We start from the raw sequence: 56,343 nt of genomic DNA on the forward strand, positions 1-56,343 counted from the left end.
ATAAGTCTGCTCGAAGTCTTCTTTCTCTGGAAGATGGCTGACTCAAGGTCTGAGTAAGATCATGGCTGATGCAGAATTAGTGGAGCAACTAGCGAGCCAGTTCCTCTGTTTTATGTCCAGGAATGGTGGTTGCGTTCTGTCAGTCTGTGGTTCAATATGTTCTATGTGGCACATGTCTGTTGAAGCAGACATCTTGAAAAACGTCATATTTGTCTGCACCTATTTGTACGTAAACTTGGTAATGGGGAACGTTTGGTTTGTCTATAGGGGAAAACGTTACCATGAAACGGTCCTCGTGAACAACCTCATGCCTAGGAAATGTCATTTGTGAATTTGCCGTTAGACAGATTGTCACGTGTCCTCCCACTCAATTGAGCAAAGTTTGAAGCCTGCCTCCAGTCTAAGATAAGATAAATGCCCTTATCAAAGAGATCATATTTCAAAATTAAGCAGAAATTGACTTGGATCCCACAGGGCATTGCTGCTGATAGGATTTTTGTCAGTGGGGCGTGAAACACTCTGTGGGATCCATCCACTCTATGGAGTTGGTGCAGATATTCTCTTAGCTATGGATAAGAGATCAGGATGAGGCTGTAAGCACTTGTAGTCCCTCCTGCTTTCCCTTTTCAGAGTCGAGAGCAAGCGTGGTGTCGTGGTTAAGAGCAGGTGGATTCTAATCTGGAGAACCGGGTTTGATTCCCCACTCCTCCACCTGAGTAGCGGAGGCTTTTCTAGTGAATCCAGAGGCATAGCAAGGGAAAATGGCGCCCAGGGCAACACCTGCTCCGGGTGCCCTCTGCCCCCCCCCCCCCCGGACCCCATTTACTTTAGCTGCCTGGCCTCACGGCTGGCACGTCCCAGCCCCGCATCGTGCGCTCTTGGCAGGTGAAGGTCCATGGGTGGCACTGTGGCGGAAATGGAGCCCCCTTCCACCCCAGCACAAGCAGCGGAGGTGACCCCCGTCAAAAAAGAGCGTGCATGCGGAGCGGCTCTCCTCGGGACAGCCACAGGTGCAGCACAACTGGTGGTGGGGAGCCTCACTGGGCCCTGCAGGCGGCAGTGGGATGGCCTGCAGGCCCGGGTAAGGCGTGGCAGGAGGCAGTGCTGTGGCAGCTGCTGCGACCGGGGGCAGCAGCGGCTAGCTGCTGCTACTGCGGTGGCCCTAGTGCTCCTGCTGCCACGCTAAAGGCCCCCACTGCTGCCACACATGGCTTAGAGAGGGCAGCTACCGCCTTCTGCGGGAGGCTCATGGCCAAGCGGAGTTACCACCAGGCTGGCGACGGGGCGGCAACAGCGGGTGGCAGGCCGAGGGGGCCCCATTCAAGCTCCACTTTTGAGTGAATCAGATGTGTTTCTGCACTCTTGCAGTCCTGCTCGGTGACCTTGGACTAGTTACAGTTCTCCCTGAACTCTCTTAGCCCCACCTACCTCTCAAGGTGTCTGTTGTGGGGAGAGGAAGAGAAAAGAGCTTGCAAGCCACCTTGAGTCTCCTTTCAGGAGAGAAAAGTGGGCTGTAAATCCAAACTCTTCTTCTTCTTTAATCCTTCAGTAATGTTATGTCTGTGTTAGCAGTTCTCCTGTTTCAAAATAGTGAGAATCCACAAGCTATCCTCAAATCCCGGTTTAAAAGCTCTTTCTGACTCTAGGAGAGAAGGGATGGGTTGTATAGATGCTTAGGTGTGACTCCTGATTTTCATCCCAGGTTGAAAGATTGGCAGCAGTCCATGTGTACTTGGCCACGATGCCCTTTTCATATAAAGTCTCCTACGTGCCGACAGTCACAAGGTACCCTTTCTGACTGTCAGCAAAACTCCTGAATTTCTTAATGGAGCAGTAATAGGATTCAGTTAATAAGCGAGCCATTTGCATAGTCCCAGAAGCCATTTGCATAATCTCAGACGCCATTTGCATAATCTCAGAGATGTCTCAGAAGCTTTCTTGTTTTTGTTTTGAATGATGTGAAGTCCTCCTACTATACTCCTACAAAGACATTTATGAGGGCCCGAGTTATGACGGAAGTAGGCGAGTCGAGCATTTTTTTCTTCTGTGCAGAATACTGGGCTGTCTCTTTGGCAGCTGCTAAGAGAACATTAAAAAATATCTCTTCATGTGGGCTTCCTCCTGGTGACTGAATGCGGAGAATAAAAGAGTAACAATGAAATCAGTTATTAAAAACTATTAAAAATCCGTTTTAAATGACACCGTTTAGCCCACACCCAGCAATAACCAAACAGCAAATTACAAACAGTATATGGAATTTATTGTCGAATGTTGCTAGAACAAGGAAACCACACAGCACCCAAGTATATGGAATTCACAGCTGGAAAAACTTCATTACCTATGAAGGCTTTCTGTGACCAGGCAGTGAGGGCACCATCGCAGAAAATGCTCCGTATAGTTCAGGGGTCGGCAACCTTTACCACCCAAAGAGCCATTTGGACCTGTTTTCCACAGCTCTGAAGGTCTACCGAGCCAAAGAGGCGGCTCTGCATGGTTCGGGCCCTCCACTCACCTTTCCTTCCAGCACTGCTCAGGAAGGCTGGAGGGACATGCCACACTACCCTCCGACCTCCAGGCCATGTGGAGCCGCAGTATAAGGCTGAAAGAGCCGCATGCAGCTCTGGAGCCGCAGGTTGCAGACCCCTGGTATAGTTATTCAAGTGATAGCCACAAACTTTGGAGCAGTCTGTGTGGATGGAATGCGCGGAGGGAAAGCTTTTTGGTGGGGTGTTGTGTTCGTGAATGAGAGGATGTTTCTAAATGTTGTGTTTCTACTGCAGACTGTCACAAATAAGGATTCAAACCAGGAGGTGGAGATTGCTCGGTGTCAAAAAGGACAGTATTTTGGAGAGCTTGCGCTTGTTACCAACAAACCGAGAGCCGCCTCTGCATACGCTGTTGGGGAGGTCAAATGTTTAGGTAAGGACTCCCTCTCTCTTTCGATATATTCAGACGTCATCCTCCTTAGACAATAGTAGCTTAGGGGAGGCAGCCGCAAGAGTTAGGGGGCAGGCACTCAAGGCATTCAATCATTGATACAGAATACTTGCACGGGACATCAGCCTGACTTTTCCCCATAACATAGGGGTCTTCAAACTATGGCCCTCCAGATGTTCATAGACTACAATTCCCATGAGCCCTACCACTTGGCCATGCTGGCAGGGGTTGATGGGAATTGTAGTCCATGAACATCTGGAGGGCCATAGTTTGAAGGCCCCTGCCATAACATGTCTTCACTGTCCCGAATAAACTAACAAAGTTGTTGAAACTTTTAACCTAAGTAGAATGCCTCCAAACAGAGCTTACCTTCCGACGAACCTGTTTCTGCTATGGAATCCCTGCACATTAAATGGAATTCTTGAACATATTGTTGGGTACATTTTTGGTTCGTGTGGGCGGCATGGCAGGCATGTTGAGTTGGTCGTCTAGCTGAAGGGAGCAAAACTAACGAGTTAACAAAAATCTAAAATACTAATACAAGCATTAAAAGTGTGTTACCATAATGTCAACATTATTAAATAGATGTTATGTTTGTGTTTCTGTACAGTTATGGATATACAAGCATTCGAGAGGTTACTTGGGCCCTGTATGGACATTATGAAGAGGAATATAACACATTACGAGGAGCAGCTGGTGGCACTGTTTGGTTCTAACTTGGACCTGACCGATCCAGGCAATTAGGCACAGAATTTCCTTAGTGCCTTCTCAGTTCAAGACACAGAGGAGCCTCCTGTTAGCAACACCACACAAATGAAAAAAAATGGACACTACGGGACAGTGGCTGTTGGTGTCTTCTTGGGCATTTTTTAAAAAGAAACCTACGTAGATCTCAGCACAGCTAGATTGGTCAAGGCTCTCTCCAGACCTCTGCTTTGCTGCTGAAATTTCCTTATTAGACCTAGCTTACTGCTGAGTTTCTTAATCCTCCATTCACTTTGCTTGGTTCAGAATGGCATGTCTCTCCAACAATTTAAGTGCCTGATACAAAGATGTGGAGCCCTTTCTGTTATTCTTGCTTTAGAAAAAAAAAACGAGAAAAAAAACACATGACAAAAACGTTTGCGAGTGATTGGGGGGCGGGGGGGGGGGGGTAGGAGGTCGCTCTTCCTTGCCTCAGGGACAGCCACCTCCTTACAGTATCTTATTTTCAGTGCTCTCTTTTCCCTCATAATACCACAAATGTCATTTAGTGGTGATGCCCTTGAATTTGAAACTCTCCATGAGGATGAAAATGGGCCAGAACTAAGGGGTCTTCTAGGTCTGAGCTGTTGTGCCACCTGCAGGATATGGCAAGTACCTCAGCTCCTAGGGTTTAAGAACGCGAGGGCCACCTAGTCGATAAGAAGCAATGAAACAAAATACTAAATCGTATCTGTTAACAGCCAGCAGTTTTTTTTTTAAAACATATGTATTTTTAAGGCTTTGTGGAACTTTAGCTGTAGTCTGAAGGATCCAGCGGCCACAAGAATGTTGCATCTGTGTTGTCCCCCCTAAGCTTTGTCTGTTTCTGAAACTGAATTGATTTTGTGATTCTCATGAAAAACAGCAGCACCATGACCCAAATTTCTGTTCGTGGAGATTCTTTGTACTCCTGGATTTCACATGCCACTGCCCTGGGCAGAATCAATTTTAATGCTGTTTTTTAAAATAGGAGTTTGATTTTTGAGGGGGTGGGGGTTAATTTAAACAATATTTCATAGTAAGGGGAGCTCCCTTCAGCAGCAATGTTTTACAGTATTCTTCAGTGTGATTAGATATACATTTTCCAATTGCCAAATCTATTTACTAAATCTTTTGAGAATTATCAACATTTTACTTCAGAAGTGGATGATTTTTTTTAAAAAAAAAAAATCTTAAAATGAAAAAAATTGCATTTACTCTTTGAGCCATTGATATGTGGTTGGAAGATTATTTGAGTTAAGATTCAGCTAATGACATTTCTCTTCAAGAAAGCCCAAACCAGCTAAATAGCAACATTTTTAAACGTAGGCATCTGTTTCTGTGCCAAGGCTTTCCAAAAGTAACATCTTGATTCAGTTTTATCTGAGTATTAAGAACTGGACCTTAAAATGGGTCTCTGAAGCGTTTAAAAGCAACTATTTTAAGATATCGAACCAGTAAACAGTAATGTCAATAGATCTTTTCATTATCTGTTTTTCGTAGCAAGTTATAAATATTTCAGAGATAGAATTATAATAATTGTGGGTTTCTGATTGATAGAATAAACCAACAGTTACTAATCATGGCTCTGAAATAATCCCACTGTCTGGAATTCATCTTTCCTGTCAGTGCCACAGATAACCTGTGAGTTCTGTCCTAGCCAGCATTGATTTTCTAAGCTACTATGATTTTTGTTCCTATACTGGTAACTTATGATATAATTTTAATGTTATGTTAAATCAGGGAATGATACTATACTAGTTTGAAGATAAAAGGCCTTTTTTTTGTATCCAATACCTTTGGGAAAGATACTGAATCCTTGGTGACCGTCTCATGTTTGTTTTTTCTAATGCCTCTGTTTACTAGAGATGTGCTTGCTTGCCGACTCAAAAGCCAGAAGCAAATACACTTCTTTCGTCCTAATATTTTTGCACCAAAGATATTGTTTTTAATTGTAGGGTCCTTTCTTTGCGTATTATTTCTTCTAGGTTTTGAATTTAGTGAAAAAGGGTCAGGAACATTGTGAAGCAGATATTGGGGCGTCCAAGCCAATCCTGAGTATTAATTAAAACTTTTTGCAATTTTTCAACTGAGTCAAACTCATGCCCTTGACAGAGAGCTTTTGAGCCATTGTAGGGTCTCTCTTCTCATTAAGGCATCCCACTGGCCTGGAGGCTTTTTGGGTGCTAGCTCAACACCACTTGGCTTTTGTAGTGCATAGGCTACACATTTGCGTCTTTTGCACCTGGTCGAAGTCCAAGGACGCGGGCCGTGGTTCTCTCTGATGGAACTGCAGAAGAGAAACAAAAGCCTGATAGAGCGAGGGGCCGATGTGGAAGAAGCTATGCACAGGAGTGAAAAACCAGAGTGAAGCTTAAATTGGGCTGTGATGGTTGTTCCTAATCCATACATTTCCTGGGGGTGGGAGAAATAACATCAAGACTACAGGTAGCACTGAGTTGCACAACCCTAAATTGGGCTCGTTATTCCTATCTGTGTACAATCTTTTTTAGCTACACACATGCAGGTTACGTTGCATAAATCCCCTTCTCAGGAGCACAATGAGAGAATTCCACATGAAGAATCAATAAGAGTGAGACCCTCCTACCCTTCTGGGGAGGGGGGGTGTCTTTCAGATTCAAACGCCAGTTCAGTTTGTGGGTGTGCAGATTGCCCCGGTGCTGAGAAGAGGGTGGCATCATGTTTTTACAAATGAGCTGTTTGGGATTGATCTGAATGGCAACAATTTGGGGTTTGTAAGTGATCTATCCTGCAATATTTTTTTGCTTCAAGTGCATTCTCCCAGCTTGTGTCTGGCAGTGTTGCTAGGAGTTATCTTCCTCCATCTTTGGATCACTGCTTCTCTTTGATCACATTAACCTTTTTTTTTTGACTTTAGTGCTTGATCTTTCTCACACACCTTGTGTTTTCTGTTTATATTCTGCATTCGAAAGGAGGAGGGGTGGAGAAGAAGTCGGCCAATGCATTGCGCAAGACCACTGGTGATGTCTAGCTTTAATAAGAGAACTCAGCAGCAAAGTGGCTAACAAGAGCGGTGTCCTCTGAGAGTCTGTTTCTTTAAAAAAAAACTTTTTGCTAGTCATTTTTGAAGTCACCGGGAGAAGATCAGTGTTCTGACATTACGATATTTCTAGTCATGTCACAGCAGAAGTTTTTGCAATGTATTAAAACGAAGGTCCTTGTCTTTAAAAACCATCAGCAAGAGAGTGCAGATCGGCGCAACGAAAAAGGCAACCCCTTTGTTATTTTTTTTCCTCTTCAGATGCTCTGGGCATGTCTTTGTAAACCAGTCTTGCCAAAAATACACCTTTTCTCTGGTATTTCCCCCCCACTCCAGTCATCATCTGCTATTTGACTATTACTGGTGTTTTCTGTCTCTCTAGTTTCTCCAGCTGCATTTTATTGGGGGGGGGGGGGCTTTTGTTTGGTTTCTCCATGGCCAACACTGTCCCACATCTCCTAGGGCAGTGATGGTGAACCTTTGGCATTCCAGATGTTATGGACTACAGTTCCCATCAGCACCTGCCAGCCTGGGTGGCAGGGGCTGATGGGAATTGTAGTCCATAACATCTGGAGTGCCAAAGGTTCGCCACCACGGTCCTAGGAGCATGGCGCACATATTTGCTGCGCCTCCCTACACACTGCCAATGCTTTCCTCCAGCCTCAAAAAAGTCGTTTTGGTTGTGCAAAAAAATGCTACCTCAAGGCTCCGAGTGCTTTAAATGTGTCTTGCCTGTGAGAGTTTTCCACACATTTCTTCTGATAAAACCGGTCTGTTGCATTGAATGTTTGGAATGTCCTTTTTTAAATCTATTGCTGGGTGTGTGTGTTGTTTTTAAGTCATCTTTACAATTGGTATTTGATTTCTTAAAACTGTGTGAAGGTCAGTTCTTGCACTAATAGAGTGTTGCACAAGACGAGGAGTGAACATCTACCATATAAAGATACCAATCTCATTCTGATCTGGGCTTTGAGATCATTTCCCACTAATAAAAGCTGACCTGCCTTGTCCAGCCGTCCTAATTACACTTTTGTGTATATGTTTCGGTGTGCTTTCTTGTGCCTTACTTGCTTGCTTCAGCAAGTGTAACCCTTTTTCATTGCTTAGAAACGGAAAAGGAGATTTGGTTTGTGTAACAGTGAAGAACAGGAAGGCAGTGAAATTGTTCTCCATGCGGATTCTTACTTTGTCCGATTCCAGTTGAAGGCACAAAATGACTATTTTTTGGCCCTGTCTTTCTGAACTGCCACGACTCTAAATTAACAGTGTCACCTATACGCACGCTTAAAAAACATTATGGACCATAACATGAAGGTCGAAGACAATGCCCCTGCGGAATATGCCTCACCTCTCAATTCCCAGATTCCATTCAAGTCTGCAAACCTTTTTGTTACAGAGAGATTCAGTGAGCAGGTTTTTGTTCTGAATGCTGGAGAAGAAATGAAGTCGAGCAGCTGCAAGGGGACAGAGCTCCATCAGCTCCCCCTCCTCTGATCAAATCCATTTTCATCAGCTGTGTCCTGTCACCTTATTTGCTTGGATTTTTTGTTCCCTTCTTTTTGGCTGTTCTTTCAAAGTGAACGCAGAGGTACCAAAAACAGAAGTCAGTTTTATTATTACGGCCATTAGGCCAGTGATGGTGAACCTATGGCACGGGTGCCAGAGGTGGCACTCAGAGCCCTCTCTGTGGGCACACACAGAGTCGCGCGCCCCCCCCCCCCCATCTAGGCTGGCCTAGGCCGCTGGGCTCGATTATTAGCATTAAACCTAAGACCTAGTTTTGGGGAAGCAGTGTAGGTAACCCTGTTAAAACCCCACTGATTTTTATGCAAAGAACTAAATCCTTTACCTGGGAGTAAAGCGAGACTTTACCTGGGAGTAAGCTCGGTTGCTGGCAATGGGGCTTGCTTCTGAGTAAACCCTCCTAGGGTCATGATTCACCCATTGGAAGAGTTGCACGGTTGCTTCAAAGCAAAGCCACCAACTCCCACCAAGCTTACTCCCGAGTAATGCACGCCTCGGAGCCAGCCATTTTTTCTAAACTAAAACCTCAGTATTCGGGTTAAATTGCCGTGTTGGCACTTTGCGATAAATAAGTGGGTTTTGGGATGCAATTTGGGCACTCGGTCTCAAAAAGGTTCGCCATCACTGCATTAGGCCATACAAAACTGAAGTGAGATTTCCGAAGCTGCGCCTGGGGTGTGTGTGTCCCTCTGCTGCTTGCAGTGGGGAATTCCCCTTATGCATAAGAGACCTTGATATCTAGATGGAATCGTTTTTGTTAAAAAGAGATGGTGCCCTTCTTTCTTTGCAGTGGGAAATTTATTTCAAGAGCGTCTGAGCTGGTGGGGGGTGGAGGGGAGGAGCAAAATGAATGTCCTTTTTCATTTAGCTTGGTCTCTGGTTTTAATCCTTAGTTTTATTTATTTATTTGAATTTGTATACCGCCCTCCCCCCTGAGGGCTCAGGGCGGTGTCCAGCCGTCAAATACAGACATTTAAAATCCATTAAAAGCAATCAACCCCACTAGAAATAAGGAACCATAAAACATCATTTACATAATTTCAGACGGCATTAAAAAAATTCTTGCTTCACCTTGCCTGTATAAAGGAAGGCATACGTTTGAGCATGTGCAGAATGCCCTTTTTCACCAATGAATAAACACAGTCAAGCTGTGGTGGTGGTGGAGGAGGCACAGTGCTTGAGTAGGTCTAAACCCGTGGTGGCGAACCTTTGGCACTCCAGATGTTATGGACTACAATTCCCATCAGCCCCTGCCAGCATGGACAACTGGCTATAACCTGCATCACTTTTCATTACAGAGAAAAGCCTGATTTGTGCCAAAGGTCATCAGTTCTCTGAACGGTGAGACTGCAAACTCTCTGCATACGTGCAGAGAATGTTTCACAACGCAATAGCCACACATGTCGCTCTATTGAGGTTTAGTGTATGATTTCTAGGTTGGAGGGAGTGATTTGCAGGCTGGTGTAACTTTTAGTAATGAAGGTACTGATTAATTGCTATCTACCCCACCCACTGCCAGCTTTCCAAATAGTTTTGAATGCTACCCTACTGTTTTATCCCCTGCAATATCTTGCAAAAACAATGCAGGTTCAACAAAGGACTCCATAAGCAAATCACCTTTTGACTGGATAGCCGTTGGTGGCTCCTTCTAGGAATGAGAAGTTGTGATAACTCCTTTTCATGTGATAACTTGCCTTTCATGAAAGGCAAGAGGCTTAGCAGTAAAAGCCTGACTATCTTTTACATTCAGCATGTAGTTAATGGTTTTTTAAGTTAGCCTGGTAAATAGACAGCTTCTTCAAAAACACATCATTGTGACGCAGGTTGCAGAAGAGTTGGTTTTTATTAGTTGGACTCAGGAGTGGCTCACCATTGCCTCCTCTTCAACTTCTCACAACAGCCACTCTGTGAGGTAGGTAGGCTGAGAGAATTCAGAGAGAACCCATCAGGCTTCATGGGGAAGAACGGAAAAACAAACCCCCAGATCAGAGTTTGAGATGATTTGCTCATTATTGAAAACTGGAGGCAATTGAGAAAGTCCAGGGCCCAATAAAGATTTCACTGTATATCCTTCAAGAAGCATTCCTTGAAAGATAGAATATAATTTAGACCAGTGCTTCCCAATCTTTTCGACATCGCAGTACCCTTGGCCACTCTTCATATCTCAGGGTACCCTTGTGGTTCGTTTGATTTTTTGGGGCATTTTTTAGGGTTTTTCCATTTTTGTAGGTGGGGGGGAGTGGCAAGCAGGGGGAGGGGAGGGAAAGCAGCATCGACAGCTGCGTTGTTTGTTTGCCTAAATTTGGCATGGATTGGGGGGATTTAAAGGGAGAGCTCCCTTTAAATCTATCCCCCCCCCCATCCACGCCGAATTTAGGCAAATAAAACAATGTTGTTTTTCAATGTTTAAAGGGAGTCCATGAGGCTTCCAACCTCCCCCCTTCAAAATCCATTTGATTCCGGTGTGGGGGGGGGGGAGGCGGTAACATTGTCATAGTACCCCTGGGATGTGCTCATGGCACCCCAAGGGTACCACGGAAACCTAGTTGGGAATCACTTATTTAGACACTTGATTCCCACAGCACGTGTAACTTAGCTATTTCCCAATTTAGTAATTAAGGCACTGATTTATTATTCCCCTCAGCTACCCCACCCCCACTTTTCCCAACCCAGTGCTGAATCCTACCTTTGCTGTCTTCTTCTGTGCAATATCTGTCAACATGTCACCTGGACAGCAACATAATTTTTGCTGCTAAGTTTTTAGAGATCTGAGAGAGTGACCAGGAGGGCGACCAGCGAGTTGAACCCCTTCCTGCTATAGACAGAGGCTGTCAAAAGAAGGTTTTCCTAAAGACAAGCTGTTCTGCAGTTAACGGCCCTCTAAAATGTTTATGTATCAAGCTATAGCAGAGAAGAACAACCAGAAAACCAGATTTCCTGACCATGTGATAATACTAGTTCTTTAGAGATAAGAGAAAACGTTTAGTATCTTGTAAGCACCAGGGGTCGTCCACTGGGGAACCAAAAAATGACTATTTACTACATTAGCATGGTAGAAATCGCACCTCTACGTGGTTAAGAACATAAGAACAAGCCTGCTGGATCAGACCAGAGTCCATCTAGTCCAGCTCTCTGCTACTCGCAGTGGCCCACCAGGTGCCTTTGGGAGCTCACATGCAGGATGTGAAAGCAATGGCCTTCTGCGGCTGTTGCTCCCGAGCACCTGGTCTGCTAAGGCATTTGCAATCTCAGATCAAAGAGGATCAAGATTGGTAGCCATAGATCGACTTCTCCTCCATAAATCTGTCCAAGCCCCCTTTAAAGCTATCCAGGTTAGTGGCCATCACCACCTCCTGTGGCAGCATATTCCAAACACCAATCACACGTTGCGTGAAGAAGTGTTTCCTTTTATTAGTCCTAATTCTTCCCCCCAGCATTCTCAGTGCATGCCCCCTGGTTCTAGTATTGTGAGAAAGAGAGAAAAATGTCTCTCTGTCAACATTTTCTACCCCATGCATAATTTTGTAGACTTCAATCATATCCCCCCTCAGCCGTCTCCTCTCCAAACTAAAGAGTCCCAAACGCTGCAGCCTCTCCTCATAAGGAAGGTGCTCCAGTCCCTCAATCATCCTTGTTGCCCTTCTCTGCACTAAGGTTTGCCTAGTTAAGTGAAAGTGTGGCATACGTTACTCCAGGGGAAACTTGGAATCCTGGCAGGAGATTTGGGTTGCAGGCCAGGAGAATCACATGGGTCAAAAGGGTCAGATAGCCAGCCTCCGTGCAAACCTGTACCAGACACAAGCTTTGGAGCTTATTGTGGCTATCCTATTTTGTTTTCTGCACAGAAAATAAAATTACTTGGTTGTCCACCGGTTTGTGTGATTATTGGACTTCACACTGGGCGAACAGACCCTAGGCCTGTAGAGCCAACAGATCCTCTAAATATCTAGGTTGATTTCATTTCATTTTAGTGTATGCTTCTCACTCACAATAACTGCAGCACCTAGTGTTTGCATCCAGTCTGGTAAAGAACTATGGAAGCTTTCTGAGTTTACCTTTCCTTTACATTCTCCATGACTCAGTTTTAAAAGAAGCTTTTGCTTCTTTTACAGCTTGGGCATTCCCACATGGATCTTTGGTAATGGGAGGTGTGTGCTAATTTCTCCTTTCCCCCTAGAACCAAAAGTAATGTTTTTTTCTTATGTTTATGATGATAGTTGCACCACATTAGAATCATGGGAAAGAAAATGAAGGAATGCCTTTGCAACCAAGGAGGGAAGCAATAATTAAACTTGTGTGCTGTGTGGTTTCCGGGCTGTATGGCCGTGTTCTAGCAGCATTCTCTCCTGACGTTTCGCCTGCATCTGTGGCTGGCATCTTCAGAGGATCCTCTGAAGATGCCAGCCACAGATGCAGGTGAAACGTCAGGAGAGAATGCTGCTAGAACACGGCCATACAGCCCGGAAACCACACAGCACACAAGTGATTCCGGCCGTGAAAGCCTTCGACAATACAATAATTAAACTCTTCCTCTGGTTGAGTGTGGGTTGTACATCCAATCAAGCCTGACCTCTTCCTAGAACAGGGGTAGGGAACCTGCGGCTCTCCAGATGTTCAGGAACTACAATTCCCATCAGCCTCTGTCAGCATGGCCAATTGGCCATGCTGGTAGGGGCTGATGGGAATTGTAGTTCCTGAACATCTGGAGAGCCGCAGGTTCCCTACCCCTGTCCTAGAAGCTAAAATGACCAAATTGTCCATATTGTGAGAAGACAAGAGTCACTGGAAAAGACAATAATGCTAGGAAAAGTTGAAGGCAGCAGGGAAAGAGGAAGTTCCAACATGAGATGGATTGACTCTATAAAGGAAGCCAAGTTTGCAAGACTTGATGGGATGTTTTAGAGGTCTTTAATGAATAGGATCACATGGGATTGGCAGCCCCTTCCCCTTGGCCATCAGCTGGGTATGGCGTGTGTGGATTTGCCACCTCTAGGTTGGGAAATACCTGGAAATTTTGGGAGTGGGGCCTGAGGAGGCTGTGGTTTGGGGAGAGGAGAGACGTCAAGGGGGCATAATGCCATAGAGTCCATAAAGTAGCCATTTTCTCCAGATGAATGTATCTCTGTTGCCCGAAGATCAGTTGTAACAGGCAGGGAAATCTCTAGCTACCACCTGCAGGCTGGCAACCCTAGCATCAAATAGCATAAGTGTGGTTTGGTTTGAGAAAATGGTGGGGAGCGGATAAGAGGTTAAAAGCCCCCCCCCCCATTCTAATGCCCTGATTCAATGAAAACCAGTGTGATGCAATCAGAGTGTTGTACTAGAATATGGAGAATGGGGATCAAACCTTTGGTATGTCCTGAATCCCTGAACCCGTCGTCTCTCAGTTTAGCTTGTTACATAGGGTTATGGATCTGGGGGGAGAAATGGGTGAGGGACACACACACACACACACACACACACATTGCCTGAAGGCCCCTTTAGGTGGCAGGGTGGCCGATCCTGGGTTGGAAAATTCCTGGAGGATAGGGGGCGGGGCCTGTAGAGGGTGGAGTTTGGGGAGAAGAGGGAGCTCAGCCATACAGTCCACCCCCCCAAAGATGTCATGTTCTCCAGAACTGATCTCTCTACCCTGGAGATAATTTGCAGTTCCCAGAAGTCCACTGGAGGCTGGGAAACTCAGTTGGTAGGGCAAGATGGAAAAATTGAATAAGCTTGGCTATTAATAACTTATCCAACCCATAGAAATTCCATTCTCTGATGTCTCATGGTCCTGTCCAGTATGGTGCACAATTTGGGCTGAATTTTCAGGGTTTCTCTTGAGCGACCTAGAGTGTGAAGCGCTTCCTTTTAGAAGGAGTTTATGATTTGGGTTTAAAACCTGAAACAATGTGCAAAGGTAATTAAGATCTTTTGTCAGAAGAGCCCAGTGTCATGAAGAATATTTGTATCTTTTTTTCTTGTTATGCATAATTCTCCTATTTTGACTCGTGCTAATTATTTTGGTTTTTGTTACTCAAAGGGAAGTACATATAGCCATGCAGGCCCTGCTTCTTGACACCTGAAAATCTTGTCTACCTATCCAGGTGGGTTTCTGTGTAGTTCACTCCAGCGTGGAGTAATGGCTAAGAGCAGCAGACTCTAATCTGGAAAACTGGGTTTGAGATTTCTCCCTCCTCCACATGAGCAGTGGACTTTTATCTGGTGAACATGATTTGTTTCACTGCTCCTCCATATGAACCTTGTGACTTCGGACTAGTCACAGTTGTCTCTGAACTCATTCAGCTCCACCTACCTCACATGGTGTCTGTTGTAGGGAGGGCAAGGGAAGAGGTTTGTAAGCTGCTTTGGTACTGGTTCTGGTGGGTTTTCCGGGCTGTGTGGCTGTGGTCCAGGCCATGGCCACACAGCCCGGAAAACCCACCAGAACCAGTTGAATCTGACCGTGAAAGCCTTTGACAATACTTTGGGACTCCTTATGGTTGAGAAAAGTGGGAATAAATCAAAACTTTCTTCTAGGGAGCAGCAGTGGCATAGTGGCTAAGAGCAGGAGCACTCTGATCTGGCGGAACCGGGTTTGATTCCCAGCTCTGCCACTTGAGTTGTGGAGGCTTACCTGGGGAATTCAGATTAGCCTGTGTACTCCCACACACGCCAGCTGAGTGACCTTGGGCTAGTCACAGTTCTTCTGAGCTCTCTCAGCCCCACCCACCTGACAGGGTGTTTGTTGTGAGGGGGGGAGGGCAAGGAGATTGTAAGCCCCTTTGAGTCTCCTACAGGAGAGAAAGGGGAGATTTAAATCCAAACTCCTCCTCCTCCTCCTCCTCCTCCTCCATATGCTATCATTTATCATCTGATGTGCTTCACCCTCGCCATGGCTGTTTTGCCAACTTATTTATTGGCATAGGAACTATGTCATAGAATTTATTGGATCATAACATGCTACTTGAGAAATGATGTTTTCTGCTGATAGCTGCCCACTTGAGTTTCTTTAGGGAAAGGTCCAAATGGAATCAAGGGTGTAATGCATGTTTCCCATGGGGAGCATTCTTCATGTATTAATGAGGGTTTACCATAATTTCTGAGGCTCAAACTGGCCCACCCACCGGCATATTAGCCCCTCCATCTGGACAAGTGTCTTGGGGAAGGCAAATCCACTGCGCTGCTCCCACTGGCGGATTTGGGCCCCCTTTTGGATGGGACCGTTAAGGGCTTATACAAACCAAGGTCTGAGTCTGGTAGCTTTGTCTCCTCCAAACTACATGAGCTCTGCAGCCTTCTGCTGCTTTGAGTCTCCACCCGTTTCTGGGTCAACCCATTCTGAGCATGGGGGTTACATGTGCGGAAGGGGCCTTGGAAAGAAAATGAAGGAATACCTTTGCAACTAAGAAGGGAAGCAATAATTAAAGTCTCCCTAGAGGAGAGTAGGTTCTAGACGAAATAAAGCCTGAATTCTCCCTAGAAGCTAAAATGGCTAAACAGATTATGATGGGTAGTTGTGTTAGTCTGTAGCAGTAAAATAGAGCAGAAGTCCAGTAGCACCTTAAAAACTAACAAAATTTCTGGCAGGGTATGGGCTTTTGTGAGCCACAGCTTGGTCCATCTGAGGAAAGCATTCTGAGGAAAGCATCTCCTGCAAATGACAAACAGCCACCATACTCCGAGAATTCTCCATGGACACTCCTGCTTTGTGGAATGACCTCCTGATGAGACCAGAAATGGTTCAAGTATGGATGAGGATTAGAATGACAACAAAAGGGCAAACATTCAGTAAAACTTCGCATCAGGAAAGCACATCTACTCTGTTCTCTAACCTTTCTTCTACGATATATACTCCACTTGCTTTGCTACCATCAGATCCTCTGAAGATGCCAGCCACAGATGCAGGCGAAACTGTCAGGAGAAAATTAGAACACGGCCATGCAGCCCAGAAACCACACAACACCCCAGTGATTCTGGCTGTGAAAGCCTTTGACAATACATTCAGTACAAATATTTTTGTTGGATCATTTTACGTTCTTTTGTTCAAAGTTCTCTAATTCTCTAATTCCGTCTGAGGAAAGCATTCTGAAGGTGGCATCCTGCAAATAACTAACACACCACCATACCCCCCAAAATTCTCCATGGACACTCCTGCTTTGTGGAATGACCTCCTGATAAGACCAGAAATGGTTCAAGTGTGGATGAGGATTAGAATGACAACAAAAGGGGAAACATTCAGTAAAACTTCGCATCAGGAAAGCACACCTGCTCTGTTCTCTCACCTTTCTTCTACGATATATACTCCACTTGCTTTGCTACCATCAGACCCTCTGAAGATGCCAGCCACAGATGCAGGCGAAACTGTCAGGAGAAAATTAGAACACGGCCATACAGCCCGGGAACCACACAGCACCCCAGTGATTCTGGCTGTGAAAGCCTTTGACAATACATTCAGTAAAAAATATTTTTATTGGATCATTTTCCTTTTCTTTAAGAGTTAATATTCTTTAATGCAGTCTTTAAAAATTAAAGACGTGCCATCCATGTTTGACTGTCATATGTGAGTGAATGAAATAGCTGTATTGAATAATCCTTCACACTTATAAAAGCTTCCCAGGCTACACTACTTGTTTTTTGGAACAGTGCCAGTATTTAGCATGTCATCATTTGCTTTCAAGTGCTTACCTACCCCCCCCCCCCTTTACATCTTACTTGCATCCATGTTTCTCCCCACAAAGATATATACTTGCTGGACAGGAGAATGCGGGCTGTATCTTATATGCTGCCTATCTAGAAATAGAAGCACTGGGACGTTTCACAGTCAGCTGGCAGGAGTGTAGCTACATAAAATGGTGCCCGGAGCAAGAACTAAAATTGCACTCTCAAACAGCAGACACCCATTAGATAACTGTATCAAAGCAATGCCCCTGTTACCTGAAATACCTACACACCCACGCACACTCACGCACACGTCTCCATTCATATGCAGAATAGGCATAAAATAAAGATATCTCTACAGTAGCCATCTCAACTCCAAGAAATCTTTTCAGCTATTGATCATCTCCCCATCATAATTCTTAACCCCTGCTTCCCCCCCCCCCGCCCCCAGCAGTCACTGCAGTGTTATCTGGATTCTACCACCACCCCTAAATATATAATGCGTGTCATTTTCATTCCAGTGTGCTTAGGCCTCTCCTCCATAACAGAAGGGGGGCAATTGGAGGACAAAGGGACAGATGAAAAGAGACAAAGAAGGAGCCTTGGTTGGGATGGGTGGAATGGAAAAGATGTGGCCAAGGGGGTGGTCAGGGAAGGAGAATGCAGGGAGACAATGCTTATTTTTTGCAATGTTATAGGTCTACATTATGAATTTTTCTTTGCTATTATTCCATCTTATCTTTGCTTCCTCCAAAGAATCTAGGCAACTGCAGTTTGGCTGTGAACCTTCTAAGGGTCCCTGAAACACCTCACACAGCTACGGTTCCTGGAGAAGTACAGGAAACTCTGTTGGCCATGGTGTTATTCTCTGTGACTACCTTAGCAACTCAGGTTTATGTGCCAAATGAACAGTGTGGGCTTCCCCCCAAGATGTGTTGGTAGATTTATTTCCCACTAGCAGGGTACCCCTGCTTCGCTACGCATACTTCATCACAGGGTCTCTATGAATTTCGGGGTGACATTCATTTTGGGGTGACATTGCAGCCTGTTTGTGAACTTTGGGGTGACATGCAGCATATTTCCTCACAGCCTGTCTGTGGACTGATGGATTTGTTTTCACATATTTTGCAGCAGCTTCCTATAGTTGTCTTTTTCTAATGCAATGTGTTATTGCTCTCTTTCACCTGGTGGGCTCCAAAAGACATCATTTGGAAGCAGCCGTTGTATTTCCGGGATGCAGAAAGGAAGTGTTCTGCCATTGGATGCTGATGAGTGAGAAGGCTGTGAAGAGGTTCAGGGTAGGGTTGAAGGGAAGAGAGCTGGACTGTACCGCCACTGCAGCACATTCCTGGGGACTCATCCCGCCACTTCAGATCACAACACCAAGCACAGGGTGATCGGAGGCCGAGAGCAATAAATTTGTCTCCACAGTCATCAACCTGATGTCCATATGCAAAACCCGACAAATGTTTAGTAGTTCAAGGTGATAGTGTGGTTTGTAATCTATTTTAATAGTATTTGGCTGTAGTGGTGGTGTTAACGTGAGGGTGGGTGAAGGAGTACTTTTTCACAGCCTGTCTGTGAACTTTGGGGTGACATGCAGCATATTTCCTCACAGCCTGTATGTGGACTGAGGGGTTGGTTTGCGCATATGTTGCAGCAGCTTCCTGTAGTTGTCTTTTTCTAATGCAGCATGTAAAGTGCTTTCTGCGCTTAATTCCTCTTCTCCCTGTAGCGGTTTCAGCAGAAGGGATAGGTTCGCATGCATTATGGAGGGCGGTGTTAGAGTGCAGTTGGCGCACCATGGTGAAGGACATGAAGCTGGTGGTGTTTAAATGTCACCCTTAGAATGTTCATGCAGCATGTCTGTGGACTAAGGGATTGGTTTGCCATTAGAATGTTTGCGCAGATGGCCAGAGATGAGCAGTGAAAACAGTAAATAGGTAATAAATCAAGTGGAAGTGAATATTTTGGGAAATCCTTTCTTAGTGAGCACCTGGAGTACGTAGGGAACAGGTGTGCCAAATTTCATGTGTGTGGCGTCAGTGGTTTTTGAGTTCTGTTGATGAGTCAGTGAGTGGAATTTCACGTTTATATGTATAGATACTACTACCAAACCACCCTTAACCAAAGAACTACCTTTCTCCTTTTTGCATACAGCGTACCTGGCATTGTATAAATCCCAAATCAGGAGCTGGCTAGAGGAGGTGTTAGACGGGGGCTTGAGGAAGGGAAGGGGAGGCAGCTGTATTTTAATGCTTGCTCATACTAATAGGGCTGAGTATGTCCATCCCCTCCCCCGTGTTTCCCACTTTCTAGTTTTGAATTGACTGCCTTATTCTCTCCTGTTGTGGCTGATCCTCTGATCCAGAGTGGGGAATGAAGAGTAACTAGAGCAGTGGAAAGAAACTTTCAAAAAGAAGTGCAAGTTTCTCCCCCTCTTTTTTAGATTGGCTGCCCTCTTTCCCCTTACTTGTGCTTTTCTTATTCACAGCTGTGAAGGGAAGAGAAACTAGAAGGGTGGAAGGAACTTTCTTTTAAAAAATGTGGGCTTCTCTCCCCACCTTCTTTTAAAGTAATGTGTTGTGTGCGTTTTCTTCCATAACATTCCAAGGGACTAAAAACTACTCATGACCCAAAAGTTTGTTTGAATTCTCTCTCTTTTCACTTTATAAAAAAGGTATTCAGAATAACCATTCTCCTCATGGGAGGAATAAACAAGACCGTGACTCACCTGGAGAGGAAAGTGCCAACAAAAAGGGGAAAGCTTGCCCAAAGGAAGTTGTCAAGTGGAGATCAGCTGCTGGAAGTTTCTGGAACAAATGAGGATTGGGGTGGCAATACAATCACACACAAGTGACCATACAGCCCCTGCTCTTTTGATCTGAGGGAAAAAGGATCATGGGGGAAAGAAGAATCCTGAGGAAGGCAGCCCCCCCCCCCCAACTGTGCAGTCCTACTCACTCGCTAGGACAGATTATTAATGGTCAGGACACCAGGACAGACCCTGCAGATTTGGACTGTCCAGGCCAAAGTTGTATGGTAAGCTTACTTCAAACATGATGAAAGGAAAACAATTACTGCCAGGAAATGTCAGAGGCTCATTCCGCACATGCAGAATAATGCACTTTCCAACTGCTTTCAGTGCTCTTTGAAGCTGTGCGGAATAGCAAAATCCACTTACAAACAGTTGTGAAAGTGGTTTGAAAATGCATTATTTTGCATGTGCGGAAGGGGCCAGAGACAGTGTAAGCGAGGTGCTGAGACATCACAAAAGATAAATCCAAACTTTCAAGACCCAGATTCCTTGATGCTTCCTTTGGGATCCTGTATTGTAGGTATTTACTGGAAAGCCATTTAGCAAGTATCACAATGCTTGGATTCACATTGATTAATAACTACTGTGAACCAGGGGCCCATGGAGACATGTAGGGTCATATGTCCCCAGGCGGAGACCGTCTAGTCACATGGGGGGTGTGTGGAGAATTGCCCTCCCACACCCTTCCTCCATGCACACTGTCTGGAGCTGGGCCCAGCGCTCGGGCCTGATGCCTGAGCCCTGGCCACAGACGGTGCTACCAGCAGCCAGCACAACGGGGCCGGAAAAGGAGCCGGGGGAGGAGAGAGACCTGGCCACAGAGGCAACTGACCCCCCAGGGGAGCAAAAGGGGCTTGGCAAGGCCTAGAGCCAGGCTGGCCGGCTCGGCTGAAATAGGAGCTGCGCGGCAAGCCGGCAGCAGCCCAGCAGGTGTGGCACAGCCCGGGCTCGGCCAAAGGAAGCGGGGCCAGCTGCAAGTTGGGATAAGCTGGGCCAAGGGGGAGCCAGGCTGATTGGGCTGGAGGTTGGCCAGCCCTGGGGGGAGGAGATAAGAGGGCAGAAATGCCAGTGACAGGGTGGAAAGTTGGAGCGTGGAGAGAAGAGGAGAGAGAGCTAGAGGAGATGGAGAAGGGGTGTCTGGAGAAGGCAGGAGACGGAGGAGGAGAGAGGGAGAGAGGAAAGCACAAGAGGGAAGATGGATGAGAGAGCTTTGTGGTGAGGGGAGGCAGCTGCCCAGGGGGTGGCCAGAAAACTCATGGGGGGGGGGGGGGGGACAAAAACAGTTCTTGCCCTGGGCTCCATTTGACAAAGAGTTGGATTTATATTCCCCTTTCTCTCCTTTAGGAGACTCAAAGGGGCTTACAAACTTCTTAACCTTCTCCCCTCACAACAAACACCCTGGGGGTAGGTGGGGCTGAGAGAGCTCCGAGAAGCTGTGACTAGCCCAAGGTCACCCAGCTGGCGCGTGTTGGAGTGTACAGGCTAATCTGAATTCCCCAGATAAGCCTCCACAGCTCAGGCGGCAGAGCAGGGAATCAAACCCGGTTCCTCCAGATTAGCGTACACTACGCCACTGCTGCTGTGATTTGCTGTCAGTACACCACTTCTGTGAACTCCCCCTGCCAGCACCTCTGCGGGGTAGACCACCTTGGCCTCATAGAAGGTTGGTCATCCTTTTGGAACAAACAGGACACGACTCTGGCTTCAGTTCATAAGCATAAGGGTGTTTGTTGTGAGGGGGGAAGGGCAAGGAGATTGTAAGCCCCTTTGAGTCTCCTGCAGGAGAGAAAGGGGGGAATATAAATCCAAACTCCTCTTCTTCTTCTTCTTCTTGCATCAGGTTGTTAACAGCACTCCTACAAGCTTGAACCCCTGTACTTCACCAACCCATTCTGTCTTGCCCTGCCAACCTTTTATCCCCCTCAGCAGGTTCCCTTCCTACTGGGAGCTCCGTGCTTCAGCCTCCTAGTAGCCGTCTGACAGCTGTCTGTCTTGTCCTGCTGGCCAGAAATTGTTTCTTCCACCTTCCTGGCCCTCCTCCTTGATTGTAGGCCGGCTGGGCTGTGCTGGCCCCGCCTCACTTTCTAAGGCTGCTGAGGACTGCTGATTGCCGCTTGGCTGTGGTTGTGCTGCCTCCACCCTGTTCCCTAAAACTGCTGAGACTTGCTCATCTTGCTGCTCAGGCTCTCCTGCCATTTCTCTGGTGTTTGTTCTTGCTGCTCCTGGAGATCCCTTGTCCAGGGGTGGGGCTGTCAGTTGTGGGGTTTTCCAGGTTCCCTGGGTGGCATTTATGAGAAAGAGGGGGGGAAGAACAGGCTCCTGGATGCTGGAAGGCAGCTCTGTCCCTAAACAAATGTTTTCCAGCAATGAGCTCTATAGACTCTGTTCTTCAGGGCACCTCTGACAGCAAGCATTGGATGAAGGTATTTCTGAGGATGCTTCAGAAATTGGATGGATCCTTTGTTCAGAAAGAAAATGTTTTCCCGGAGTTCTTTAAAAGTTTTTTTAAAATATGCATATTTTTGCCTTTCTACCCCCCCCCCCCCAAAGGACTCCATGGTAGTCCTCAGGAGTTAGGGATGCCAGCCTCCTGGTGCAGTGGTGGGATCCAAAAATTTTAGTAACAGGTTCCCATGGTGGTGGGATTCAAACTGTGGCGTAGCGCCAATGGGGCTGGATGGGACACGACGGGGGCGTGGCCGGGCATTCCGGGGGCGGGGCATTCCGGGGGCGGGCATTCCGGGGGCAAGGACGCAGCGGCTGCACCGGTCCTTGGACGGGAAATGAATGCACGCAGGCGCAGGCTGCCACGCATGCCGGTGCACCTCCTGCTAGACTGCTTCAAGTTCTGCGCGTTACTGCTGAGAGGAGGGGGCGTAACTAAGGCAAAAATCACATGGCAAAATCACCAATTAGTAACCCCCTCTCGGCACACACAAATAACTAGTAACCTACTCTCGGGAACCTGTGAGAACCTGCTGGATCCCACCTCTGTCCTGGTGTGACTTGGGGATACCCTGGAATTACAGCTCGTCTCCAGACTTCAGACATTAGTTCCCTTGCAGAAAATGGGTGCTTTGGAGGATGGACTCGTATGACATTTTACCCCACCGGGGTCTCTGTTTTCCCCAGACTTTATCCCCAAATCGCCAGGAGTTCCCCCAACCTGGATCTGGCAACCCTACCTCCAATCCCCCACTGATTACCAGGGTGAACCTAGCAACCATACCATGAGTTGTTCCTCTTATCATCCTTGAGGAATAGTTTTACAGGCTTCTGCAAGATAGGCATGACTCTCCTTAACAATGCCTTCCCAATGAAATATGGCTGGATATGTATCTGCAGTTAGACACACCCAAAAGAGAAACAAAGACTACCAACAAGCAGAAGCCATGGCCTCTCACCACTGGGTCACAGGTCTTTCTATGTTAGGGAATTGATGCTGCTGCCTCAGTTGGCAAAAAAGCTTCAGGTGTAGGAGGTAGAATGGTCATAACACCTCCACAGAACTGAAGGACTTTAAAACGGCTCCTCCATCCAGCATCAAGATGCAGATCTCAAGAACTACATCAGCACTAGAAAGAGAGATGGACACCACTCCGGAACAGGCTGACTCAGGTAATCCTCAATCTATGTCTGCAATACAGGAATGGGAAAAGGGCAATTAGAAAGAACTTCAATCTAGAGGCTGTGTATCCACTTAGTTTATATCCCTTACCTTTCTACATTCTGACTAGCTCATCTTGACATGTACGAGGAAGGCAATGAATACGTGGCACTGAATGGGCAATTAAGGAAATTCTAAAGTGCATTGTTTAAAGATGGTAACTAACCAGACTAATTGGTAACATTATAAACTTAACGAGTATTAAAACAAAGATTGATGTCTTTTGTCTGTTGACTTATCAACTTTGTCAGATGCCTCTAGGTTCTGATATTTAAGGGAAAATGAGAAAAAGTTCTTTCTCTCCCCTTACCCATGTCATGTATAATTTTATATGAACTCTCATCATCCCTACCTTAATTTATCTTTTCCTCTAAATTGAGAATCTCCAAATTCTTTATTGTTTTGTGTTTTTTACTATGCTGATAAAACAAAATTTAAAATATAACGGTAAACTAATAGCAAGTAACATTTAAGATACCATATACCAAACATTGGGGGAAGTCCAGTCCCGGGGGAATTACATTATTTTTCAAGTAATATGAAACAGTCATTTTTGCAGCAGAAAGTAAATTTGCTTTCATCTCCAGATCCACACACTTCACCAGTTCTGAAGGAATTCCAATAGTTGCTGAGATTCTCAATATACCAGAAGCTAACATTTTAGAATTTTGTAAATTTACTACATTAAGAATAAGAAATCAGCATGTGACCCGCCATGTTGCCAACAAGACATTTGATATTGGCTTCAAGCTAAGCACATGAAATATCTCTATAATTGAGCAAGTCAAGCTGGAAGAGTGAGAAAGCACTACCAGTGAATTCCCGAAGAGGTGTGGGAAGATTTCCAATGGCTGGACCAACTTACACATGCTGGGCTGCTCAAACAGCCATTGGCTGGCAGTCTTCCCTCCAGTGAGAAGCTGAGGGCCTTGGGAAACAATGTGTGTTTCCCAAGGCAGGGAATGATGTGGGTCTGAGCATGCTCAATCCCACATGCAATGCAGCATGGCTGTTCCACCTTTCTTCTCAAGGCCTGTGGGCCTTGGGCAGCAAGGTGGGTGGGGGGAAAGACAGTGTGACACTACATGCCTTTTTACTGAATAAAGTACGTAATTGAACTCAACTCTTCTTGCAGATTTTGGCAATATATAGTTTTTCCAATTTTGAAATTTTAGATGACGTGTCTTCGAAGCTTCACAGACTTGACATGAGAATCCATTCTGATTGGAATGCTAGGGGGAAGAATTAGGACTAATAAAAGGAAACACTTCTTCACACAACGTGTGATTGGTGTTTGGAATATGTTGCCACAGGAGGTGGTGATGGCCACTAACCTGGATAGCTTTAAAAGGGGCTTGGACAGATTTATGGAGGAGAAGTCGATTTATGGCTACCAATCTTGATCCTCTTTGATCTGAGATTGCAAATGCCTTAACAGACCAGGTGATCGGGAGCAACAGCCGCAGAAGGCCATTGCTTTCACATCCTGCATGTGAGCTCCCAAAGGCACCTGGTGGGCCACTGCGAGTAGCAGAGAGCTGGACTAGATGGACTCTGGTCTGATCCAGCTGGCTTTTTCTTATGTTCTTATGTTATGATTCTCATACTGTGTCTGCGACGCTTCGAAGGCATGTCATCTAAAATTTAATAAAAAGAGGAAAGTGTATATTTCTGAAATTGGCAGGAAGAGTGGAGTTCAATGATGTACTTTATTCAGTAAAAAGGCAAAACATTCAAATTGCCCAAGGTGGGTGGGGGGAAAGGCAGCATGACCCTGCATGCCTTTTTACTGAATAAAGTACATCATAGAACTCGGCTGTTCTTGCCAATTTCGGCAATATATAGTTTCCCCCCTTTCAAAATTTTAGATGACTTGTCTTCAACACTTCACATACTCAACATGAGGAATCTCATAGAGTCCATGAAGCTTTGAAAACAAGTCAGCTACATTTTTTAAAAAGGGGAAACTGTATATTGCTGAAATCAGCAAGAAAATGAACTTTATCCAGTAAAAAAAGACAGGAAGTTCAAATTGTCCCTGGACCAGAACAAGGCAAATTACTTCTCCATTCTGAAAATCTTCGCAAAAAACATTGTATATCAAGAAATCTTACAATGTTCACTATTGATTTAAACAGATCCTGCCTCGCTGCTGCACCTGCCACCAACAGCTGTCTGCAACCCTTTGTATTGTTTAGCACAACAAACTTTACTGCTAGTCTTAAAATAAGTTTCCACATTTTTTGAGATCCATTTCTTGGAGACGTCTGTCCAAATGAAATTTTCACGTTGTTATGGGAAATTTCAACATGTCAGTCTCACTTGTTTTTCCTCCAAGAAGTTATCAACCCATCTGCTCAACTCATCATTAAAATTTGCCTTGTAGAATCTCTATTGCAAATCTATTGAAGCATGACTACAAACTGAACTGGATTTCATAACACACCACAAGTTCATATTAACAATATTACATGTCAAATGCAGAACTACAGGGACGAATACAAACCACATGGATGAAGTTTCTCAGTAACTGTATCAAGTGGAAATATAATTCCATTCACAATACTTTCTTCCACTTCTCCCCTCCCCATATTAACATCTCTTCTTCATTAAGAACAGATCAGAGTTTAATGTAGTCCAGCATCTTGTTTCACACAATAGTCAACCAATTGCCCCAGAAGGCCAAAGTATAGGCCATAGAGCCCAAGAGTGCCCTCGTGCTGCCTCCTGGCATTGGTATTCAGAGGTTTGCTGTCTGTGAATGTGGAGGTCCCCTTTAGTTGTTCCCTTTAGTTGCCATCAATGGACCTCTCCTTCATGAATCTGTCTAGTTGTTCTTTCAGTCCATCCGTGCTCACAGCTATCACGATATCCACTAGCAGTGTATTCCACACTTTGGGCGATTCTGCACACGAGTAAAATAGGTTCGACCCAGTTCCCTGAGAAGGGTACTAACCTAGGTTGAAGCCATTGTTGTTCCCCACTGCAACCAGCTTGATCCCAGCTCGGAGGGCGGAATCATCCTGTGCCTCTTCGCCGCTCCGTTCCGATTGGCTACTGTTCTACGGCCATGTTCCATCTATCCCCACACACGTTATAAAAAAACTGCCACAGAAATGGAGGGACGAAGGTGGCGTTTTTTGATTGGCCAGCTGTACGAATGCCTGAAACACTCAGCTGTGATTGGCTGAATGGGGGACTCCTGGCACCAGAGATTCTGCACTTTACTGGAATCGAGCTGAGTTCGAGCGTGGTTCCCTGAAAAAGTAGTAGTTCCCAACTGGAGTCGGAAATTTGACTGTTACACGGGGCGAAGCTGGTACAAAACCACATCGATCCCAGTGGGTGTGCGGAGCACTTAGGTCGAATGCAGCTCGAACTTAGGTTGATAACGCAAGTGCGGAATCGACCTTTAATTACTTAAGCATTTCCTTTTGTCTGCCCTGAATCTACTGCCCATTAACTTCTTTGAATGCCTCCATGTTCAAGTATTATGGGAGAGAGAAGAAACTCTATTCACTTCTTCTATCCCACCTCTAATTTTATAAACTACTATCATGCCCCACCCCTCTAAAGAGCCTTTGTATAGAACAGAGCTGTATTATTTTAAAAGAGCTGTACACGAAGAGGGTCCTGAGCATAGTATGGATTTATATATACATCCAACTGGAATGCTTTTCTAATTCATGGATCATTCTGTATTTTGTTAAAGTCCTCCTTAGTTTGAAACCAGGGCATATATTTCAGATAATGACTTAGTTCTCCTATCAATCTTTCTTGAATGAAAAGAGGAACATGTTTGCAACATCTCTTATCTTTTCAAGTCTATTTGATCGTCCACCATAGGCGTAGCTGCCACTGGTCATCTGGGGACAAATGACCTGAGTGTCCCTGTGGGAGTCGCGTGGGAGGCCCCCTGGAAAAATCGCCCCCACACTTCCAGGAAGGAGGAGGGGTGTGGTTGGGCCTTGGTCTGCCCGGGTGGCGTGCGCTCGGTGTGCCGAGGCCCAGCCACACCCCTCCTCATTCCCAGAAGTGGCTGGGCATCACCCCCCTGCAGCACCCCCCAGGTCCCCCCCAGTTACCTGAGTTCAGCCAGCTGCTTTTTGCAGCCTTCCCAGTTGTTCCCTTTAGTTGCCATCAATGGACCTCTGAAAGAACAACTAGACAGGAGAGGTCCATTGATGGCAACTAAAGGGAACAACACTTACCAGGAGACCTTGTGAGCAAGTTGGCCTCCCCGAGCACCATCCCCCCCCCAAGTCACTGTCTTCCACCAGATTTAGCTAGTGATAAAAACAATTCACAATTCATGTATAGGCTTCCATGTACAGTCAAATTTGTTCTATCCCTAATTTTCTGATATTTAGTTGGATAAGTTTATAGAATACTGTCCACTTATAATTTCTGGCCCTCTCTGCAGAGCATACCTTGCCTTTCTTGGTGATCTCCCAGTCAAGGACCCACTATGTCTAACCTTACTTAGCTTTCAAGTGTTGACAAGATCAAGATAGTCTAGGCTACTTAGCAGCTTCTAAAAGGAAACAAACCTCCAGGACCCTGGACCTTGATGCACCAGAGAAAGCACAAAACATATCAAATCATATCAATGACGTTGCTATACAGAAAAGAGAAGAAAATGTTCAGATTGAGTAGCATTAAACCAAATGGTGAAAACAGTCTACTTCTCACAGCTCGCCCCCTCAAAGATTGGTCTAGCAGGGGTGGGCAACTATGGCCCTCCAGATGTTCGTGGATTACAATTCCCATCGGCTCCTGCCAGAATAGCCAATTGGCCATGCTGGCAGGGGCTGATGGGAATTGTAGTCCACGAACATCTGGAGGGCCATAGTTGCCCACCCCTGGTTCTGGTGGAAGAGAGCATTGTAATTTATGAACCCCCATGGTATTAAATGTCACCCCACTTTCTTTTTATCCTGATGCGTGACTTATTTTTCTTCTCTTCCCACTGTTTTCCAAAACTTCTTACGCTATGTTGTGCAGGCAGCGAGGGCAATACATCACCAGCAACCATGGCGCTCACTGCAATCAAGATACTCTACATAGTTCTTGGTTTCATTTTGACTGGCTTAAGAACTGTTCTTGTCCTAATGTACTACTTGTGGCTTTTACTGTCGTTCAAGGTCTGGACATGGTGAGTCTATATTCCCTTGGAGAGCCCTTAATTAAAAAAAAAACAGTAACTGATGCCAAATGTTGAATCCCACAGAAATCCATCCAAGAGAGATAAGTACTAGCAAGTCTGTCCCCCATAGATAACTGGGTGAGAGACCACACTGGAATTCCACTTAAATGGCTGTGACCTCATTATAGGAAATGTTACAAATGTAATAAAAACATAAATAAAAAGGTTTGCTAAGTAGTAGTATCGCTGTGGTAAAAGAACAAATTGCCCCCTGTAAGACATCTTGGTCTGAGGTGCTGTTTTGAAGAATCAATAATGTTGATAATAGTGAAATTGATAACAGTGAAATAGTTGAATAGAGAGATGTAATGGGATTTTGTCAGGATGGGCATCTGCCATAGCCCAAGGGGAGACATCTGGAACAGTTCTGTTGGGGATTGGGCTTTGCATACCTACATACACATGTTAATGGTCCTTTGTTTCTGTAACCTCTTTCTATGCGCTTCAACATGTTGCTAACTAGGCTGACCCTGCCTGGCTCTGCAGGTGGCCGAGGGACTAGCAGAGGCCGTGGGGCCAACCTGGCAGGAGACTATCACTTGACCTTGGGATGCTTTTCTGGAAAACAAAGTCTTTCATACCTCATTTTCTCACTTTTTCTGGGAAGATGGGAATGGGGAGTCGGAGAGAGATGAAGGGAAATAAATATGACTGTAAAGGCCAGGGTCACCAGAACTGGCTTTCTAAAGTCTGAGTCTACGATGCCAACTCCATAAAGACTACTGATGCTGTATCTAGAGTCCGCTGATTGATTGTTGGTCCAAGACCTGACAGATTTACACAAAACAGGATTTGTTTTTAAAACAAGAAACCAGTGGGGCTATGAAATCCTTCAAAAATTCGGTTTATCAAATCGAATTAATAATAATAATAATAATAATAATAATAATAATAATAATAATAATAATAATAATAATAATAATAATAATAATAATAATAATAATAATAATAATAATAATAATAATAATAATACGTCAGGGTTGCTATGCCCTGCCATGGTAGAATGACTGACAGTTGTCTAAGCTGCTCAATTTTCTCACCCAAACATTTCAGGAGCCTTGACACTCTCAGGGCCAAATTAGCAGCTTCTTTTTTAGAAACTTATAGCTTCTTCAGTTGTTAGAGCAGAAACACAGACACTGCAAAAACATTTCTATATATGTCAACACTAATATAGGGTTTATTTTTTTATTTGTTTACATAAAATAATTCCCAGGGAATAGTCACATCCTCTTGGAGGTCATTGATGCAAGCATGGACACTTCTTACACAACAGCAATGCAATACCTACTGAGTCCATGAAACTACAACAGTAGTGTTGGGCTGCTTAGCATACAGGCAGGGATCTGTTTCTCTTCTCTGGAAGCTTGCCTGAAGTAACATGTCATTCATTTTTGTGTTCCATGCTCTGGCAGCTTGTTCTAAACCATACATTGATTTTTGCAGTTTGCAAAAAAAGTCCTCTTTAGCTTTCTCCAAGAAGCCTGGAGGTTGTTGCATGTAGATGTCCTCTTCCAGTTCACCATGCAGGAATGCTGTCTTCACATCCAGATGTTAAACATGCATTCTCTTGCTTGCAGCAACACTTAATAGAGTTCTCATTGTGGTATGTTTGACGACAGGAACAAATGTTTCATCATAGTCTTCTCCATACTTTTGCGAGTATCCTTTTGCTATTAGTCTTGCTTTGTAGCGCTGAATCTCACCATCAGCATCATGTTTGAGTTTGAAGACCCACTTACATCCTATGGCTTTTCTTCCTTGGGGTAGTTTAGTAAGAGTCCAGGTTGTATTCTTCTGTAGAGCATTGACTTCTTCAGTTGTAGCTTGCTTCCACTTCTGGCCCTCTTGTGGTGGTTGGTGGGATATTTCTTTCCATGATGAAGGTCCTGATTGTTCCGCTATTCTTGCAAGTAGGACTATCTCGGGGCTGGAATACCTCTGGTTGTGCATGTTGATTGTCTCAACTCACTCATGGTTTCTTTCTCTGTGTCAGGCACATCTGGTGTAGCACTGGAAGTCTCTGAGTCACGCAGGTCTTCATCTGAATCTGCTCTCTCTTCCTCCTTGACATCTTTGGTGAGAGGGTATGTGAGCCAGTCATCAGGGTGCTCAGTCGGGTTGCTCGCTTCAACATAGGCCTCCTCTGAAGACCTAACTCTCTCATTTTCTGCTGACAGTTATCTTGTAGGTGTCAGGATCTAAAATTCTGTAACCTTTGACTTTAAGTGAGTAGCCCACAACAATCACCTTTGTGGCTCTCACTGGTAGCTTGTTTCTTTTCTCCTTTGGAATATATGCATAGGCATGGCATCCGAAGACACGGAGATGTGTCATGGATGGCTTGTGGTCTTGCCAGAGTTAATATGGTGTTGTGTCAGAAGCTGTAGTGTGCATCCTATTATGTATGTATGTTGCTGTCATGATAAATTCCCCTGAGAATTTCTGTGGAAGGTGTGCATCAGGAAGCATCTTACCATGTCCAGAAGTGTCCTATTCAATCTCTCTGAGAATCCATTTTGAGCCAGGCTGTAGGGCACTGTGGTTTGATACATGATTCCTTGTTGTCTCAGTAACACCCATGATGTATTCACCACTGTTATCGCTGTGCAAGGTCTGAGGTTTTCACTGAAACTTGTTGCTCATGATGGCTATGTAGTCTTTCAGCTTCTCTAGCATCTCAGATTTTTCCTTTAGTAAAAAGACAACTGCATACCTGGAATAATCATCAGTAAATGTTAAAAAGTACTTAAAGTTACCTATGGTTGCAGGCAGTGGTCCACATATGTCGCTGTGAATTAGTTCCAAAGGTTTTCTGCTCTTCTTTTCACTGCTCTTGGGAAAAGGAGTGTTACGCTTTGGACTGAAGACAAGAAACACAGTTAGTAACAACATCACATGGTATAAAGTCCATTCCTTCAATTAATCCCTTTTGTTTCATATTCTGGATCGATTCACAGTTCTGGTGACCTAGATGTCTATGCCATAAATGTACACAGTCCTGATGTGGGCATGACTTTGCAAGGCTCACCTTAACTGGTTCATTCTGTTCAGCTGTGGATAAAATTAGCTTTTCTTCTTCCACATTATTTAAGCCATCACACTCTGAACTGATTAGACAGTCATTTCCATTCTTAGTGACAACTCATTGTTCATTACCAATATACAGTTCATATCCTTGTTTCTCTAGCTTGGATGAGGACAGGAGTGAGCTTGAAAAATTAGGGATATATAACACATCTTTCACTAGGATTTCATTTGCAGACCCATCTTGCAGCTTACAGTATAGACTCCCTTCACCTTTCCTTGAAGCTTTAACCGTAGTGTTATTGCCAACAAAAATTGTCTCCTCAGGGATATCAAACAGTTCAGTAAAGAAATCAAGGCGATTTGATATATGTACTGAAGATCCACTGTTAATAATGAAGTTTACACCTCCTGGCTGCAGGAACATAGACAAATTTTGGTGCTTCTCATATTAATGGGACCTCTTTGCTTGATCCTTGGGGCAGTGCACCATCTTGTGGCCAAGCAAAACACCTTGGACTGTTGAACTCAGGGTTTATGGGGGCTGGTCACCGCATTCTGTTCATGCCATCAGGGGTTTCCCTGGCAATGGTCATGTGACCTCTCCCTCTGGACTGCGTTCCCTTGGTAATGGAGCCAGTCCATTTTTTACATAAATTGGGACCCCTTGTATTTCCTATTGAAGCCTCCCTTTTTGGTTTCAAAGTTGCTTTCAGAGCATAATTGTTTTCCATCTCATCATAGTGGCTTGCTAAGATCTGATGTCTGCAAACTTTTGTCGAAAAGGCCTCAACAGCCTGTTCAAATGTTAAATCCAAACGGCTCTCTAGCTGGCCTATTATCCCACTGTAACTTGGGGGTAAAGTTAAAAACAGCCTAGCCAATTTCCCTTTGGTGTTATGTTAGTCACCAGCCAATTTCAGCAGGACAAAATAATCCTGGAGCATGTTTACATGCATGAGGAAACAGGAACTTTTTTATTTATTTATTTATTTATTTATTAAACTTTTATACCGCCCCATCCTCTAGGGGCTCTGGGCGGTGTTATAATGTGTATTTAACACTTTTCGCCTTAATGTGTAGTTATAAGCCCATCCTCTTTTTCCATGTGCTAGTTCAAGCCTTTCTAATATGGCTTTCGCCATGTTAGTAGATAAATATGGGTCACCAATATGGGTCACTGTGTCACCAATAATCACTTGTGCCTTTGTCTCGTTTGTCCCAAGCCTTACACATGGCTTTCTCAGCTTCATTGGTTCCTTATGGGGGAGGGTCCTCCTGTGTAACTTCCAATAATCCTTGCTCTGATAGCAAGATGTAGTCAAGTTTTCCATTCCACGTAATTATCAGCAACTAAAATGGTCAGCCGGAGTTTTCCTCTGAGGTAAGAAGTCATTCTCTCTGTGCTCCTTAGCTGACTCAGCTGCTCAGCAATTCAGATTGCCCATGGCCAACCTCTCTGGATCTCTGGAAACAAACTTATCTCCACAGTTGCCAAAACAAAAGCACATGCAATTCAAAGCACTGGGAGCTCAAAACCTCATCAAGCCAAAAAGAAAACTGGGCAGCACAGCTGGGCCCATAACCTATTGGTGATCTCTCTGGTGAAAAATAACTTTGCATTATAAGCAGAGGCACAAAAAAGGGTTTCTAACTAATAAGAGGAGTCTTTATGAGTGAACTCCCTGTGGATAGAAAAGTAGAGAGATAGGTTCTCTATTGTAATCTATCTGGCTAGATGGTGATGGATGCAGTCTGTATCTCTCTGCACATATCGTGCAAGATGGAGAGGTAAGAAATTGTGGAGAGGAGGAGGAACAAGCAAGAAGGAAGTCCCTGAGAGTATCAGTCTACACATCAAAGGGATAGTGTCAGCATGACACAGAAAGGTATCAGTGTCTTGACCATCTCTAGCTATCTGACTTTCTGGTAAGTCCTCCTCTGTCTCAGAGGCAGGAAACAGCATACAGTCCTTCACTTCCAACATGTTAAACCCCTCTGAAAAATCCTGAGGATGGATTATAGTTTGAGGATTGGGATTATGCTCATTTAGTATATTGGTAAACATATAAATCTAGTGTCTGCACCATGCATGTAGAAACATTTCCATCTTAGCTGTAAGTACGTGGTGCGAAAAATATCCTTCCAGTGCAGAACCCCTTGTTTATTTTTATTTTTTTGCCTTCAGGTTTAGACGCATGCGACAGGGCGTGAAGGTGAAACACATCAAACACAACAACTACAACTTCTGTTATTTCACTCGAGGGAAACCTGGAGCCCAGCCATCCATGCTAATGCTTCATGGGTACTTATTCAGCAAAGACATGTGGTTAGATACTCTTGAGGTATATTATTTTTCGTTGGCCCTGCTTCCCATGGCAGCCATTTTCTTGATACACCCACCTTTATGTATCAGAAATCCAAACGTGCCCCACAACTTGAAAGAGGACCAGTAATCTAGGCTATTCCTATTGAAGTTTCAGGCACCACAGGGAATCCTTGATGTGGCTTCCATTGAGGCTGGTGGGAGGCTGGTACTGTCTCATCTTGCATAAACATTCATTTTAGACCCATGTGGCTTTGGTATCCAGAGCTGCTCCTGTTCATTTTTTTCTCCAGTTTTAAGCAGCATTACCAGATATTGCCAGAAGCTGATTAAAGAGAAAGCATTCTCACTGATCTATGTGGACATTATAATTACCCAGGTGCTACTGTAGATGATGGCCAATGTAGCCAGCTTGTTTCAATACTTAGGCAATATTGCAGGTTGTTGGTTTTTTATTAGTTTATTAAATCCATTTTTACCTAGTCTTTCCTCCAAAGCACTCAAGGTAGGATACATCATTCTCTTCCTGTCCCCGCAGAAACCTTGTGAGTTAGGCTAAGAGAAAATGGCTGGCACAAGGTCACCTCGCAAGTTTATGGCACAGTGGGAATTCAAAAATGGGTCTGATTTAAATATATGAGTTCAACATTATTCTATCAACTTCAGTATTATGTATTCTGACTGCTTTCCTGGGTCTCTGGTAGAGAAAGATTTTTCACATTCTCTGCTTCCTAATATTTTTAAATGGAAATGCCAATGGCTGGACCAGGATTGAGCCTTCAGCATGTAAAGCAGATGTCTAGCACTGACACTTCCTGAAGGTTCTTTCCAGATCTTAGCCCAACACCCTAATTAGGGCCTTGAGCTTAGTTCTGCAGGACCTGCAAGATGGAGCTGTTCTTTCAGGTCTATAGTTTTGGGCAACTTCTGAGATGTGGTCTATCTTGTAGTCTTCTTTTTCCTGCCCTCCTTTCCCCTTCCTTTTGATTCTGGTAAGTTTGTGTGAGAGAGGGGCTAGAGGAAACTGTTTTTAATTAATTTTTTTCCATCCTGATAGGATAAGCAGTAGTGTTGAAGAAGATTAACCTCTTCATGGTTTGATATTTAAAGGGGCTTGGTGCTATTATTCTGATTCATTTTTGATGGTGTTTTTTCACAGTACATTCCTGAGGACATCCATGTGGTTTGTATTGACCTTCCTGGTCATGGGGCAACCACTCGTTTGATGGATGATAGCTACAGGGCACCTGACCAGGCTGAGCTAATTCATGAGGTAAGACCTCCCTCTAGATGCTCTCATTCCAGTCTAGCTTGAAGGCAATCACTGGAACTAGTAATAATACCAAAGGTTTCACCAATCCAGTAAAGATGGATAATAGTGGTTATAATAGTAACATAATAATTATGATAGATAATAATGCCAGACTATTCTTATCTCTTTTTTTGATAGAGTGACGAGTTTGGTAGATGAAGGGAATGCTGTGAACGTAGCATACCTTGATTTTAGTAAAGCTTTTGACAGGGTGCAACATAATATTCTTGCAAGTAAGCTAGTGAAATGTGGACTAGACAATGCTGCTATTTGATGGATTTATAATTGGTTGACTGACCGAACTCAAAGGGTGCTCAAAGGAGCAGCAGTGGCGTAGTGGCTAAGAGCAGGTGCACGCTTATCTGGAGGAACCGGGTTTGATTCCCAACTCTGCCACTTGAGTTGTGGAGGCGTATCTGGGGAATTCAGATTAGCCTGTGATCTCCTACACACGCCAGCTGGGTGACCTTGGGCTAGTCCAGGGGTAGGGAACCTGCGGCTCTCCAGATGTTCAGGAACTACAATTCCATCCAGCCCTACCGGCATGGTGGCCATGCTGACGAAACTGATGGGGTGTGGACCCAGGCCTCTGGAAAACCTGAACTAGTCCTGGCTTTGGAGCTCTCTCAGCCCCACGCACCTCACAGGGTGTTTGTTGTGAGTGGGGAAGGGCAAGGAGATTGTAAGCCCCTTTGAGTCTCCTATAGGAGAGAAAGGGGGGATACAAATCCAAACTCTTCTTCTTCTTCTCATCAATGGTTCATCCTGGAAAGAAGTGACTAATAGGGTGCTACAGGCTCTGTCTTGGGCCCAGTGCTATTCAATTTTTTTAATCAATGACTTGGATGATGAAATAGAGGGCATGCTAATCAAATTTGCAGATGGCATCAAAATAGGAGGGGTAGCTAATACTCCAGAGGACAGAGTCAGAATTCAAAATGACCTGGAGAGCTGGGCCAAAATAAACAAACTGAATTTCAACAGAGATAAATGTAAGATACTACACTTAGGTCGAATTCCCACTGAAAATTTAATCTAGATACAACCAAGTTTCAAAAGAATCGGCACCTTTTCATCCAGGTTCCAACATCCTCACTGCAGCATGTTTCTAGTGAAGACATCTAGGCCTGCCACTTGGGGGGTGCCTGCTGTCAGGGGTGCACTTGTTAAGCTAGCAGCACCAACATTTCAGAGTATCTTTAGGAAACCCTCCTGATGATCTCACCCAGGGTTGGTGAAGTTTGGTTCATGGGGGCCAAAGTTATGGACTCTCAAATGTGTAGCCCCCATCTCCTATTAGCTCTCATTGGAAACAATGCGGGATGGGGCACCCCCATAGCTTTGGACTCCCTGGACCAAGGTTCACAAAACCTGGGTGGTATCAGTAGGAAACTCTCCTAATGAAACCACCCAGGTTTGATGAAGTTTGGTTCATGGAGGCCAAAGTTATGGACCCTCAAATGTGTAGCCCCCATCTCCTGTAAGCTCCCATTGAAATTTTTTTTCAAAAAGGTGCACATACAAGCAGGTCCAGGAAAATCCCGTGATATGGGGTGGGCGGGGTGGGGGGTGGGTGGGCGGGCGGGCGACAGAAATGGGACTGATCTGTGTTCCATGGTTCAGCTGTGAGGAGATCTTGAGGGAATTTGGATATTTCAGGTGACTATCCCAGGATTAATCGCCAGTGAGGAACTCATCTTAGGTAGAAAAAATGAAATGCACAGATATAGGATGGGTGACACCTCACTTGACAACACTGCATGCAAAAGGGATCTGGGAGTCTTAGTAGACCACAAACTGAACATGAGTCAGCATGTGATGCGGTGGCCAAGAAAGCCAATGCAATTCTGGTCTGTATCAATAGGAGCATAGTGTCAAGATTGAGGGATGTAATTGTACCTCTCTATACTGCATTGGTTAGACCTCACCTGGAATATTGTGTATAGTTCAGAGGAGGGCAATCAAAATGGTAAAAGGTCTGGAATCCATGCCCTATGAAGAGAGACTTAGGGAGCTGGGTATGTTTAGTTTGGTGAACAGAAGGTTTAGAGGTGACACGATAGCCATGTTTAGATATTTGAAGGGATGTCATGTTGGTGAGGGAGCAAGCTTGTTTTTCTGCTCCAGAGACCAGGACTAGGAATAATGTGTTCAAGGTGAAGGAAAAGAGATTCCACATAAACATCAGGAAAAACTTCCTGACAGGAAGGCCTGTTCGACAGTGGAATGCACTACCTTGGAGTGTGCTGGGGCCTCTTTGGAGGTTTTTAAAGAGAGGCTGGATGGCTATCTTTCAGGAGTGCTTTGATTGTGTGTTCCTGCATTGCAGGGGGTTGGACTTGATGGATGATGCGGCTTTGAAACTGCCTGCATTAGTCAAGAGTCTGGGTTTGACCTTGGACTCCAGCTTATCGCTGGATGACCAGGTCACTAAGACAGCCCAAACAGCTGTGGAGCTAGGGCGGGGCATAAATAATTTTTTTTTTTTAAAATGAAAGATAGGATGCTATTATTTATTTATTTATTTAATTTTATATTACAGTGAAGCTTCTGGCATGCCCCTCTTAAAAAAAAGCACCCTCCAATTTCCTGACATGGCTCAGACCACAATATCTTCTCCCACGTAGCATCAGGTTCATCAGGTTCTTCACCACCACGAAGGAAATAAGGAGCATTACATTGGTTGCAATGACTGGGGCAGGTTTGGCCTATGGAGCTGTCATAGTCAAGGGTCCCCTTGCATGCTGCATGCCTACATTATCCAGAAACCGAAGCAAGAATCTTTCTTGAAAATAGCCCAAAGCAGTATTTAGCTCTTCATTCTTGCTTCTTTCACAGTTTGTTGAATGCATTGGTCTGGACAAAAATCCCTTCCATCTGATTGGTTTCTCTGTGGGCGGAATGATTGCCGGGGCTTATGCCGCTCTTTATCCATCCCATGTCCACTGTTTGTCCCTCCTTAGCCCAGGTGGTAAGTGTCTGAATTCTTTTTTAGGGTATCTGACAAGTTACTGAATAATGTAAAAAAAAAAATCAATGTATGTAAATAGGCGAATGGATAGTTACAACAAGGGCCTTTCTAACTCATTGCATTTCACCTCCTATCCATGTCCTCATAATTCACATGTACTTGCAGGTTCTTCCCTGGTAATTCAATTCCCTGAACAAACAAAAGAAGAGAACCAACTTAACCATACAAAACTACAATTAAGTACCTAGAAGGTCAAGAAACGGTTTAAAGAAACAGTTTAAAGGCCCACTAAAAGTACAACTTCTAACGATCAAAACCACATACTTATTTATGACATATTATGACATTTATTTATGACATATTAAAATTATCGACCCATGTAAAAGGCCCACCATACATTCGACTTAGAATACACAGAAGGGTCCAATAGGATACTTTTTTTGACCTGAATGAACCCATTTCAGTCTAATGATCTTCCTCAATGGTCAAAATTAATACAATAATGTAGTGTCAGGCTTCCAGACTATAAATAACAGCTATAAAGCTTTTTTTAATGACTGAAACAAATGGTCTATACAAATCAAAAAAGGGAAAAGGAGATTAATAATTAGCCAATTTGGTATAATACATTAAATATTCATAAATAATTATCTATACATGCAATTTCTGAAAAAGAAACTTACTGAAGAGTCATTTAGATTGGTACCCATGTCTTCCACACAAAGTAATTTCCTCTTAGAAAGTATAATACAATGTGCCAATCATGCCCAATTCTTAAAGAGAAAAAAAAATCTAAAATCAAATTACTAATTGTTTTTAACTAGGGCAAAATGTGTCTTTATCAAAAATATCTATCAAAAATGCAGATTCATTCCCTAATTAAGAATCTGCTAGGGCAAAACCTCATAATGCCTCAGTCATAAAGAATCCTTCCAGGCTGAAATAGAGTTCCAAGGGGGACCACAGAAGCACATAACTGACTGACTGAGGGGCTTTCCCCACTACAGAAGGGAGCTAAGGTCGACTCGGTTCCCTCCAGTGGAGGGCGATTCCAGGCTGTCCCCACAGCAACTGAGTTGGCCCCCTGGAACCGAGCTAAGTGGGCGGGATCATCTTGGTGCCTGTTTCGCTCCTCGATTGTGATTGGCGCTTGTGTTATGGCGGGAAACGGGAGCGTTTTTTTTACAGTTTTTACAGTTTACAGTTACATGCGCTTTCTACCCGCCATGACTCTCCCGTTCTGCTCATGCCACAAAAGCGGCTCATGATTGGCTGAACGGATGAGGTGTTGTTTCGATGCTTCCCCACTTTGAAGCGGTATCAACCTTGTTCCGGCAGAAAAGTGAAGTTCATAACTGCGACAAGGATGTCGCAGTTCTGGGGGGGAGGGGGGGAACTGAGACAAAACAATGTTGAGCTCGGTGGCAGTGGGGATTCACTAAAGCGAACCTAGGTAGAAACCAGTTCAACTCTGTCAGTGGGGAAAGCCCCTGAGAGGTCTCATGGCAGGCCCAGTCTCAACTCATGTATTGGTCGCAGGGCCTAAGCATTCATCAGGTTTTTATCATCTCATAACTCCCTTTATTTAGGGCTATAAAGAGAACAATGGCAAATTTCATAGTCTGAAAATTTCTTGGACAGCCTCTAAATCTGCATCTTTCAGTTGTCTCCCTCAACCCATCCCCACAGCTTTTGGCTACCCTTCTCTTCCTCCTCCCTGCCTCCTCCTCCAAGAATCAGTCTTTGCTGTTACTTCCCTCATGCCCTCCCCCAAATCATTAACTGCCGTTATCTTCATAACAAACCATCTTCTCACAACTGATCTAAATCCCATTTTTAAGGAAGAATTTGTCACTAATTTCTGTCCAACAATCTATGCATTGTCTCCCAATTCGTAGGTCTCCGGTATGAAGGAGGTTATGAATTGGTCAAGCACTTCAGGCAGCTAGAGAAGTCTATCAGTGTGGGAAGCAGTCATTTCTATGCTTCGACCGAGAGGCTGGTAGAAGAACTGCTGAAACTTGGCCTATATCACCCAAGCTTATCACAGTTGAAGGTAAAGAAGGGCCATGTCGAAGGTTGCCATGCTCTGGTCCAGTTTTTCAGTTTAAAGTTCCACAGCTTTGCACATCTGTCTGTCACTCCTCTGTTCATATTTTGCTGGTGTGGGCGGCAAAGGCACTGTCTTAAATCTGAGAGTGAACATGGACTAATAAACTGTTGGGGAGTATCTTGCAAACTTTGTCCTCCAACTCAGACCTATACACCCCTTCCAAAACCCTAGCCCCTAGAAAATGCACTCAGATCTTTAACAGTCATTCCAGTTCATTTTCTGTTGGTCAAGAATCGATTCTATTGCCGCTGTGGAGAAGTGGCTCCTTCCCTCCCTTTTTTCCTCCCCTTCTCCAATCAGGTATCATAGATTTGGATGACTTAAAAGAGGCCAGAGATACATCAGGAAGAGCTGCCTGACCTAGGGGGAAAAGCAGAGGTGGGATCCAGCAGGTTCTCACAGGTTCCCGAGAGTAGGTTACTAATTATTTGTGTGTGCCGAGAGGTTACTAATTGGTGATTTTGCCACGTGATTTTTGCCTTAGTTACGCCCCTCCTCTCAGCAGTAGCGCGCAGAACTTGAAGCTGTCTAGCAGGAGGTGCACCGGCGTGCGTGGCAGCCTGCGCCTCCGTGCATTCGTTTCCCACCCAAGGACCGGCGCAGCGGCTGCATCCTTGCCACAGCCCCACCCAGTAATGCCACGCCCCCGGAATGCCCGGCCACACCCCCGTCGTGCCCTGCCCAGCCCCATTGGCGCTACGCCACAGTTTGAATCCCACCACCATGGGAACCTGTTACTAAAATTTTTGGATCCCACCACTGGGGAAAAGATATCTTGACCCAGCCTGGCCAGGTCAAAAGAGGGGGGGGATCTGGGATCTGATAAAATTCTGGGAAGAAAGGGGCGAGGTCTCTTCTCTTTCTTTTTCCGCTGGGCCATTCAAGGCAGCAGACGGGGCTGTGAAGGGAGCAGCCATTTTGGAACTATGTTCTCATCCAGGGAGCTCACTCAGCCTGCCAGGTAATGAGAACTCTTCAAGAATTGCAACCTTCTAAGCTTTAAAGGCCTACCCTTTTTTCAACAACTGCTAGGGCATGATTAGCGAGAGGGACAGGGGCTTTGCGTTTACATCTCCTTTGTTTTGGAAACCCTTGCTCAATCTGGTGCAGTGCTAAAATATACTTGTAACCATGTTTTTAATAAATGCTTTTTAAACCTTAGATGTGGAGAACAGTTCTCTGTACCACAAATGCCCCACTGTCTTTAATGCGCTATCTAAATAGGAGGGGGGAGGAAGGCTGGCAGCTTTTCCTCCGGGGCCTCCAATCTGCCCTGTGGAATCCAGGAGAGGGGAACCAAGGGAAACTGAGGCGAGGCCTCATGGTAGGCAAGGAAATTGAGGAATCCTGATCTTCCCCAGTGGGCAGTTCCTCAAACGGTCAGGTGGTGGCAGCAGTTTACCCAGAGAGAAAGCTAGCCCTTCCCAGGAAACGTTGGCAATCCTTGGGAGAGGCTTGGAAGCAGAATAAGGCCTGCCAGGCAAAACAAGCCCGTTCCGCCACAGCCTCAAAGGGTCTCAAACTATAATTGATAAGAATTGTCGCTTGGACTAGTACAGGGGTAGGGAACCTGTGGCTCTTCTGCCCTTGCACTGTTGCTCCACGAGCCGAGCCGCCGGCCCCATCCTTGCCCGCCCTGCAGGCAGCAGGGCGGGCGCATAACTGCTTATTACGCGGTCCAGCTGGGCGTGCCGTGAGCTTCCCCTTTCACCCGCCCGTTGGGTGGGGCGGTAACTTTCCCGAGGGCTGAGCAAGGCCGAACGGCAAAGCCATCCCTTGCACCCTGCAGGCAGCAGGGTGGGCGCATCCATGCGCTTCTCAGAATGAGCGGAGTAAAAGGTAGAAAAACCCCCTATATATATAGTGTTATCTTTATTTTAAATGTCAAAAATTATTTGTGGCTCCAAGTGTTTTCTTTTCTGGTGGAAAACGGGTCCAAATGGCTTTTTGAGTGTTCCCTACCCCTGGACTAGTAAGAACATAAGAACATAAGAACATAAGAACAAGCCAGCTGGATCAGACCAAAGTCCATCTAGTCCAGCTCTCTGCTACTCGCAGTGGCCCACCAGGTGCCTTTGGGAGCTCACATGTAGGATGTGAACGCAATGGCCTTCTGCGGCTGTTGCTCCCGATCACCTGGTCTGTTAAGGCATTTGCAATCTCAGATCAAAGAGGATCAAGATTGGTAGCCATAAATCGACTTCTCCTCCATAAATCTGTCCAAGCCCCTTTTAAAGCTATAATGGTTTGTGGCCATCACCACCTCCTGTGGCAGCATATTCCAAACACCAATCACACGTTGCGTGAAGAAGTGTTTCCTTTTATTAGTCCTAATTCTTCCCCAGCATTTTCAATGAATGCCCCCTGGTTCTAGTATGCATGTGAGAAAGAGAGAAAAATGTCTCTCTGTCAACATTATCTACTCCCATGCATAATTTTAGCGTAGCCCGGAGCTTTCCAATCCATATCCCCCTCAAGCCGCCCCTCCTCGCCAAATCATTAAAAGGAGTCCCAAAGCGGCTGCAGCCTCTCCTCCATAGGGAAGGTGCTCCAGTCCCCTCAACTCATCCTTAAGTTGCCCTTCTCTACGCACTTTTCTATCCTCCTCAATATCCTTTTTTGAGGATGCGGCGACTCAGAACTGGACACAAGTACTCCTTAAGTCGCGGTCAGCATCCACTGCTTTATATAAGGGCATGACAATCTTTGCAGTTTTATTATCAATCAATTTTCTAATGATCCCCAGCATAGAGTTTGCCTTTTTCACAGCTGCCATGCATTGAGTTGACATTCCCATGGAACTATCAACTAAGACGCCCAAATCCCCTTCCTGGTCTGTGACTGATAGCACTGACCCCTGTAGCGTGTATGTGAAGTTTGGATTTTTTGCCCCTATGTGCAAGATGTACCTTAACTGGCTGTTACATATCAGAAGGTTTTTCCTATCTCGCCACATGCTGTTTTCAGGAAGAGACATCTTGCTGCCTGACAGAAACTTTTCATTTCCTGCTGCGCTGACGCACCTTTTTCCCCCCTCCTCAGATCCTAAAGGGATATATTCTTGATGATAGACCAAAAAAGTCATTCTACATGAAAAGTAAGTGAAATAGTGGGAATACTAGCTACTTTAGCCATTTCACAAACCACTCTCGAACAGGCAGTGACAACCAGCCACTGCTTCAACCCATGCCCAGAAGGGCTTGTGCGTGCAGAGAAACCAAAGGTTACAGATTCAGCCTTCATTTCCTGCCTTTACAACAGAGCGAGAATCCCCAGAGTGAGAAACCCTGCACATGCCTCATTAAATAGTTAGACCACTCAGCCCAAGATAAAACAAAGGCAAGAGTTTCTAACGATTGCAAGATACATACAAGTCTTCAGGTACAGAGACAGTCAGATGGGACTCTACAAATAATCCTCAGCTTTAGTGTCTGGATTTCTCACTGATGCTTTCTGACAAACCCAAGTATTATACACATCTAAGTAAACTTCTCAAGGAGTAGCAGTGGCGTAGGAGGTTAAGAGCTCGTGTATCTAATCTGGAGGAACCGGGTTTGATTCCCAGCTCTGCCACCTGAGCTGTGGAGGCTTATCTGGGGAATTCAGATTAGCCTCTGCACTCCCACACACGCCAGCTGGGTGACCTTGGGCTAGTCACAGCTTTTCAGAGCTCTCTCAGCCCCACCCACCTCACAGGGTGTTTGTTGTGAGGGGGGAAGGGCAAGGAGATTGTCAGCCCCTTTGAGTCTCCTGCAGGAGAGAAAGGGGGGATATAAATCCAAACTCTTCTTCTTCTTCAATGTTGTTGGAGTTGTAGCTTTGGCCCAGCCTTCCCAGTATCAGTGGGGCAAAATTGAGGCAAGGAGAGGGGTGGTTAAGTATTTTGGTGGAGGCCTATCCCTTGTGCTCTTCTTCCCTGTGCAGCCTTGACGTTTCCTGGAGTGCTGTGCAGAGTGGAATGGCCAGGATGTTCAAACTAGGGCATGTGAATGTAAAGGAGCAAGGTGATCCCATTAATGCACCCCAGCAGAGATAATCACAGAATGAATATCCATTGGTGGTCAGCCTGCAGCACAATTTGGTTCAAGGCACGGTCAGCAGGGGTTCATGCACACCTGGACAGAAACCAGCTGCTGATGGGCTTTTGTGTTTCCTGACCACTGCCTCCATATTCTGCTAGCTGGCAAAATAAACATCTTATTGGTGACCCATCTGAGTATTTCTGAAGATGTACATCCATAAAAGTGGTGACAGCCCTAACTCTGATTCTTTCTTGGAAAAGACTTCATAGATCTCACTAGTCTGAAGTCCAGGTACTGTGTTGAAGACAATGCAAGCGAGATCAAGGCTCCAACTGAGATCATCTGGGGAGAACATGATAAGGTAGGGCAACTGAGCGAGAGAATCATCCATGAATGCCAAGGAGCTGGTTTTGGTGGTCTTTCATTTCCAACAGGCGGTAGATCTAGGGAACTAAAAATGTGAGGCTGCTGCGTTAAACACCCAAGTTCCTGGTCTTGGCCATCATTCCTGATTAGTAGCATGGGTGTAGAACTAATCCTCTGTAGGATCCAATGAAGAAAACAGTCGGGATGGGAATCCACAAGCCTGATGAATTATACATCTCACCAGAGGCGTAGCTACCATGGGGACATCCGGGGACAAGTGCCCCGGGCACCCCCTTGTGGTGGGTGCAAAAATTACAGGTTTGTTTGTGGCTTTTTCAATGTGTGTTTTTTTCCATTTTTGGCCTGCAGGGGGTGCAGTTTTTAGGCTAGCACAGTGATGGCAAACCTTTTTGAGACCAAGTGCCCAAATTGCAACCCAAAACCCACTAATTTATCGCAAAGTGCCAACACGGCAATTTAACCTGAATACTGAGGTTTTAGTTTAGAAAAATGTTTGGCTCTGAGGCATGTGTTACTCAGGAGTAAGCTTGGTGAAGCAACCATGCATTGCTTCGAATGGGTGAATCATGACCCTAGGAGGGTTTACTCAGAAGCAAGCCCCATTGCCAGCAACCGAGCTTATTCCCAGGTAAAGGATTGTGCCCAGGCCAGCCTAGATGTGTGTGTGTGTGTGTGGGGGGGTGATTTTCCACCCCCCACATGATGAACTCTGTGCATGTGTGCCCATAGAAAGGGCTCTGAGTGCCACCTCTGGCACCTGTGCCATAGGTTTGCCACCACTGGGCTAACAGCAACAACATTTCAGGCTATCGTCAGGTGATTCTCCTGATGATACCAGCCAAGTTTGGTGAAGTTTGGTTCAGGGGGTCCAAACTTATGGACCCCCAAAGGGGGTGACCCCATTCTCCATTGTTTCCAATAGGAGCTAATAATAGATGGGGCTACCATTTTGAGGGTACATAACTTTGGACCCCCTGAATCAAACTTCACTAAACTTAGCTGGTATCATAAGGATAGTCTCCTGCTGATACCACCCAGGTTTGGTGAAGGTTGGTTCAGGGGGTCCAAAGTTATGGACCCCCAAAAGGGGTGCCCCATCACCCATTGTTTCCAATGGAAGCTAATGGTAGATGGGGCCCATAACTTTGGACCCCCTGAACCAAACTTCACTAAACCTGGGTGGTTTCATCAGGAGAGTCACCTGAAGATAGCCTAAAATTTTGGTACTATTAGCTTAAACATTGCTCCCTTGACAGGCACCCTCAAATTTTCCCCAGGCTCTCTCTTTAAATCCACCCCTTTTGGATTTAAAAAAACATAGAAAAAACATAGGATTTTAAAAAAACATAGAAAGTATTGTTGAAGGCTTTCACAACTAGATTCAACTGGTTGTTGTGGGTTTTACAGGCTGTGTGGCCATGGTCTGGTAGATTGTGTTCCTAACGTTTCACGTGCATCTGTGGCTGGCATTTTCAGAGGTGTATCACAGAGAGAAGTATGTTATAAGAGAAGTCTAGACACAGTGTATAACAGATTTCTCTCTGTGATACACCTCTGAAGATACCAGCCACAGATGCAGGTGAAACATTAGGAACAAGATCTACCAGACCACAGCCATGCAGCCTAGAAATCCACAATAACCAACATTGAAAATGATGCTGATTGGGGGTAGGGGTGGGGAATATACCCTGAAACAGTATCACTTTCAATGTTGTTTAAACTAGGGAGCCCAGAGTCTCCCTTTAAGGTGGATTTAAAAGGAGAATCTGGGCTCTCTAGTTTAAACAACATTAAAAGTGATGCTGTTTCAGGATGGATTCCCCCCCACTTCAAAAAAACAGCATCACTTTCAATGTTGTTTAAACTAGAGAGCCCTGGGTGTTTTCAGATTTGTGTGTTGGGGCATGTTCTATAATGTGATGGTGACTTTGAGATGACCTGGTGCAAAAAATGTTGTTTGGTTGCGGTGGGGGAGGGACGCTGCCCATATGTGTGTGGGGTGTGTGTACAAAACTCAGATTTTGCCCAGGGCTTCATTTTCCCTAGCTACGCCTTTGCATCTCACTCAACCAAAAACCTGCGATTGTGGGCACTCATAATTACTAATAGATACAATTACTTTTACAGATCCTAGGCACTGAGCCTCATATGCATAATATTTAAGTTCAAATGGTAAACGTTTTTGATATCACTTATGCTCATCTTGAATCTGAAATTTAAGGCACCAAATTGCCAACATTTTGATCTGGTCTAACAGAATGGGTGATGTGGATATTGAAGGACAGAGTAAATTTTCTTTGAGGGAAAACATTGTAGAATAACGCTTACAAGCTGAGAACAAGCACAACACTGACCACATTTACGACTTAAAATAATTTCAGCCTACATGCACACACAACTAACCCTTATTTCACAGTAGCAGTCACTGACCATGAATACACTATATTGTCCATGTAGGAAAATCCAAATCCTAATGATAGCTATAGTACAATGCCAGCAAGATATCCAATGATGTAGATGCAGCCCCGGATATCTGATTTATGCTGCACCCCATCTAGAGATCTTAGGTCTGGTATATGCAACACGATGAGCTCTACAGGAAGGTACAAAAATGTAGAAAGAAAAACTGTATTAGATAAGGAGGCAATGAGGGGAGGAGCATCACAACAGCCTCCAAATAACTGAAATAGCAAAAAGCACCTTGAAAATTGCTGACCATTTTTCCTACTGAGTCCAGAACTACATCATCTCTTGAAACTTGATTTAAGACCTCCTGAAACTCTTCCAGCCGTGACTCTCATTGAACAACTCATTATGTCGTCCAGGAAGGAACACCAGTACATCCTAGGGGAAAGACAGAAGATCATACTATGAAAGTAGCCCCACTCATATGCTTTAGCCCTATGGCAGGTGGAACCAGGGGCAGAGCTCCTGGAGTGTGTGCAAAAGGTCCAGGTTCAAATAATGTCATCTCTATTTCAAGGACCTTAAGTAGCAGGTGCCCTGACATGGATGGCCCAGGCTAGCCTGATCATAGAAGATCTTGGTAGTTAAGCAGGGTTGGCTCTGTTTATATGTGGATGGGAGAACCCCAAGGAAGCCCAGGGTTGCTATGCAGAGGCAGGCAGTGGCAAACCACATGTGAACATCTCTTCCCTTGAAAACCCCATAAAGAGCCACCATAAATTGGCTGTGACATGTTGGCACTTCCCACCATCACCATGTATAAGTAGCAGATATGAGGACCTTCTGCCAGTTACAGTCGACTGTACTAATCTAGATGAGCCAATGTTCTGACTTGGTATAAGGCAGCTCCATATTTGTGGTACATGTGGAGAGGGACATGTCAGGGGCATCCAGAAAGTTTAAAATATTTCCTAGGTCCAAGAGAATCCTGGGAACTTTGGCTCCCTGCCGTCAACCTCAAAATACAATTTCCACCATTGTGAATGGGCATTCATGGGATATATTAGTGTAAAATTGATCAAACTTTGTAGAACAGACAAGACCCAAGTCCTTCCAGTCAACTCATCTATATACCCTATCACTGGCCAAACCCTCTCCTACTGCTAGGAGGAGGTCTTTCTTTTACCCTGGGTTGCCTACCTCCTGGTGATGTCTCTCCCCAGTTGCAATTGTTTTCCAGACTACAGAGATAGTTCCCATGGAGAAAGCTGGCTTCTTTGGAGGGTGGACACTATGGCATTAGATCCAGTTAGGCTTGCACCCTTCCCTGAATCCTGCTTTCCTTACATTCCACCACCAAATCCCCAAGAATTTCCCAACACAAGAGTTGACAACCAAATTCTATCTTAGCCCGAACTTATAAATAGAAATCACATTTGCCCTGCAAATGAGATGGTAGAAAGCTAAAACAGAAGGTAAACCTGCGGAACTCATTCCTAGCAAGATAGCTGTTACTTTTAAATAAGTAATTAGATTACTGGAAGATTATTGGATGGTAGGGAAGAAAAGTTTTGGGTCATTCAAATTCTAATTCAACTGTACTTCCATCATGAAGCTTGCATTCTTCTGTTTTTCAGTATCTTCTCAGCTTACACTGTTTAAATTCTGTTGTTTTTCAGATATTTGATCCCTCTGGAGCAGACATTTTAGCCAAAGTTATTCCTCACTGCCAGGTGAACATGTTGGACAAATGTGGACACTTCATAACCATGGACAGGCCACAGAAATCTGCAGAACTCATCCTGGAATTCCACAATTCAGTTTGTGGCACCAAGAAGACTAACTAATTGATGTAAACCTTATTTGGGCACCAACCAGGGGGGAAAAAAGGGGGAAAAGAGGATTCAAACAGCTACCCCCCCCCCCGTCAGCCTGACATCACTACCAGGAAAGATTCTAGAGCAGATCATTATGGAGACAGTCTGTAAGCACTTGGAAGAGACTATTGTGACCACTGAAAATCAACATGAGTTTCTCAAAAACAAGTCATGCCAGACTAATCTTACCTTTTTTTTGATAAGAGTGACAAACTTGGTAGATGAAGGGAATGCTGTGGACATAGCATACCTTGATTTTAGTAAGGCCTTAGTAAGGTGTCCCATGGTATTCTTGCAAGTAAGCTGGAAAGATGTGGACTAGACAATGCTGCTATTGGATGGATTTGTAATTGGTTGAGTGGCCGAACACAAAGAGAAAACACCAAAAAATTCCCCCCCAAAAGCCCGAATACCTTGCATTCAGATTTGTTCATATTTGGGCAGAACCCATTTGGACAATTTTTTTGCCTGAATTTGCCCAGATTCGGGCTGAATCTGGTATTTGTTTCATCCGAATCTCCAGCCCTAATAGTAAATTCAAATAGTGATGTAAGGTAGTCCTTCTCATAAATGTAATCTGATGAAACCAAAAATTGGAGATTTATGGCAAAGGCCTCTCAGGCTCAATTGGTGTGAGGGTCCAGTTCCATGAAATTGAATCCCCAAAATGTACAAATCCACCATTGAACTCTTCGTACGTAAAGTAGCGTTTTCGAAGAATCTTCCTCAGAAATAAAAATTCTTTTTTGCACTTGTCTTTAGCCTTATTAACAGTGGGTTTCTATAATGCATGAAATATAAATAATAAGCATTGCACAATACTATATAATACATTAACATTAGGAGAACGATAAACATGCAAGTATAATGTAAACCCCTCCATCGCCCATGAATATATTAACAGTATATACTACATAATAATAATTGATAATCATAATGCTCTCACATTCACTCTCATGCAGAGTTGATCCACAAGGCTGTATATAATTTCTAAAGGAAGGACTTCCACTGCGTTCTTATATGATCCTAATGAGTTTCAGCTGGGAATTCCCAAGTTATAATTTAAAGTGATACTAATCTTACAAGTAACAGGAAAAATTCAAATCTCTATTTAACCCAAAGACATGACTTTTAAACTTAAAAATAAGTCTGTTTTCAGTTTGCAAAATTAATTTTCGTAAATCCATATGTTGAGTTGCTGGAAATTGTCATAGAACTGCAAACCTCAGATCAGTGTCCCTATGGTTTGCTTCAATGAAATGTGTCACCAGAGGTTCATCCATATTTTGATTTTTGATATTACTTCTGTGTTTAGCTATACGCCCTCTGACTGGGCGCATTGTCATTCCCACATACATTTTCTTACAGGGGCAAAAAAAACATATATGCATTGTGATGTATTGCAATTTGAAAATTCAGTTAATTTCCATGTTACTCCAGAAAATACATCATTTACCATTTTAACATTCAAAGACAGGGGGCACTGTTTGCAGCGTCACATCTATAGTGTCCAGTCAAAATAGGTTTTATAGCCTTCCTCAAATTTAGGTTAGCTTTTATCAGTCTCTATTTTAGATTTGATATACATCTATAACCTATTTGAAATGGAGTTCAACAGCCCAAAATATTCCTGACCAAGTCCCAATACTTGTATACTATCTGTTTGATATCTGGAACCTTGTTTGTGAAATCCAGTGTCCATGTGAGGTGTTGTGATGCCGATTGGACTCTAGGTGTCAGCAGATCCCCACTTTTAACCTTCTTAATGCGTTGCCATGCACAATTAGCTACTGGCTGGTGATAGCCTCTAGAAAAATAGTTTTGCAGGATGTGGTTAGCTTCTTTAAAAAATACACTGTCCTTAGTAGAGTTCCGTTTGGCCCTAATGAGTTGACTTGAATGAAAGATTTGACTCTTAAATGTTTAGGATGAAAAGATGCAAAATGTAATGCCCTGTTTTTGTCAGTTGGTTTGTGATAAGGCTGAAATTCAATTCTCCTAAACTCATTGATACACAACGTGGTGTCTAAATAGTGAATCTTATCCTGATCTGCTTGCCCATAATATTGTATGGAGGGATGTAAGGAATTAATCCATATTAGAAAATGTTCAAACTCGAAGGGAGGAACAAAAATAAAAAAAATAGGCAATCAATGTACCTTTTATACATAACTAGCGGGCCCAGCCATGCATTGCTGTGGCAATTGTCCTTCTCATCACAGTCCACAACCCACACAGATGTCCATGCAGGTCCAACGATCCCCAGCATAGCCTTTTGGGGTGATCAAATGGAATCCCTCTTTCCCTTTTCAATGCACATCATTATATGGTGCTGTCTTGTTTTTTTTGTATAAGGTAACCCTTCCCATTCCACAACGGAACTGTCCAGGGTGTGAATCCCGCTGTCCATGAGGCTGGTTGACATGCACAGTCCTGGCTTGGGTAAGGCAGAACTGGGGAAGGAGGCTGTCCCAGTCAGGCAACAGAGGCAGGGTGGTGAGGCGCTCAGATCGAGGCCAGCTCCCTGGGTTCGTAAAGGGCCATGTGCAAAAGAAGCTAAGCCGGTGGTGTTGGTTCGCCCCCACCCTGTGGATTTTCTTAGAAGAAAAAGGCAAACTCCAGCTCGTTTTAGTAAAAGAGAGCTGTGGTGAATATGGGTGAGGAAGTGGTAAGTGGTGGTTGGATGTGAGGGAGGGCAGAGGGAGGTGTGTGAGGATGAGCTGGATGTGTGTTGTGTGGTAGCAGTGGGTGAGGCACAGAGAGTGAAAGTTACCTGCATGTGAGGGGGGGAACCCCACCTGACATCTCACAAGGCAAAGTGTGTATGTGTTTCACTTCCACTCGTATTACCTAACAGTATTACCTATTTACTATTTTCACTGCTCATCTCTGCCCATCTGCGGGAACATTCTAAGCCCTCAGGCCACAGACAGGCTGCACGAACATTCTAAGGGTGACAGTTAAACACAGCCAGTTTCACGGACTTTCAGTGGTTTGAAGGTCCGAGTACCTACCAGCAACAGGGAGGGACGTCCTGTGAAAATTTGGGGGCGATCCGTCCAGCAGTTTCTGAGGGAGGCCATCAGGGACAAACACACTGTTAGATTTTTATATATATAGATCATGGACTCATAGTATGGGTTATGTGTGTGATGGTAAACATATTTACTTTCAGAACTGTCCATATACAAATTTGCTGCACTCAAAAAACTGGATCCCATATTTAGTCCTTGGGACTCAAACTGAAATGACTAATACACCCCAGACAGTTTGAGCAAATGGATGGAAAGGTGATGAATGGAGCCCTGGCCACCTACAAAACTGAGAAAGTATGGGTGAGGTGGGTGTGGGTCCCAATGGGAGAGACAGAGTTTTATAATTGTTAACATGGGGAAATATCAGGTGGTCTTGGGTATGCCATGGCTAAGGGATCACAATCCTGAAGTACAGTGGGGCCAGCGAACCTTTCGGTTCATCAACCCCCCCCTGTGGGCCGCATTTCAGCGGGGAGCCAGTGGCTGTGGTTCCTAAAGTCTCGAAGGGGGAAGAAACAAGCCTCAGTTGTGTAGCCCAAGACTGGGAGGTGGCAAGCATCCCCCTCCCTTACTGGGACTTACACAAAGTGTTTGAGGAGGGGAATGCAATTAGCTGCTTCCTCACCGTAAAATCGAATTGCTGCCAGGGGCTAAACTGCGAAAGGAGTGCTTGTATGCCATGAGTCTTTGGGAAGCGGAAGCTTTGCATGAATTCCTTGATAAAAACTTAGAATGCAGCTTCATATGGCCAACTTTGTGCTCCCATGCAGCCCAGGTGCTCTTTCGTAAGAAAAAAGACTGCACTTGTGCATGGACTACTGAGGCCTCAATGTGGTTTCCATGTGTAACAGCTACCTACTGCCACTTATCAAAGACTTCTTGGCCAAGGGAGTGTGTTCACTAAGCTGGATTTACATGAAGCGTACTATCAAGTATGCATTGCCAAAGGCCATGAAAGCCTCACAGCATTTAACAGATGCTTTGGTCAATTTGAGTATAGGGCCATGCCATTTGGGCTCTGTGGGGCCCCAGGAGTCTTTATGAATCTGATTAACACAGTACTGTACGATTTATTATTCAAAGGGGTGGTTTATTTGGATGTGTTGAGTTACACATAGACTTTGGAGGAACATATCCCCCTGGTTCGGTAGGTGCTTCATTGGTTACTAAAAATGAATTTTTTGTCTAGTGGTCGAAATGCAAGTTCCACAGACCCAGACTGGACTTTTTGAGTTACCATATTTCGGAACACAACAAAGTCAGGGATGTCCTGCAATAGCCTGCCCCTCATAACAGGAAGCAACTGTAATCCTTTCTGGGGTTTGCTAACTTTATTAGTGATTTTGCATGTAATGCCCTCTCTCTCACAAAGCTGCGCACAAAAGACAAAGGGCCAGGGATGGCCAAACCTGGAGCCTTGTTGCAATGGACTGAGGAATGCCAAAAGGTGTTCGATCTACTGAAGGCTGCTTTCACCTCTGAGCTGGTCCTGAAGAATGTCAACCCAAATAAACCCTTCATAGTGCAGGTTGATGCCCCAGACCTGGTGATAGGCACTGCTCTCCTCCAGAGGGGCAAGGATGGTAAATTACACCCCTGTGCTTATCGCTTTAAAAAAAATTGTTGGTCCTGAATTGAATTGGACAGTAGGGGGAAAAGAAACGGGGCCCATAAAAAAGGCATTTGCAACTTGGTATCATTGTTTGGAGGGGGCAGCCCAGCCCGATGAGGTATGGACAGATCACAACATTTGGCAGACCTCAAAGCACCCGGGAAGCTTTCTGCAAAACAGATGCAGTGGGCAGATTTATTTGCTAAATTAGATTTTACCTTCCACTTCTCCCCAGGCAAATGCAACTGCTTGGCTGTTGCATTGTCCCACCTTCCCCGAGGTGAGGGGAAAATCCAAGCCCAACCACCACGCACAATATTTACGCTGAGACAACTGGGGCTGGCAGTCACCACTTGCAGTCAAGCCCGCCTACCTCAGGAGGCTCCACCCAAGCCCACTGCTCCTCCGCCTCTCGATGAAGTGTTGAGAGAAGCGGGAAAACAACAGCCCACCCCGAAGTAGGGTGGAGACTCTCTAGTCAAGTGGTGGCAGGTTGTGGTGGCAGGTGGTGGTGGCAGGGATACTGTAAGAACTGACCTCACTATGAGCATCAGTTATGAAAACTGGCTATGATGTGAAATCAGCCGGGCAGGGATGGAGGTATAGATTTTTTATGGGGGAGATTCGGGGGCATGGCCACGCCTCCCCAAGCCCGGCCCCCGGCCCCAGACATGATAACCATGTTTAAATATTTGAAGGGATGTCATGTCGAAGAGGGAGCACACTTGTTTTCTGTTGCCTCAGAGACTAGGACACAGAGTTAGGGATTCAAGGTGAAGGAAAAGAGATTCCACCTAAACATTAGGACAAACTTACTGACCGTCAGGGCTGTTTGACAGTGGAATTCACTGCCTCAGAGAGTGGTGGAGTCTCCTTCTTTGGAGGTTTTTTAAGAGAGGCTCGATGGCCATCTGTCAGGAGTGCTTTGATTGTGTATTCCTGCACTGCAAGGGGTTGGACTTGATGGCCATTGGGGTCTCTTCCAATTCTATGATTCTATGCTTATAAAAGCAGACTCCCCTGCCCTGCCCTCCCCTGCCCCCACCAGCTGGGCTCCTAGCTGGCAGCTGGCAGCCCTTTCAGCCTTCCCCTCTGGGCAGAAGTGTAGTTAGGGAAAATGGAGCCCGGTGCAAAATCTGAGTCCCCCCCCCAATGGGCAGCCACTGTGATGCTGGAATCCATCCCTAAACATCATCACTTTCAATGGTGTTTAAACTAGAGAACCCAAATTCTCCTTTTAAATCCATCTTAAAGGAGAATCTGGGGTCCCCAGTTAAAACAACATTGAAAGTGATGCTGTTTTGGGGTGGATTATCCCCCACCCTGAAACAGCATCACTTTCAATGTTTAAACTGGGGACCTCACATTCTCCCTTTAAATCCATGCTGGAAGGGGTGGATTTAAAAGAATCTGGGGAAATTTGGGGGGTGCCTGCTGTCAGAGGTGCAACTATTAAGCTAGCAGGACCAAACTTTCAGGGTATCTTTAGGAGACTCTCCTGATGCTACCACCCAGGTTTGGTGAAGTTTGGTTCAGGGGTCCAAAGTTATGGACTCTCAAAGGTGTAATCCCCATCTTCTATTAGCTCCCATTGGATTAGCTTTGGACCCCCTTGACCAAACTTCACAAAACCTGGGTGGTATCATCAGGAAACTATCCTGATGCTACCACCTAGGTTTCAATCCAATCCAATCATTTATTTACAGTCAATTTCCCAGTACAACAGAACAAAAGTACATCAATTTCCCAGTACCGTTAGCATAGACCAGGGGTCAGCAGCTGCTGCTCTGGAGCCACATGCGGCTCTTTCAGCCTTATACTGCGGCTCCACATGTCCTGGAGGTCGGAGGGTAGTGTGGGTTTGTCCCTCCATCCCTCCAGAGCAGCACTGGAAGGAAAGGTGAATGGAGGGGCCAAACCGGAGGTGGCTCCGTGCGTGAGGGCACCACTTTTCGCATCCCCACCACTCACCTCTCCTTCCAGCACTGCTATGGAGGGATGGAGGGACACACCCACCCTGCCCTCCGACCCCTGGAGGTCGAAGGGTAGCATGGGCATGTCCCTCCAGAGCAGCCGCCATCCACCCTCTGCCATCCCTGCAGCCAGAGGGGGTTTCCCTGCCCAGCGCGAGAAGCGACACCACTGGGCAGGCCACAGCCGCCACCCCCCCTCTGCCCCACAGAGCAGGCAGGGAGTTTTCCTGCTCGGCGCAGCTACCTCCTGCAGTTCTATCCACCTTGCTTTTCATTGCAGCCTACTGAAAAAAGCGGCAGCCCCCGATGTTTGGCACCCACAGTGTGAAGTCCTGGCCCCGATTCGGGTGGTTTCCAAAATCCACCAAGACATGGACACTATCCTGGATTCATGGATCCATCACAAATGCCTTCAGTACCTGGTCACGTGGACACCCCTCCCCCCCGCAACGCACAATTAGTGGGTGGACACTCATCATGTACACACACTATGCTTGGTGCTTACCTTCCATTGCGCCTGCCCAGACTGACCAAAAGGGGGGAGGGGCTTAGGAGAGTCAGAATGTCAAAAGGGCCTCCTGACATAAAAAGGGGTTCTGTTTTCTGTAATGGGTTTCACTTTATTTTCAGTTTCCCACAGTTTCTGTGCTTTGTAACATGATGTGCTTTAGAATACACCCAAGTTCCACCTCATCCTGTTCTCTCCTCTCGCAGCCTTGAGACCTAATGGTTCTTGCATTTTTGT

At 45.1% G+C, this 56,343-nt stretch overlaps 2 protein-coding genes across 2 annotated transcripts in view; both read left to right on the forward strand.

Moving 5' to 3' along the window:
* The window catches only part of PRKAR2A (protein kinase cAMP-dependent type II regulatory subunit alpha), a 118,437-nt gene extending 110,730 nt beyond the window's left edge, over window positions 1–7,707 (forward strand). Inside the window, exons 10-11 of the mRNA XM_048489811.1 lie at window positions 2,781–2,919; window positions 3,548–7,707. Of these exons, the coding sequence (XP_048345768.1) occupies window positions 2,781–2,919; window positions 3,548–3,681 (273 nt within the window). The 3' untranslated portion in view covers window positions 3,682–7,707. The remainder of the gene's footprint in view (window positions 1–2,780; window positions 2,920–3,547) is intronic.
* A 20,657-nt stretch (window positions 7,708–28,364) lies between these two features.
* LOC125429546 (monoacylglycerol lipase ABHD6-like) lies at window positions 28,365–48,948 on the forward strand. The gene is made up of 8 exons (XM_048490747.1): window positions 28,365–28,486; window positions 33,753–33,909; window positions 35,050–35,163; window positions 38,041–38,173; window positions 40,072–40,229; window positions 43,329–43,383; window positions 44,569–44,669; window positions 48,781–48,948. Exons 1-8 carry the CDS (start codon window positions 28,365–28,367, stop codon window positions 48,946–48,948), a joined length of 1,008 nt encoding a protein of 335 aa, XP_048346704.1.
* The last annotated feature ends 7,395 nt before the right edge of the window (window positions 48,949–56,343 follow it).

The sequence above is a fragment of the Sphaerodactylus townsendi genome, linkage group LG03 (assembly GCF_021028975.2).
Source record: "Sphaerodactylus townsendi isolate TG3544 linkage group LG03, MPM_Stown_v2.3, whole genome shotgun sequence".
NCBI classification, from domain to species: Eukaryota; Metazoa; Chordata; class Lepidosauria; order Squamata; family Sphaerodactylidae; genus Sphaerodactylus; species Sphaerodactylus townsendi.

What these genes read in the sequence shown, in the direction of transcription:
- LOC125429546 (XM_048490747.1), top strand. Translation starts at nt 28,365, where the DNA reads ATGGCGCTCACTGCAATCAAGATACTCTACATAGTTCTTGGTTTCATT. An exon ending in TCGTTCAAGGTCTGGACATG is followed by an intron (nt 28,487 to 33,752) that starts GTGAGTCTATAT and finishes TTTTGCCTTCAG; the next exon opens with GTTTAGACGCATGCGACAGG. An exon ending in CAAGCTTATCACAGTTGAAG is followed by an intron (nt 40,230 to 43,328) that starts GTAAAGAAGGGC and finishes CCCCCTCCTCAG; the next exon opens with ATCCTAAAGGGATATATTCT.